The 70,787-nt window shown below is 49.7% G+C and overlaps 2 protein-coding genes across 2 annotated transcripts; both read right to left on the reverse strand.

The window, feature by feature from the left end:
* Nucleotides 1-565: 565 nt before the first annotated feature.
* LOC135894254 (uncharacterized) lies at nucleotides 566-18,434 on the reverse strand. Its single transcript, XM_065422320.1, has 7 exons — nucleotides 18,371-18,434; nucleotides 17,748-17,843; nucleotides 13,076-13,206; nucleotides 10,179-10,446; nucleotides 3,853-4,034; nucleotides 2,852-2,910; nucleotides 566-719 (listed from the first exon to the last, which is right to left on the reverse strand). The coding sequence occupies exons 1-7, from the start codon at nucleotides 18,432-18,434 to the stop codon at nucleotides 566-568; spliced, it is 954 nt and encodes a 317-aa protein (XP_065278392.1).
* A 12,916-nt stretch (nucleotides 18,435-31,350) lies between these two features.
* Nucleotides 31,351-38,938, reverse strand: POLE4 (DNA polymerase epsilon 4, accessory subunit). The gene is made up of 4 exons (XM_065422222.1): nucleotides 38,747-38,938; nucleotides 32,415-32,499; nucleotides 32,208-32,249; nucleotides 31,351-31,821 (listed from the first exon to the last, which is right to left on the reverse strand). The coding sequence occupies exons 1-4, from the start codon at nucleotides 38,936-38,938 to the stop codon at nucleotides 31,808-31,810; spliced, it is 333 nt and encodes a 110-aa protein (XP_065278294.1). The 3' UTR covers nucleotides 31,351-31,807.
* Between the last annotated feature and the right edge of the window lie 31,849 nt (nucleotides 38,939-70,787).

A 70,787-nucleotide genomic window follows, 5' to 3' on the forward strand; every position in this document is an offset into this window, starting at 1 on the left:
GGCATTATCCATGTTGTCTCATTTCAAGTATATCTTGTATGTGAGTGTATATTTGTACAAACTAAAGGATGGCAAAGGTGCTGGATCCTAGTGGGGTCAGTCCTGGGAAGGCCCCCTAGCTGCACAGCTGAACTGTCTCTGGGCTGTAATGCACTTTGCCTGTTTTCACAGGACACGCAGACTAGGCATGCAGAACAGGCGAGAGAAGAACACTGAGGCACATCAAAGCCCATCTTTAGCCTTTTTAGGTTCTGGCTCTTACAAGGTCAATTTCTGGCTTTGAATACACATGGGCTCCCACTGGAGTCCTTAGGAGCCGCAAATGCTCCCCAGACACAGACTATGGCCCGCAGTGTTTATTAAACAGCTGCAAAACATTCTGGAGGTAGTTAATTTCCACACAACCACTGTTTAAAATACCTTTAATTTATAAAATAGCCTTCTCTCATTTACATATAGTACAGACAGTCTGGCAGAGGGTGGGCACAGCAGGACAAGGTGCTATTTGCATTCTCCCCTCCTTGTGCCCTCCCTGGAAGCTCCAATCCCTCCCCCCCCCAAGTCTCTAATAACTCCCACATTTACACTTCTGGATGGCGAAGACGGTGCGGATGTTGCCACTGCGGCTCTTGAATGTGTGTGTGTTGTACTGGTGAGGGACACAATGGCTGGAGGCACCTTCCGCCCAAACCAGGCATTTCTCTCCATTCTGCGAATCCCTGCAGTTAAAAAACAAAATCATTGACTGCCCAGATGCACAGAAGATGTAGCACTCTCAGTCTGCCCAGGGATCTGGGTTCATAGCTCACATCCTGTCACAAAGCTGGGCTCACAACTCATGTCTGGTCTCTGAAGCAAGTCTGGGTTCACAATTATTATTTGTATTGTGGTAGTACCTAATAATAATGCCCAGCTCTCATACAGAGCTTTTCATCAGTAGATCTCACAGCCAGTTACAAGGGAAGTATCATTTCCCCACATTTTACAGATGGGGAAACTGAGGCACAGAGAAGTGCATTGACTGGCTCAAGGTCACTCAGCAGACTAACAGCAGATTCAGGAATAGAACCAAGTCTTCTGAGTCCCAGTCTAGTGCTTTGCCCACTAGGCTACACTGTCTCTCTGCCTAGGAGCCCCCGTCATGGACCAGGACCCTATTGTGCTAGGTGCTGTACAAACACAGGGAAAAAAGGATGGTTCCTACCCCAAAGAGCTTATAGTCTTCAGCATGTAAAGAGACACTACAAGGAGGACAAAGCAATAGTAACAGTACCAAGAAACTATTTTTAAACACCCAGAGAAAGCATTAGCAAACTGCACAGAAGACTCTAGACAGTGGGGGTGGAGAGTGGTTAGGCTGCTCTCAACCCAGAGGTGGAAAGATGGGCTTGGAGCATCTGCCAATTTAGATTCTGTTTGATGCTCTCTCACAGGGGCCTTGGTTGAGCCATTTCATCTTTCTGTGCTTCAGTTTCCCCATCTGTAAAATGGGGATCATTAATTTATTGTTGCTTATTTGTTTCCGTTTGTGCCTATCAGAACTCCCTAGGCATGGTGCAAAACTAAAACAAACTGTAACCAAATACATGTCAACAGGCAGGGAAAGACAGCTGTTCTCATCCTCAGACAAGTTCTGACCGCACCAAACCTCAAACCATGCAACACCACTGCCCATTTCCCAAACCTCACCCACCCACCCAGACAAAGCTAGAACAACAGGTGAGTTTGCAGCATGTCAAAAAGATGATCAAATCCAGGCTCTGGTACATCAAGGGAGAAAGTGAATTTGAAAACCAAAGACTGTCACCAAGAACACCCTGTTACCAGCCCCCTCTCATTTAAACCAGCTGTAGATTTGGGATGTCTGCAGAGGGACATCTAAGGAGAGCAGTGGAAGGGGGAAACATTCCACAGGGAGGGCATGTCACCATGCCGTGACTTCTATGAGCAGAGAAGGCAATTTCAGCCACAGATAGCAGGGCCATCTTTCCATCACTGCCATAGTGTCTGCAATAAGATCCTGGCTAGCTTTGGTGTCCAACAAGAAGGATGTTGATAAATTGGAGAGTATTCAGAGAAGAGTCACAAGAACAATTCAAGGATTAGAAAACCTGCCTTATAGTGTTAGTCTCAAGGAGAAAGGTATAACATGATCCAATGGCTGGAAATTGAAGCTAGGCAAATTCAGACTGAAAATAAGGTGTACATTTTTAATGGTGAGAATAATTAACCATTGGAACAATTTATCAAGGATCGTGGTGGATTCTCCATCACTGACAATTTTTCAATCAAGACTGGATGTTTTTCTAGATGATACGATCTAGGAATTATTTGGGGGAAGTTCTATGGCCTGTGCATTTGGCTGTCTGATAGAACAAGAAAGCTTGCATGTTCTTTGTCGAGGTTCTTATAGTGCACCCACTGCTGTAGAAACAGGGTCCAAGTTATAAAACGCACACTTGGATTGCCATCTTCAGAGTCAATGCTTGATTCCCTTTGCTCGAATCTCATGACATTACTAGAAATAACAATGTGGGATGTGAATTTACGAAAGACAAGTGAACTCAATGCAGAATATATTGGTGCAGTTCCCTACCAAACTCTGAGACAGTGGAGCCCAACAACAATGGTAATACAGTACTAGCTGGCGACCGAATGAAAATGACAGACACCTTGGAGGCAGCTTGGACGCTGACTTTACACTCGTTCAATTGCATTCAGGTCAATGGAGATACACGGATATAAGTTTGGGCAGAATTTGTCCTTCATTCTGTAGGGAATCTGCATTTTTAGAGGATTGTAGCTAACCCTACTGCAAGGGGAGGGGCTGTGTGTGACCAGCTGTGCTTACCTAAGCAGGCAGTGATTCCCTGAGGTGCAGCTCCCCAAGCACCGTCCCACATCAATTTCCTGAAAAGATTTGCAAAACAAAGACATGAAAATCACTTGCAAGGCCCTGCCGATAACCGCCCAAAGGGACACAGCATTCCAGCTACTTGGCAGTAAATCCTGCTTGTGGGGCAGTGCTGTGTCCTGATACTGGCTACATGTAAGGGGTTATTTTAACCCATCTTTAACTGACTAAAAGTATTAAGTCTGGTAAAGGATGCAGCTTTCATTGTGTCAGAGGTACTTTAAAGATAAAGTCACATTAAACATTTCACTGAATTTTTTTGCCCAAGAAAATAAAAGGTATTGTTTTATAACTTAGTTTGGGATAGTAGATTAAGCCATGGCAGTGAAATAAGACCTGGGCAATATGCAGATATCGGGGCACGTCTTCACTACCCGCCGGATCGGCGGGTAGCAATCGATCTATTGGGGATCGACTTATCACGTCTAGTGAAGACGCGATAAAATCGATCCCCGATGGCTCTGCCGTCGACTCTCCGCGGCAAGAGGCGGAAGTGGAGTTAACGGCGGCGCAGCAGCGGTCGACTCGCCGCCATCCTCACAGCCAGGTAAGTCGACCTAAAATACGCAACTTCAGCTACGCTATTCACGTAGCTGAAGTTGCGTATCTTAGGTCGACCCCCCCCTCCCCCCATAGTGTAGACCTAGCCTCGTACTGGTGTAACTATTTCAATTAGATGTGTGACTTTTTAATGAAGTAATTATACCAGTATAACCCATAGTGTGGGCCCACTTATGCTGGTATAAATTTGCTTATACCAATATAACTTATTGCCCTTAACTGTACAGGAATAGCCATGCTGGTATAGAGCACCCTTAAGCCAGTTTAACATGCATCCACACAAGAGTGGGAATTGTACGGCTTATAGTTAAAGCAGTACAACTTTTGTGTTTGGACAAACCCTAAGACCCTTTTAGAGCCGCATGCAATTGACTAACCTTCAGTCGCTCCTCTCTGTCCCCAGCAGAGTTGTGTATGATTTCATAATAATATTCCACATAGGAAACTCTATAGCAGGTTTCTTTCATTTCACAGTTTTCCATAGTTTGAACCACCTCAACACCATTTGGGCTTTTGATCAGAACACCATCAAACTTTGTAGGTGCACAGAAGAGTCCGTCTGAAAGAGATTAAGAGCTTAATTTAATGTAGGGCCCAGTCCTGAGGCCATTGCATGTGCAGCATTCCTGCTGAGTCTCTTCAACATGAGTTCTATGCACAGAGCAGCTGCAGGATCAGGCCTAAATCATGCAAAGTACAACATGGAAAGTGCTCACTTTCTAGGTTAGGAGCTGGTCTCTCAGTTAGCAAGCCCTGGGCACACTTCTTTTTGCCAACTCGAGCCACTGTTTTGATTTTTATGTTGCTCTCTTGGTGATTTAACTGCGTGTGGCCAGGGCCGGCTCCAGGGTTTTGGCCGCCCCAAGCAGCTAAAACAAAAAACAAAACAAAAAAGCCGCGATCGCGATCTGCGGCGGCAATTCGGCGGGAGGTGCTTCGCTCCCAGGTGGAGTGAGGGACCGTCCGCCGAATTGCCGCTGAATACCTGGACGTGCCGCCCCTCTCCGGAGCAGCCGCCCCAAGCACCTGCTTGACAAGCTGGTGCCTGGAGCCGGCCCTGCGTGTGGCAGTGATATTGTGCTAGATGCAGACATCGTGCACCCAACAGACAGGCCCTTCTCCAAGGGCCAAATCCCAAAGTCCAATCTTCAAAATCAGTTCGAGTTATGTCTGAGGAAGAGCTGCAAGACTTAGACCCAATGAATATTTCATAATTTTTTTAAAATAATATATTAATGGCTGAGCTACCAACAGGTCTAGGGAGGAAGAGAATTTGCTTTTACATCATACAGGAAGCCAAAGCCCTTTGCAAAGGAAAGTATTGTCCTCAGAGCTACTTTGAGGAGTTGGGTAGCATAGTAGCATATTGTGATGTTCAATTTTTCTGGATTGCCTTTTGGATTTGATTAGCTCGTCTCCTCATGACCCCCTGCCTGAGCTGGCAGACATCACTTTGATGTCACATCTGCTTCACACTTTCACTTTGGATCTTAGTGTTGAATACTTCCTGCCCTTCCATGAGTTTTCACTATTATTTTCACACAGGTCTGACAGACACTGGCTCATTGAGGTGATGAACGTTCTCTGATGTTCCTCCATTGCACAGCATTATGGTTTATGAGCTGTACATTTTCATGCTGTGTTTTTGATAACAGCCAAGGGTTGACATCTATTCCAGACAATTGATGAAGGGAGTCAATATATAAATGTCTGGAAACTGATAAAGGACATGTGTTATTGGCGTGATCATTACGGGGATTCAAGAGGGCTCAGTATTCAATGGGCTCCGTGCTGTGACCTACACTGTTGAACCCTTTCATCAGCACACTGGTTCAGTGGTTTTTAAAAGTTACTGTGGACTCACTTCTTACACTAAAGCTTCTCCCATGGGCTCTTAGCCATCCAGCCTCCCAATCCTGATCCCATCCCTACTTTGAGGCAAGTATAGGGCCAGACAATGGCTAGCCCCAGTAAACTGGGGAGGAGACGATTGCTCCTTGAGACAGACAACCCAAAGGGATGGGGTAAGGGTGGGACCATGGCCCACACCAGCCAGTAGAACTGATGCAGTTCTATGAATACTAAACCCTATTAAAGGGCATGACATCCCCCTCTCTGGTTTTCCAAGCATTGCAATCCTCGAGTCCATCCGCCAAACAAGATCTGTGGTTTCAAAGCCACAATGTAGCCTATAATGCTGGGCTGTGTGAAAAGACAATATATTAAGCCAGGAATCCAGTCTGGTCTATGTAACCACTCTAAGAAGCCAAGATGATACTGAACTTATTAATGGGGTCAGCCACTAGGCTACACCTCCCCTTTTGTCTTGGTGCCCTGGGTGTGGCACTTTATTCATATTGGTACTGACTCTCCCCTTGTTTCGCTAATCATTCTGTCCCTCTGCAGCTGGGTACTGCCTTCCTGCATGTCTCCTACTCATCCAGTTCTGGTGTCCAAAACACTGATCACAGCTGAATTTACCCCAAAGACAGACCCAGAGCTGCCACAGGGAAAGGGGGTGAAGAGGTAGTTGTTTCAGTTTAGTTCATTCAAAACCACAACATTAGCAATTCAAACCCTAGGTGAGTTCTGGAGTGGGCTAGAGCCAGCAGAAAGAATCATCACTCACAGAAGACCAACATATGCTTCATTATTAGAAGCAGCTTTGCAAACCACCTGGCAGTGCTCTGTGGAAAACAGCACAAGAACCACTGTCCTAGACGGAGGTGTAAATTCAACAATGGTCCAGTTTGCAGATGATGCCAGCACTGGATGGGGAGCAAACAACCAGGACAGAAATAAACTACAAAATGTCCCGAAGGGATTAGCACAGGAGAGTGAGACAACAAGGTGAGATTCAGCACTAATAGCAGGAAGCCCTATGTACAAGGAGTGGAAATACAATGGAGAGACTGAAAGCAGGACCTTGGCGTGCCGGGTCATTGGCTCACACACTGGTTTCCTCATCCTGAATGTGGCTACTGTGATATGAAATAACCTTCATCAGCAACAACATTCTTCAAGCAAACTACAATTTTTTAAAATAACAAAGTGACTGACTTGAAGGGTACAGACACAGTCTGTCCAATATGGCTCTTTGTTAATGCATTAGTTGAGCATAAGGATAGCTGTTCGTCTCTAACCTTCTCAGCGCCCTTTCTCCTGTGAGGTAGCTAAATAAGGATGAAGATCCCTGTTTTACAGGTGGAGGAGGGTGGCTAGGTGATACAGCAAATAAGAATCAGACCCAGGAGTCAAACCCTAGTTTTCTGGCTTGCAGGTTGAGCTCCCCCAGCCTTTAAGCAAGTCATTCAGCCTTTGTGACTGCTGTAAAGAGGGTGTGAGAATACTTTGTGCTTTTCCAGCTGTGCATCTCCAGGCACTTGACAACACAGGAAAGGTGTCATTGGCCTAAATGTTCGCAACTGACCAGTGATCAGGTGCCCAGGAGCAGATGCCTGGAAGGGGCCAGACTTCCAGAGGGTGGGTGCTCAGCACTGTCTGGAAACTGGGCTCCCTCAAGGTGTCTCAATTTGGGCATCCCAAATCACTGGTTATTTCTGAACATTGAGAACTATTGGTGGATTTTCAAATCTGCCTCCAGGATTCTGAGGCCAAATTCATCCAATTTGGATGTCCACATCCTTTGTGCAACTTTGAAAATCTCAGCCCAGCCATTATTGTCACTTTACAGAAGGGAGACAGAGAAAGGGAAGCGATTTGAGCTGACACAGGAAGTCAGAGGCCGAGCCAGGAACGGAACTAGATCCCCGGAGTCCCACCCCTGGGCTTTAACCACTAGATCCTTCCTCACATACCCCACTATGTCCTGTGTGGGAACAAAAGATATTTTAAGTAGAGACACTCTGCTACACCCCATTTCTCCAACCACACATGGAATATCCTGAGGGAAAGAAAAGCCTCCACTGAGCTTGGAGACAGAGGGCCTAATTCTTCTAGCCCCTACACCTGTGCAATTTGCATATACAATGCTTACACTCACTTTAGTTCTGCATTATTAGTTCTTGGTTGGCTGTGTCCTCCTACCAGATCACACACATGCTGTACTGCTGAAGGAGGCCAAACTCGCTACGCATGCCCTCTCTGTTCAAGGAGTCTGAACAGCACGCACATTTCACATCCAGAGGTCCCTGTGTTTCTTGTTATCATGCCATTGGCTTTGGACCAGATTTTTTAAGGCATTTAGGCATTGCTGAACTCAGCATTGCAGTGCCTAGCTGATTTAGGAGCCTAAGCAAGCCTATGTGATTTGGGCACATAATGAATTTAGCCTATGATATTTAGGCACTTAGGGTACATCTACACTACCCGCCGGATCGGTGGGTAGCAATTGATCTATCGGGGATCGATTTATCACGTGTAGTGTAGACGCGATAAATTGATCCCCGATCATTCTCCCGTCGACTGCTGAACTCGATCCCGCGCCGCGAGGACGCAAAGTAAGTTATTCTAAGTTGAGCTAAGATACGTCGACTTCAGCTATGCTATTCTTGTAGCTGAAGTTGCGTATCTTAGATCGATCCCCCCCCGCCAGTGTAGACCAGGCCGTAGGAATCTAAATCCCATTTGCAGTTAATAGGATTTAGGCCCCCTAAGTGCCTAAATCACTTTTCAAAATGAGATTTAGGCTCCTAAATTAGCTAGGCATTACAACGCTAAGCGCAGCAATGCCGATATACCTTTACAAATCTGGGCCTTTCTCTTCTAAGGGCCTGTCTACACTACGCAGCTTTTAGCGACAAGGCTGTGTCAACAAAGCCTTGTTGCTAAAAGTCAGTGTGTGTAAACGTTCTCTGTCGGTATTTTGTCAGCACTTTTGTCGACAAAATACTTCCAGCCCCGCGAGCAGAGTTAGCTTTGTCAGCAGGAGTGTCGCGTTCACACTGCCACTTGCGTCAGCAAAACTTTTGTCTTTCACGCGGGGGTGGGGGGAGGGGCTTTTTTAAGTACCCGTGAAAGAGAAAAGTTTTGTCAACAACGTCGCAGTGTAGACAAGCCCTAAGTCTCTCTGGACTTATTTCTGTGCTGCTGCTGTTTGCATATCCCATACTTGGAGAGTGAGTCTTTGTCCCTCTCTAGTGGCTGGTCCGCATAAGATATTTATTAGTAGAGCTAATCAAAAACCTTCTGAAGGAAGAGTTTTTCCTCAGAAAATACCGATTTGACAAAACTGAAAGGTTTCATGGAATCCTATCAATTTCAACAAAATTTTCAACAGGAAGTTATTGTAATAATTTGTTTAGATTTTATCATTTCAATTTATATGCTATATTAGGTGATAAGTTATGACAGAAAAGTCAAAATGATAAAGTTCAAATGAAACTTTTCAACCTCATTGAAATGAAATGTTTCAAGAAAATAGTTTTGATGTGTCTGAAACATTTTTTGCAATTTTTGTTTTATGGTAAATTTTGAAAATTCAACTTTTCATTCCAAGTGAGGATGAAAGGAAATTTTGAAATGTTAGAATTTCACGCACAATGGAAATTCTGTTTCCTGAACAGCTCTGCTCATGTGTCTGCTACGGCTCACAACTGCTGGACTGGATTGTTGAAGTCCAGCAGCAGAAACTCAGGTTTTTAACACTGAAGGTTACAAGTTCAAAGTTTGAGGTCACTCCAGGTAAAGTATCAGGCCCGCCGACAGGGGGGCAAAGGGGGCAATTGGCCAGGGGCCCGGGCAATTTAAAAGGGCCCAGGGCCCCTGGCTGCGGTTGCGGTGGCAGCTGGGAGCCCCGGGCCCTTTTAAATTTTAAACCAATTATTTGGTATTTGTCTCCAGTTAAATGCATTAGCCACCTACTGCCCACTCCTTTGCAAGCTGGGTGCACTGTTCATCACTGTTTGCTCAGCCTCCACTTTCAATATCATCTGCAAATTTAGGCTTTGTCTACACAAGCACTTTTGTTGGTAAAACTTTTGTCTGTCAGGAAAAAAACACACCCCGACCAACAGAGGTTTCACCAAAAAAAGTGCCAGTGTGGACAGCGCTGTGTCGGTGGGAGATGCTCTCCTGCCAAAAGAGTACTGCCGCTTGTAGGGGGTGGTTTAGTTATGCTGGCAGGAGAGCTCTCTCCTGTCGGCATCGAGTGACTACCTGGGAGACCTTACAGCGGTGCCGCTGTTCGGTCTGCACTCACTGTCTCATCTGGTGGGTGGCCCCTCGACCTGTTCAGGATCCCTTTAGCACGCTGGGCCTGCAGGCACTCCATGTAAATTATCTTCAGGTGAACGGCGCAGAGCGTTATCAGTCCTCACATCAACTCCCAGAGGCAGAAAATTATCCTCAAACCCATTTTACAGAAGAGGGCATTCAGGCACAAGGAGGTCAAGTGTTTGCACTACAGGTGGGACTAGAACCCAGGAGTCCTCAGCATCAAGCCCCAAACCTAATCCATACACCCTGCTGCCTCAGTGCAAGCTGCTTGCATTAAATTCCAGATCATATGAACTACCCTCCTGTCTAACCAAGAGTCAGACATGGCTTTAAGTAGGATAAGGGAGTTTTTTAGATTTCACCTGGCGTTCTCAGGTTGCAATATTAGCATCTGAGGTGCTGATCCCAGCCCTGAGATATGAAGAGAAGTAACCCCCCCTTCCCCGTGTTCACCTCCTCAGCTCATCTCCTCCTCTCGCCCACCCCATGAGATGAGGAGGGAAAAGTTCCTCCTCTTTTTCCATACCTCTTGCATGGCCTGGATTGGAGCATTTTCCAACATCCACCGTGAACTCCAACGGGGTGTCCGGAAAGAAGGTTTTCAGGGATGGCAGCCGGAGACACTCCTCTGGGCTTGCGTTACACTGGCAGGCCTCAATCACTTCCACTTCCTGAACCCCTTCAAACAGCAGCACCCGCTCCACGTGAACTCTAGTGGGTTCACAATGGGAATCCAAAGGGCAGGAACGTTCTGCTCCAGTCGACAGAGGCAGCTCCATCTGCCTATCCTGCAACTGCACAGAACAGTCACAAGGTAACAGGTATATTTAAAAAGAGGGGGGAGGGAACAAAGAGGACCCGGGTAATTATAGACCACTTAGCCTAACTTCAATACCTGGAAAGATACTGGAACAAATTATTAAACAATCAATTTGTAAGCACCTAGAGGATAATAGGGTTATAAGGCGTAGTCAGCATGGAGATGTCAAGAATGATTAAAGGTCTTGAGAACATGACCTATGAAGGAAGGCTGAAAGAATTGGGTTTGTTTAGTTTGGAAAAGAGAAGACTGAGAGGGGACATGATAGCAGTTTTCAGGTATCTAAAAGGGTGTCATAAGGAGGAGGGACAGGGAGAAAACTTGTTCACCTTAGCCTCTAAGGATAGAACAAGAAGCAATGGGCTTAAACTGCAGCAAGGGAGGTTTAGGTTGGACATTAGGAAAAAGTTCCTAACTGTCAGGGTGGTTAAACACTGGAATAAATTGCCTAGGGAGGTTGTGGAATCTCCATCTCTGGAGATATTTACGAGTAGGTTAGATAAATGTCTATCCGGGATGGTCTAGACAGTATTGGGTCCTGCCATGAGGGCAGGGGACTGGACTCGATGACCTCTCGAGGTCCCTTCCAGTCCTAGAATCTATGTCACAAACAGGTCATACCAAACCAACCTATTTTTCTTCTTTGTCAGGGTTACTGGTCTAGCAGATGGGGCGAAGTTGTAGACATGATTTGCCTTGACATTAGTAAGGCTTTTGACACATTCCCCCATGACATACTCATAAGCAAACTAGGGAAATGTGGGTCTAGATTAAATTACTGTAAAATGGATGCAAAACTGGTTGGAAAAACATACTCAAAGAGTAGTTATCAATGGTACACTGTCAAATTGGGGAAATGTATCTAGCGCTGTCCTGCAGGGCTGTGTTCTAGTTCAAGTACTATTCAATATTTTCATTAATGACTTGGAAAGTGGAGTGGAAAATATGCTTATGAATACTGCCCCTCCCTCTGTAGGAATAACTATCCTGGTACAGATCACATTTATACCAGGATAACTGTGTCCACTCTCAGGGCTTGTACTGTTTTATTTATACTGATATAGTTAAAATGCTGCAACTTTTGGGAGTAGACAAGTCCTTAACAGCACAGGCTCTTGCTAGTTTGTTAATTAGGGTTCTTTGTCTTGGCTGAAGTGTCCCAGGGTTATTTTACACACAGGGAGGGAAAGTATCCCCACTAAGGATCTGCTGTAAGAGCCCCGATGGCCAAGTAGAGAGAGGCTAACACCACAACAAATAATCTGATTCTGTGGCTGCCAATTTTACTCACTCAGACAGGAAAATGCATTTGGCCTCTTCCCACCTGTGCAAACTGACAAGCTCAGGAAAGAAGTTTTTAATTACTGGGACCTAGTGTAGAGCAGATGTGGCCTAAAGTACCAGCACCAGTGCTAGGCTGCAAGGGTGGGGGGGGGACGTTAAGTGATCCCAAAGCAGGGGCATAGCCACACCCGAATCCACAGGCTGAGACTCCTGACCCTGTCTCGGTGTCCGTCAGCCCGGCCGTGTCCCTCTCCTACCCTGCCCCAGTCTCCAGCCCCAGGGCTAGCCCCACGGTGGGGGGGGGGGTATGTGCCTCATGGGGGCGGGTCTAGTGCTGGGGCCAGAGACCAGGGCAGCAACGCGCAGCACCAGTAGGAGAGGGATGCGCCACGCGGCCGGGCTGATGGACACGGGGTTGGGGTCAGGAGGGGCGGGCAGAGCTCGAGCCCCAGCATGGCCTCCCCACCCCCACATGTCCCCCATCCCTGGGCACTGGATCCCTCCTGCACCCCCTCCCAGGGCCCCCCATCCCTCCTGCCCTTCTCACCCCCCGTCATTGCCCGCCCACCCAAAAGCCGGGGCCCACACAGTTTTCCTGTCCTAGCTATGCCACTGTCCCAAAGTCCATCAAACACCATCTAGTCAAGATATTATAACGTAGGAAACATTGCAGAATCATTGAAATATAGGACTGGAAGCAGTATTGCCAACCCCAAATGTTCAAAAATCATGAGTCAGGCTCACCAAAAATCACGAGATTGGCTTTACAATCATGAGATTATGTACAAATAATAGATTTGCTGCTCTTTTTATTTGCCTTCTGTTTTTTGAGCCTTTAGGCTGCACTGGGGTCACATTTTGAAGCTTCCTCCTCAGCCACGAGGGCTAGAAACTTAGTTTTTCTTTAGGAATGAAGGCTGAAATCATCACATACCACTTGACTCCTGGGACTGGGGCTTTAAGGAAAACAATAATTATCATGAGAGTTGGCAACGCTGTTTCTAGTCCAGTCCCCTGCACTGAGGCAGGACAAATCCCTGACAAGTGTTTGTCTAACCTGCATATCTCCATATACAACTGAGCTCTGGCTGTTTCTCCCACAGCAGATGTCTGACACCCAAGGAGAATTAGTTTCCTTTCCTGTAACTCAGTTACCTCACTTGTTTGTCGGCTGGCAGGACAGTATGTTAGATGAACAGTTTAGTATATTTCAGGAGATCTATTTAGGAGCATATAGAAAACCATAATGCATGACCTACTTCTGGATGTAACTGCTCCCATTGTGGGGATAGTAAAACACAGAGATGCACATTTCTCACCTTTTTAGTTCTAAGAAAGTCCAACATAGAGGAATGTTTGGGAAATCCAGACTGATGTGAGTTTATCCTTTGGGATGAACAGTGGGACCTGCACATCCCAACATCCAGACTTACAGGACTGCCAGAGATGTCTGTGAACAGAGGAAAGATGGAGTCAGAATCCCTACAGAATGCGGAAATTATTACTATTTATTAGTTGTATTGTGCTAGTGCCTAGGAACCCCAGCCATGGACCAGGCCCGGATTGTGCTAGGCGCTGTACAAACACAGAACAAAAAGATGATCCATGCCTCAAAGAACTGACAAACAGAAAGAAACTTCTGCTGCAGATGGTTGCCTAATTCTGCAAGGAACAAACACACCCAGATCCACAAATGTAAGGTGGTCATTTATTTTGACTGTGGTTCCTGATGATATACTTTGTAGTAGACTAGCAAATTCGCTCTAGCATATTTTATAAAAAGCAATAAGGTCTCAGTAATAGGAAATCACATGACAATGTCTCTGCCATCTAGTTTTTAAAGAAGGAGGAAGACCACCAGTGCTTTGGTGAGAATCACTAAGTCTGCATATTAGCAAAGGGAGAATGTGAGAAGTTCTATTGTGGTTGAATTATTTAACCAAGATAGTAGGAGTGTCTGGGTAAACTCTCTAATTCATGGGCAAATAGAGCATTCAAGCTGGTCCTCACACCACCTGAGGAAGTCTCACACACTCAAGTTGGGCATTTCATGTCTGTGAAACACAAGTGATTATCAGCTAATAATTGTTTCCCCTAGAAATACTTCAGAAAATTGGCTAGTTTTCTCCAGCAGCTTTGTCTATATTCAAAGTTGCTTCAGTTTCACTTTATATTGGTTTAAAAATCAATTTCAATTAAATCAGTGCATACCCCAGCGTGGACATTTTTACTTCAGTTTTGATTAAATCTGTTCCCAGCTGATTTAGGCTGAACCACAATGAGCCTGCTTTAAACCAAAATAAGTGTCCGCATAGAAGTTTACACCAGTTTAAAATCCACACAATTAGGCCATGACTACACTAGCATTTATGTCAGCAGAACTTTAGTCGCTCGGGGGTGTGAAAAAAACACTCCTCTGAGCGCCATAAGTTTTGCCGTCATAAGCACTCGTGTGCATAGCGCTATGTCGGCAGGAGAGCATCTCATTGAGCTGGTTTATTATATCGACGGGAGAGCTCTCTCCCATCAGCATAACGTGCTACACGAGCACTCTTGCAGCTGTGCATCAGTACCGGGCAGCTTGTAAGTGTTGACAGGGCCTTAGTTAAACCGCTGCAACTTTCTCTGTAGACAAGGTCTTGTGTGGACACTTAGGCTATGTCTACACTACAGACCTGAGCCCTCCTGCCAGCATAATAAAACCACCTCCAATGAACGGCAGGAGAGTGTCTCCCGCTGACCTAGTGCTGTCCACACCGGCACTTTTGTCAGTGAAACTTCTGTCAGTCAGGGATGTGTTTTTTCACACCCCTGACTGATAAAAGTTTTACCGACAAAGGTGCTAGCGTAGACACGTAGCCTTAGTTCAGTTTAAACCAGTTTATATCAATTCAGTTTAATTTGATAAGGAATCTACTTAAACTAAATAGATATACTCTAGGTTTAAATTGAATTAAGAGCATCCACACAGTATTTTTCATCACTTTAACTCAAATGGTTTAAAATCACACCTTTAGTTAAACTGGTGCAAGTTTGAATACAGACGAGGCCTCACTACAGAAAGCCTGGTGCTACCTCTAAATGAGTCACTAATATGAACATATTCTTCACAAGCACAACAGCATAATAAGACAATTAAAATGACACAGGTTTTCTGAGGTGTTTGGCACGTGTCTGTAATCATGAGGGCTATATAAAAGCCGCATGCTTAGCAGAGCAAAAGGGAGCAGGCAAGAACTATCTCCAGAGCTGTCCAGATAAGCTACAGAAGGACATACTCTGCTTGTTGCTCCTGGACTTCTCTGTGCTGTAAAAATGTAGCGGGGGTTTGGAAACTATCATCTCCCCTATTCCCTTTTGCCCCGTTCCTTGCCTGGCAATAATGCCATGAGAACTTCAGAAAGTGCCTGCCACAGCTCCCAACTCCAAGCCATAGCAGAAAGTTTGTCTCAACTTGGATGTGATAATACTATGCACTTTTTTCAGAGTAGCAGCCGTGTTAGTCTGTATCCGCAAAAAGAACAGGAGTACTTGTGGCACCTTAGAGACTAACACATTTATTTGAGCATAAGCTTTTGTGGGCTACAGCCCACTTCATCAGATGCATACTGATGATACAGTTGCATCTGATGAAGTGGGCTGTAGCCCACGAAAGCTTATGCTCAAATAAATTTGTTAGTCTCTAAGGTGCCACAAGTACTCCTGTTCTTTTTACTATGCACTTTGACAGCACTTTCACCTGAGGACCTCAGGCATTGAGAGGGATTAATTCTCACAGCCCTCCCTGTGGTAGAGATGATCGTTCTTGCTTTATGCCCCAGGAAACTGAGGCATGTGAGGAATAATTTACTTGCCTAATGTCACATTGAGCCGTTGCAAAGCTGGGAAAAGTACTCTGAAGGTTCTAGTCCCGTTCTTTAACCACTAAATGATCAAATTTACAGTCAAAATTGCATAGATGGTTTAGGAAGCCTCTACAGCTGTATTCCACTGGCTGCAAAAGGAACCAAGACTATATAGGGCCCTTCGTTTTCAGTTTTTATTTTATTTATTTTTCCGCTGGAATTTATCGGTGTTTATTACCCCAACAACTAAAACAGGTGACAATCGGTGGAAAAACTATTAATAATTTTACTGGGTAAATATCGGAGTTTATTTTGGTGGACGGACGGACAGGGCGAAAAAGTATTCAGTAGATTAATGCTTTGATTAATGGAATTCAGTGTGGTTTACTGCAGAACTAAGAGAGAACTCAAAACATGCCACCTCTGAGTTTAAGAAAACAATAGCTCTTTAATCCCCAAATAAACCTTTTCATTTGAATAAACAGTTTACTGTTGTAGACTTAGAACTATTAGCCTATAAATATTTACATTTAATAATTGGGCCACACCATGTGAAGCACTCAACTTCATCCTTTTCTCCTGTTTTGTTTTGTTTTTTAAACTTCTGAATACTTCCTAGTGTTCTGAAAGGTATTCTGATACAGATTTTTGTTTTCTTTCCATTTTAGTGTGTCAGCTCTTTAACTGTTATCTGCTAACTGCTTGAAATGTCTATGTGGTGGGCATGAGAGGCATCAGTACGTTCAGATGCAAACGTATAGATACACACTTACTTCAGTGCTTGTGTTCCTGTTTGTTTATTGTGTGTATCTTCTAGACCAGGGGTGGGCAAACTACGTCCTGGGGACTGCATCCGGCCCGCCAGATGTTTTAATCCGGCCCTTGAGCTCCTGCTGGGGAGCAGGGTCCGGGGTTTGCCCCGCTCCAGCACTCCAGCACTCCAGCCAGGAAGCGGGGTCAGGGGCTTGCCCCACTCCACGTGGCTCCCGGAAGCAGCAGCATGTCCCCCCACCAGCTCCTATGTGTAGGGGGGACATGCCGCTGCTTTTGGGAGCTGCTTGAGGTAAGTGCTGCCCACAGCCTGCACCCCTGAGCCCCCTCCCACGCCCCAACCCCCTACCCCAGCCTGGAGACCCCTGCCGCACCTTGAACTCCTCGTTTCTGTCCCCACCCCAGAGCCCGCACCCCAACTCCCACCATACAATTTCCATACCCGGATGTAGTCCTTGGGCCAAAAAGTTTGCCCACCCCTGTTCTAGACTAATACATAGCCTTACTTCAACAGGCAGCTTTGCATATACACACGCACTAATGTGTTATTTTTTGATTGTAATACATAGAGCTCATACAGTGTATTATATTTTCCTAATAAAACTAGTTATTTTTATATATTTGAATTATATTAAAATAGGGTGAAAATCAGAAAAAAATGAATAATTCTTTTTGTAAAACCCAGGATTTTTTTGTTAAAAATTGGTTTAAACTGAAAACAAAGGGGCTTACCTATATACAACTTTCAATAGTTACAGACCTTTTCCTAATGAATATAGTAGACTGACATATTTCCTAATTTGCACTCACTGTAAAAAACAAGTTGCACATTGGTCCAAAAAAAGATGTTACCTCCCCCAACTTGTTTCTCTAATAGCCTGGGACCAACACAGCTTCAACTACTCAGCACTCCCAAGATTACTCCCGAGAATCAAGTCGTTCTGGTACAATACACCTCTGAGCTAATGCAACTTTGAAGGATGCAAACATTTGTCTTGAGAGAAAGTTCAATACATTTGGTACAGAAAATAAAGCTTGTTTTGTTCAGGAGAATGTATTGACCAATTAACGAATCTGCCCACTAATTAATATTTTGTGAAATGTGCTTTTAGTATGTGGTTATGTAAGTGAACAGTAGCATTAGCCTTTTAAGGATCTTGTTAGGAGTGCAGCATCCCAGAGGTTGATTAGGCAGCATGCCTTGGGGTGTCACCATTACATTTACTTACTTCAGACCTTAGCTCTTTGGGAATAAAATGACAGTGAAGTCTTGTGAGCATCCATAGAATGGCCTGAGGGCTGTTGATGATGGAACATGCGTGGGAATGTTTAAAGGAATCAGGCTTCTCAGAGCCGAAAGGAGAAGTTCACTTACCGTGCCCAATATAGACGGAATGGCTCTGCCTCCTGCAGCAGCCCCTCTCTGCAAACAAGTTCCTTCCTTCACTCTTCCTGCTGATGGCTCCTGCACCTGCACTCACAAAACATAAAGCTCATCCGATCACCAGCTTACAGCTTGAGCTGCCTTCCTGCTTTAGCTGGAAGGGGACTTTGAGCTCCAAGCAGAAGGCACACAGACCTCATTTCTTTAACGTTATGATTTTGATTTAAGGAATAAGCAGGATCAAAGTAGTTAAAAATGGAAATGACCCATTAGATCTCCAAGACTACTCCACGGCAAGGATAGACTGTACACACTCCATCATTAATTACCATTCATTAAGTCCTTGATTCACCCATCCCCATTCTCACTTTACTCAGCGAGGCAGAATCATGCCCCAGCATATTGCTGATGTCTGACAATCACCTCAGCACTGTATAGAAGAGGGAGCAGACAAGTAGAGATGATCCAGTTCTCCAATAAAGGACGAACTGGATAGTAAAATAATTTTACACTTGACCTTAGCACTTCCCCTGTTCATTCACAAGTCCTTCACTCCTTAACATCAGCACACAGAGCAGTAAAAGCCATAGGAGGAAAAGAGAAATGAGACTTACTGACAAGGCTGGGAATACAGAAAAGGCCACTGAGAAGCACGGTCACCAGTGAAAGATCCCTCATAGCTGCACCCTTGAAGACACTGAATTGTCTCCAGTATTCCTAGCTCAGATATTTATAGCTAGAGCTCCCTTAGCAGGGGAGAAGGCGCTTGCAACAGAGACAAATGGGTCTGTATATTGCTGACATATGTTGCCAAGATTGTGATCTGAATAAACACCTAAGTGGCCTCAGCCGTAATGGAATCTCATCACCAACTTGTCTAGGGGAGGGGGTTGCAGCCACACTTCAAAGCCTTGCTTGGAAATGGCAGGTTTTCCACCCCAGGATGGGGGATTTCTCCCTCGGGGGCCTTTGTTCTCACCACCACTTTCAACCTAATTAAGCTCTCAGTAGCTTGGAGTCATTTTTAAGTTGTCTCATTTAAAAGAGACTCAAGTTCTTCAGCTTCATTCATTGCACTGAATGGCCTTTTCTCTGGAGATAACCGTCTTTTGTTTCTTTTCAACACCAGACTTTAGATTAACCCTAGCTCTTTGGTAAACAAATACACCATGCAAGGCTCAGCCAGATCTGCAGAGCATTCCCTCTGGAGAGCAGCCCAAGGCAGGTAACTGGGCCTCCCTTTCTGCCTTTCTTTCTTTATCAGAGGGGTAGCCCTGTTAGTCTGTATCCACAAAAAGAACGAGGAGTCCGGTGGCACCTTCAAGACGAGCAGATCTGTTAATCTTTAAGGTGCCACCGGACTCCTTGTTGTTTTTTCTTTCTTTAGCAAGGCTGAACCCTTCAGCTGGGAAGAAGTTTCTTTCTTTCATGCTCAGTAAAAACAAGCAGGAAAGTTCCTCCTTCCTGAGGAGCAGAAGCACCATGGACCCTTCCTGCGTGCAGCGAGGAATTCTCTCTAGAACGTGCATTGGTTTCTGGGACTGCAATATAACCCCCGAAAAGCTCTCACAGGCCTTGTCTAGACTAGGAAAACAGGTCCTTCTTTCAACTGAGGCAAAGCTAGTTCCACTGAGTTAACATGATTGAAAAAAGCACCTTTTTTCCTGGTCTAAAAGAGGCCACAAGCGTAGCTATCAGGGTCCCACTTTGTTATGTGGTTGAGCAAAGTCATGGCTACAAGAAACTGGGCTGGCTGTCAGGTTCTGTGTCTGTAAAAGATCACTCGTGTGAGAAACGGTGGCAGGCCCGCAAGCACTGCTGTGAGGGAGAGGTTGCAGAGCAGAGGGCACTGAGCAGAGTAGGTATTAGGCACAGAGGAGAAGAAAGAGGGTGCAGGGATGAAAGCTCATTGCATAGGGCATGGAGGACAGACCAGGGCGAAAGTGGCTCTGAGGTGGGGCACTAGGTGGGGAGGGAGGGTACAGAGTCTGGTGTGCACAATGACTCCGCTTGTTCTTTTTTTACCTTCTGGCTTCTATCAGGTTGGAAAATGAAATGACCGTCCCACACCATCCCTGCTGCATCTCTGTGCTCTGCCTCTGTGACTGAGGAGAAGAAATTGAATCCCACAATGGGTCAGAGGGTTTGCAAAGGCCTTACACCAGGGGGCTGGGATGGAGATAGACCGGAGACTCCCTTGTTAGCCAGGTGATTGATTAGATGGAACCCTGATGTCTGCTTCCCCTGGTCACAGTCACTTGCAACTGGGCTCCCGGAAATCTCCTCAGGGTGTATGTGTTGATTGTAGTCTCCTTATTCTGTACCCACAGGGGCAAGAATGATAGAAAAAGGTCATTATGAGTGAACTCCAACAGTCTCTCACAAACCCCAGTCCACAGGCACACAGCTGGGAGGTTGTGACCATTCCATTGATAAAGACACAGCCCCCTTGTGGAATGCAGTGCAGGGCACAAGTCCGAATTCAACCAGTGGTGCATTTTTTCTTTGGCCCATACGTCATCTTACCACCCTCGGTTACAGAGAGGAGCACCCCATGACACGCTCTGCTTACGGTTGCCTGAGCACCTCTGTCATTATAACCTGAGTTTTCCGTCACTCGGAACTTCCTGAAACGTTCACCTTTGAAACTGAAATTTTCCAGTCTTGGAAGGTTGAAAAGCCTGAAGGTGAATTTCATAGTCGGGCATCAGAGCAAAACCAATTCACCCGTTTCTGACAGGAAGCAGAGTGGAAATAATACCCCTTCCCCAAGATGTAAAAAGAATTGGAACAGCCCAATCGTGCAAAGGGCTGACTTTGGCAGAGAAGTAGCGCTCTCTGAGGAGCAGAGCCCTTCCTTTCTCTGAAAGAAACTGGCCTTGATTTGATAGTTAATTATTATTTGTATTGTCATAGTGCCTAGGCGCCCCATTCATGGACCAAGCCAATGTACTCTGGGAGGGACTGGGGGTTTTTTAGGTTGTTTTTTTGTTTTGTTGCCTTCCTCTGGAGCAGGGGTCGGCAACCTTTCAGAAGTGGTGTGCCGAGTCTTCATTTATTCACTCTGATTTAAGGTTTCACGTGCCAGTAATACATGTTAAGTAGGTCTCTTTCTATGGCCTGGTCTACACTAGGAGTTTATGTCGAATTTAGCAGCGTTACATCGAATTAACTCTGCACCCGTCCACACCATGAAGCTATTTAGTTCGACATAGAGGTCTCTTAAATTCGACTTCTGTACTCCTCCCCAACGAGGGGAGTAGCGCTAAATTCGACATGGCCATGTCGAATTAGGCTAGGTGTGGATGGAAATCGACGGTAATAGCTCCGGGAGCTATCCCACAGTGCACCACTCTGTTGACGCTCTGGACAGCAGTCCGAGCTCGGATGCTCTGACCAGCCACACAGGAAAAGCCCCGGGAAAATTTGAATTCCTTTTCCTGTCTGGGCAGTTTGAATCTCATTTCCTGTTTGGACATCGTGGCGAGCTCAGCAGCACTGGCAACGATGCAGCGCTCTCCAGCAGAGATGGCCATGCAATCTCAGAATAGAAAGAGGGCCCCAGCATGGACTGATCAGGAAGTCTTGGATCTGATCGCTGTGTGGGGCGATGAGTCCGTGCTTTCCGAGCTGCGATCGAAAAAACGGAATGCAAAGATCTACGAGAAGATCTCAAAAGCCATGGCAGAGAGAGGATACAGCCGGGATGCAACGCAGTGCCGTGTGAAAATCAAGGACCTGAGACAAGGCTACCAGAAGACCAAAGAGGCAAACGGACACTCCGGATCCCAGCCCCAGACATCCCGTTTCTACGAGGCACTGCATTCCATCCTAGGTGCGGCCGCCACCACTACCCCACCACTGACCGTGGACTCTGAGGATGGGATATTGTCGACGGCCGGTTCCTCGGACATGTTAGCGGATGGGGAAGATGAGGAAGGAGATGAGGAGGACGAGGCAGTCGACAGCGCTTACAACGCTGATTTCCCCGACAGCCAGGATCTCTTCATCACCCTTACAGAGATCCCCTACCAACCGTCCCCAGGCGTTAACCCGGACACAGAATCAGGGGAAGGATCAGTCGGTAAGTGTTTTAAACATGTAAACATTTATTTTTAACAGAACAGGAATATTAACAATATTAACAATGGGTTTTGCATGATTACTTTGCCCTAGGCGCTTAACGTTTCAGTCCTTGGCAGTGCAACTACTGAAAAAAAATCTAACAATGTCCGCTTTAGCATGATTGGTTTGCCCTAGGCGCTCTACTGTTTAGTCCCTGCCAGTGCAGCTACAGTAAAATCCGGTCTATATGTCCGGGGATAGAGCAGAAATCCTCTTGGGACATCTCCACGAAGCTCTCCTGGAGCTAATTGGAAAGCCTTTGCATCAGGTTCCTGGGGAGAGCGGCCTTATTGGGTCCTCTGTGGTAGGAAACGTTTCCGCGCCACGAGACAAGCAAGTACTCGGGGATCATTGCCTTGCAGAGCATGGCGGCATACGGCCCTGGTCTTTGCATGCTTTCCCGAAGCATCCTTTCTTTCTCCGTCTCTGAAATCCTCATCAGAGTGATGTCGCTCATGGTGACCTGCTTTGAATTAGGTAGGGGAATGTTAGTATTGGGACTGCTTGCCTGTTCCTTTACAGAACTGTAACCGGCGGTTTACAGCCACGCGGTGGAGGCGGGAGAGGGGCAGCATACAGGGATCTTTCCCTGGGACAGCCGCGAGGGGGTGGGACGGGGCAGAGTTCATGCTTGCCGGATTGCTGGCAGCAGGGACTGGCATTGCTTTGAACGTGAAAGGAGGCCAGTGCTATTATTAAAGTTTTAAGCAGCCACAAGTCTATGCCATAAAGGTCTCCCCCTTGCTCTCACAGAGATTGTGGAGCACACAGCAAGCTGCAATAACAATGGGGATATTGGTTTCGCTGAGATCAGAGCGAGTCAGTAAGCTTCTCCATCTCCCCTTGAGACGTCCAAAAGCACACTCCACCACCATTCTGCATTTGCTCAGCCGGTAGTTGAAGAGTTCTTTTTCACTGTCCAGGGCGCCTGTATAGGGCTTCATGAGCCAGGGCATTAGCGGGTAGGCTGGGTCCCCGAGGATCACTATAGGCATCTCCACATCCCCAACAGTTATTTTGTGGTCCGGGAAGTAAATACCTTCCTGCAGCCGTCTAAACAGACCAGAGTTCCTGAAAACACGAGCGTCATGAACCTTGCCCGGCCGTCCGACGTTGATGTTTGTAAAACGTCCCCTATGGTCCACCAGTGCTTGCAGCACCATTGAAAAGTAGCCCTTTCTGTTAATGTACTGGCTGGCCTGGTGGTCCGGTCCCAGGATAGGGATGTGAGTTCCATCTATAGCCCCACCGCAGTTTGGGAATCCCATCGCGGCGAAGCCATCTATGATGACCTCCACGTTTCCCAGGGTCACTACCTTTGAGAGCAGTAGCTCAACGATTGCGTTGGCTACTTGCATCACAACAACCCCCACGGTAGATTTGCCCACGCCAAAGTGGTTCGCGACTGACCGGTAGCTGTCTGGCGTTGCAAGCTTCCAGAGGGCTATGGCCACTCGCTTCTGGACAGTCAGGGCTGCTCGCATCCGGGTGTCCTTGCGCTTCAGGGCAGGGGACAGCAACTCACAAAGTTCCAGGAAAGTCCCCTTCCGCATGCGAAAGTTTCGCAGCCACTGTGATTCATCCCAGACCTGCAGCACTATGCGGTCCCACCAGTCCATGCTTGTTTCCTGGGCCCAGAATCGCCGTTCCACAACATCAACATGACCCATTGCCACCATGATGTCCTCGGCGCGGGGTCCCGTGCTTTGTGACAGGTCTGTGCCACTCTCAGACTTCAGGTCCTCACCGCGCTGCCGTAGCCTCCTCGCCCGATTTCTCAGCATCTGCCTCTGGGAAAGGTGGATGATAAGGTGCGAGGTGTTGACAACGGCCATAACTGCAGCGATGGTCGCAGCGGGCTCCATGCTCGCAGTGCTGTGGCGTCCACGCTGTCACTGACCAGAAAAGTGCGCGAACTGATTTCCCGCCGGCGCTTTCAGGGAGGGAGGGCGGGAGTGACGGTTGGATGACGACAGTTACCCAAAACCACCCTCGACACATTTTTTTCCCCAGAAGGCATTGGGGGCTCGACCCAGAATTCCAATGGGCAGCGGGGACTGCGGGAACTGTGGGATAGCTGCCCACAGTGCACCGCTTCCAATGTCGACGCTTGCCCCGTTAGTGTGGACTCACAAAGTCGAATTACTGTCCTTTGTGTGGATACACACGTTCGACTTTGTAATATCGATTCCACATATTCGATTTAAGTAAAATCGAACTACTCTCGTAGTGTAGACATACCCTATAAGTCTATAATATATAACTAAACTATTGTTGTATGTAAAGTAAATAAGGTGTTAAAAATGTTTAAGACGCTTCATTTAAAATTAAATTAAAATGCAGAGCCCCCTGAACCGGTGGTCAGGACTCGGGCAGTGTGAGTGCCACTGAAAATCAGCTTGCGTGCCGCCTTTGGCACGCGTGCCATAGGTTGCCTACCCCTGCTCTGGAGCATCAGGGATGGCCACAGCTGGAGATGGGACACTGGACAGAGGGACAGGGCTGTGATGTGGCATTGGGCATTCTCTCTCTCTCAGGTGCTTGGCTGATCCTAACTCAGGGATGGTCAATTATTTGTCAAGGTCCAAATTTCTTGGTCAAGGTATAGTTGAGGTCCAGACTCCAGAGGAAATAATAAAAAATATAACAATGATAAGTAAATAAAAAGATTTTGGCGTCCATTCCAAAGCGTCTGGCAGTCCGGATTTGGCCCATGCCTATTGACTACCCCGATCTAACTGATGGCCTTATGTGGGGTTGGGAAGGAATTTTCCCCCAAGTCAGATTGGCAGTGACCTTGTGGACTTTTCACCTTCCTAGGGCTATCTGGCTCTATATCATTTAATCATTTCCCTGCCATTGCAGGAGCCTCGGACCCCGATGCACCTCAGTCCCTCCTCTTCTCTGCCTGTGCCATATAACAGTCTAGTCTCCTGTGGGCTGTAACACCTTGGTCTCATTTTGGTTGTTGGGGTTAGTGTGTAGGTGCAGGGCAGGGTAGGTGGCCTATGATCTACAGGATGTCAGACTACATGATCTGGGGGGTCCCTTCTGGCCTTAATCTCTAGGATTCTAGGAGGCCCCCAAGGTGCCAGGCGCTGTACAAACACAGAACAAAAAGACACTCCCTGCCCCAAAGAGCTAGAGTTGTCCATATTTGAAAATTAGGTTCTAAACCTTTGCAGGAGCAGATTTTGTGAAGTTCGTAAGTGTGACTAAGCATAGGCGCCAACTCTGTGGGTGCTCCGGGGCTGGAGCACCCACAGGGAAAAATGGTGGGTGCTGAGCACCCACTGGCACCCCCCCTACTCCCCACCAGGCCCCACAGATCAGTGCCTCCCCCTCCCTCCCTGCACCTCCCACCCTCCCCGATCAGCTGTTTCACAGTGTGCAGGAGGCTTTGAGAGGGAAGGGAGAGAGTGCGGCACACTGGGGGAGGGAGAGGAACAGGGCGAGAAAAGGTGGGGCAGGGGCCTTGGAGAAAGGGGTGGAATGGGGGCAAGGCCTGGGGCAGAGCCAGGGGTCGAGCACCCCCCAGCACATTAGAAGGTCAGCACCTGTGTCACTAAGGACAATTGCATGGTGTATCTGTGCACAGCCAACTTAGCTTCACACTACAGCCTCCAGGGCTGGATTTCCAATTAGGCACAGTAAGCAAGTGCCTTGGGGTGCCAGCATTCTAGGGGCACCTTACCTCTCTAAAACTGTGTGCAACACGAAGGTCAACTGTAGGCAGGAGGGGCACTGAAGATGCTGTGCCTACGGTGTAAATACGGCCCTGAAAGCCTCCATTTGCAAAAGTGTCCACTCATTTTGGATGCCTCAATTTTTGGATAGCCACATAGGGCTCAATTTTGTCCTCAGTTACATTAGCAGACTCTCTAAAGACCTAATTTTAGACTAGGGCATCACATCCAAAGGTGCTGAGCATCTGCAGATTCCATGGAGTTGTAGAAAATATCAAACCCTTGGTGTCTGAAGTTGGATATCCAAAAATGGAGGCCCCAAAACTCATTTTTGAAAGTATAGGCCAACTGAATCCTCCTGTCCCATGAATTACTCCAAAATGTTTCTGGGAAACATAGGCTCTGTTAAAACAAGCCCTCGGACACATGCAGTCTACTGCTCTGCATTCCCACCAAAATGGCCTCTTTCCCTGTGGGAATGAGCACTGGGTTGGGAGCCAGGAGATCTTGAGTTACTTTGTCACCTCTTCCACTGAAAGGTCTCACTTCTCTTTGCATCACAATCCCCCCCCCCCTTTTTTTTTTGCAAAGCCCCATAGTCCTAGCCTAGGGAAGTAGGCAAATATCATTACTCCCACTATAGATTGTGAAGCTAAGGTTCTCACACTTCTTATCAAACTGTCTGTACTGAGCTATCTTGATTATCACTTCAAAAGTTTTTTTCTCTTACTTAATTGGCCTCCCAGAGTTGGTAAGACAATTCCCACCTGTTCATGCTCTCTGTATGTGTGTATATATATCTCCTCAATATATGTTCCACTCTATATGCATCCGAAGAAGTGGGCTGTAGCCCACGAAAGCTTATGCTCAAATAAATTTGTTAGTCTCTAAGGTGCCACAAGTACTCCTGTTCTTTTTAAGGTTAAGCAAGTCATGCAAGGGCACAGAAAGCTTGGGACAAAGCTGGGAACAGAACCAAGAGCTCTGAAATGAGACACTGGGCTTATTCACTACAATACCTCTTGGAGAAATTCAAATCTAAGTGCTTAGTCATACTGCCTGTACAATGGGGTTACCCCTGCTGAGCCACCTTTATGTGCTTTAAGATACAGAGGTAAAAAGTGCTATGTCCATGCAGGGTATTAAGCCCATTCTACATGGACAAAAATAGATATAAATGTTGCATGATTTGCAGTGGCTGCACATAGGATTCAGGACTGGGTATTCTGCAGCCAAAGACATTTTCAACAGGTGTTAACTCAGGGATATTTTGTTATTCTAAGGGATATAAAGACATGCATTCGTTAGGACGTCATTGTGAGGACATTGCTAGAATCCTTGGGCCAGGTTGGCCAAGTGAAAGTTGGAGTAAGTGTGTCTTGCCCCCATGGAGACAAACAGTGGGGTCAGTGCAGCAGGTATAGGGTAGTTTGCATGATTTAGCATTCAAGACAAATGTAAAAGAATGCAATTTATGTATCAAGGATTCAAGTCAGGCATCACTATCAGGTGCAGCAATCAGTGAAGTTGCACACCTTTAAATGGGAGAAGAATTCAACCCCAAAGGTTCACACCCATGTTCCTGAGGGCAGAATTGGGCCTCAACAGGACAGAGGTAAGGCCCTCAGGGGGAGATGTAGCAGGAAAAGTAACTGACCGGAAGATTTAAGATACATTTTAAAGCTGCATCCCCCCCCCTGACTTTCTCTTACACTTAGGGCAGGTTTTCACTACAGGGGGGGGTCGATTTAAGATACGCAAATTCAGCTACGCGAATAGCGTAGCTGAATTCGATGTATTGGAGCCGACTTACCCCGCTGTGAGGACGGCGGCAAAATCGACCTCCGCGGCTCCCAGTCGACGGCGCTTACTCCCACCTCCGCTGGTGGAGTAAGAGCGTCGATTCGGGGATCGATTGTCGCATCCCGACAAGACGCGATAATTCGATCCCCGAGAGATCGATTTCTACCCGCCGATTCAGGCGGGTAGTGTAGACCTAGCCTCAGACCATCCTCAACATTCCCACATGCACTTGATTATGATAGTCATGAACTGGTCCCCACACAATACCAAATACATGTAAGTTACACTTGTTTTGCACACCCCTGGCATGGCAAATCAGTGCAAGTTACACATCTCTGTGACTTTCATTTGCTTTATGGCCAGCTTGCAGCCCCTGCATAACTCTCACCATCTATTCAATGTGGACTTTGGCTCTAAGGAAACAGAAAGCTCTTCTTCACTTAATGAATTTCCTACTTCATAAAAATAAAATAGGAAATTCATTGAGAGGTTTTGGACACAAGAAGCTAAATTACTAGCTGTAGTTGCACTGAAGTGAAGGGAATTACTATAGTCATATGGTTATTGTATGGTTTTGCTGAGACATGTTAGAGTTTGTGGCCCCAGATTAGATTAAATTGATATTTAAACACAACAGTGGTGTGACTACAAAGCAGAGTTAAGGTTGTTTGAGTCCCTAACTCTGCATTTCTGTATCTTAAGGTTAAAGTTAAAACAAATCTCAATGTGTTAATCGCGAAATTCCTCAGTTTAGCATGCTCAGTTTGGGAATAATTATGACACCTAGTAACATATTTTACCCTAAGTTACTGATACCCTAAGACTATGATTCTGTCATGGAGGTCACGGATTCCATCCTTTTCCAGGACCTCTGGGACTTCATCTGGGCCAGGGCTGGAGCAGCTGTTAGCCCCAGGGCCACCAGAACAGCTGACCAGCGGCCAGTCCCAGGGCCATTGGGGCAGCAGTCCCGGCCAGAGCAGTGGCTGGGGCTGAGTGAGCCTCCTGGGTCTGGCACAGCGATGGGGCTGGAGCAGCTGCAAGCCCCAACAGCGCTCTGTCCCCGCACCTCTTCCGGGTGTTAAGTCAGGGACGGGTCATGAGCTTCCATGAATTTTTGTTTATTGCCTGCGACCTGTCCCTGACTGTGATCAGGAACAGTCAACATGGATTCACCAAGGGCCTGACCAACCTGATAGTCTTCTATGATGAGATAACTGGCTCTGTGGATACGGGGAAAGCCGTGGATGTGATATATCTTGACTTTAGCAAAGCTTTTGATACGGTCTCCCACAGTATTCTTGCCAGCAAGTTAAAGTAGTATGGATTGGATGAATGGACTATAAAGCTGGCTAGATTGTCAGGCTCAACGGGTAGTGATCAATGGCTCGATGTCTAGTTGGCAGTTGGTATCAAGCGGAGTGCCCCAGGGATCGGTCCTGGGGCCAGTTTTGTTCAACATCTTTATCAATTATCTGGATGATGGGATTAATCGCACCCTCAGCAAGTTTGCAGATGACACTAAGCTGGGGGGAGAAGTAGATACACTGGAGGGTAGGGACAGGGTCCAGAGTGACCTAGACAAATTGGAGGATTGGGCCAAAAGAAATCTGATGAGGTTCAACAAGGACAAGTGCAGAGTCCTGCACTTAGGAAGAATCCCATGCACTGCTACAGACTGGGGACCAACTGGCTAAGCAGCAGTTCTGCAGAAAAGGACCTGGGGATTATAGTGGATGAGAAGCTGGATATGAGTCAGCAGTGTGCCCTCGTTGCCAAGACGGTCAACGGCATATTGGGCTGTATAAGTAGGAGCATTGCCAGCAGATCAAGGGACGTGATTATTCCCCTCTATTTGGCACTGGTGAAGCCACACCTGGAGTACTGTGTCCAGTTTTGGTCCCCCCACTACCGAAGGGATGTGGACAAATTGGAGAAAGTCCAGCGGAGGGCAACGAAAACAATTAGGGGGCTGGGACTCATGACTTATGAGGAGAGACTGAGGGAACTGGGGTTATTTAGTCTGCAGAAGAGAAGAGTGAGGGGGGACTTGATAGCAGCCTTCAACTACCTGAAAGGGGGTTCCAAAATGGATCTCAGCTGTTCTCAGCAGTGGCAAATGATAGAACAAGGAGCAATGGTCTCAAGTTACAGTGGGGGAGGTCTAGGTTGGATATTAGGAAAAACTATTTCACTAGGAGGGTGGTGAAGCACTGGAATGGGTTACCTAGGGAGGTGGTGGAATCTCCATCCTTGGAGGTTTTTAAGGCCTGGCTTGACAAAGCCCTGGCTGGGATGATTTAGTTGGGGTTGGTCCTGCTTTGAGCAGGGGGTTGGACTAGATGACCTCCTGAGGTCTCTTCCAACCCTAATCTTCTATGATTCTATGATTTACTAAAAATATCCATGACCGAATCTTAACCGTACTGATATGTGCGCTCAGAGTTAACTCCATCTTAATGTAGTTTGTGCCAGGGAATTTCCTTTTAATTAAAAATGTCACACATGAATACTGAGCAATGATTTGGAGAGATGATGTATCAACCATTTTTTAAATTTCAACTTTTATGGCCCAATTCACCAGTATACTCTGACTGGTTTGCCCTCACCCTGGAGCAGCTCAAGGCTGCCAAAGCATACAGGCCAGCTAGCTGTTTTGCCAAAGCAGCCAGAGTATACATCCCACTTTCGCCCTCCTTCATCCTGAAAATTCCCCCTCCCTCATCTTCTCCCTGTTATGCAGATAGTACATGATCCTATCGGTAGCTTTTGGAATTAACTATTTAGGATTAATGGTGTTATTTTGCCATTATTTTTCATAACTGAAACTTTATCTGTCAGCTGAGGCTGGTACCTAAAATCTTCTCCTTAACGGTCACTCCCGAAGATTTAGCCTTTTTTCAGAATGGTTGTTGCCTCCCATTGTTCTCAGTGGGACTGAAGTCATGAGCTACCCTCAGTTAAGAGTCCTTTTCAAAATGGCCAGTGCTTCCCATTGTTCCCAGCAAGAGTGAAGCCAAGCTGCCTTCAGGGAAGATGTTGACCACTTATGCTGGCAGCAGGCTGAGGGAAAATCTCTGAGGAGCAGCTGAAGAGAGAGAGCAGTCAAGTTTGCTCAAGGGGTTCTTGTGGCCTTAATCCCCTGAGAACAAGAGGTGGCAGTAGGGTGACCAGATGAGAGGAAGAAAATATCGGGACACATGGGGGGGGGGGGGGGGAGAGGGGTCCGCCGGCGGAGCAAAAAAAAAAAAAAACAACCACCAAAAACCAGCAGTGCTGCCGACGGAGCGAAATATTGGGACAAATTGCGTCCCGACAAACACCTAATTATCGGGACGTCTGGTCACCCTAGGTGGCAGTCATTTTGAAAGTGCAGTTCTACTCTGAATTCTCTGTAGTAAAATATTCTTCAGCCTCAGCTGTAGAAGAAACTTTTGGTTTTGAGGAGTGACAGGGAAAAATGACTACTAATCCTAAATGAAAAATTCTTCATATGCCACCTACAGACAAGATTAGTGAGTTTTAACTATATGGGAAGTTTGAGACATCTGTTTCGTTCCTTAAGGCCATGGGAGGGGCAGGGAGGAAGGAGGTCTGACATACTCTAGATTTCTTGAAGACCCATTTTAAAATTAATTTTAATTGCTATACTAAGCAATGGATTTACTTGTAAATTCTCAGAAAATTCATTCTATGCTCAAAGAGTAAGAGCTGTAATTCTGGGAAGAATAATGCTCTATTTTCCATACATAACAAAGAGGCCGAAGCCCTCTTTTAAGTGCAAAATTCAACTCAAACTCAATGACGGATCTGCAACTGTTGCCTCCAGAACACTGCCTAGTTCAACTGAGATGCCAAGTTATATTATCCAACCCACTATGAGGCCGACATTTCCCATAATGTATGCATGAATGTGCACTGCGCACCCCACCCCAGTCCCTTCACACAGACACATTGAAGAGAAACTATTACACCCATTGGTCAAGAAACATTTAACTCTATTTGGCCAAGAGAGTAACATATACAAGAAATACATTTCCATAAAAAAAATAACTACCCTCGGACTACAGAGGCAGGATCACCCCAACCTCCATGCTTTTTATTACCACCGAGTTCTAGAGGAGATGCTAGGACAGCATGGCTATTCCGAGCTATTGCTGTGTTACACAGTGAAAGTCTGAGCCTGGTTCTAAAATGTGAGCTGGAGGTCATATTACATACAAAAATGTATGAAAAAATATGGATTTTAAATAAAGAACTATCACAATTAAGCTTTTTACAATACATTCTGGCTGAGATTTCCAAAGTAGTCTAGGAACAGAGACATCTTCCACGAAAATTTTGCCTAGATTAATTTGAAAATCTCATGCCATGTGTCTTCCAAGGGCCACCCCACTCCGCTGACTCTTTCTTCAGGTAACTCCTTTCCTGGTGAGATCAGTCCAAAGTACCTAGAAATTCAAAAGGAAATTCAAAAGGGGCACAGGCAGACAGCACAGGTAGACATTAACAAACAGTGGAACCTAGTTTGCAAGCAGCCAAGGGAAGATGATGTAATTTATCAAAGCTTAACCAGATTACAAAATTCTAAGAACAAATCTCCCTGAGAAGTATTTCATTGCTGATGTTCCTCTTTACTCCTCAAGTCAGTGTTTTGAATGCTGAATTTCAAATGTTACCAAGACAAGTGGCACATTTCTAGTTGGGCCATTAGCTGTTACTAAACTGAAGTCAAAACCGAAAAATCTGCAAATGATTGATTTGAATGCTCTCCCTGTCGATATGGAGACAATGTCTGCAAAAAATTAAAACAAAATTAAACCAACCAGAAACTCACCTTCCAGAAAAGCAAATTCATCAATAGCTTCAATGGCATTATCTGTAAAACAAAGTGAATTGAAAACAATTGGCATAGATAAATTCAAGTGCAGAGATATTTTAAACACATCAACATGATTTTAACAATGACTTTTTTTAAAATAGGTTTATAAATTTTGGAGACTACGAGGGGAACATTTTACAATGTAATATTTGGCCTTCTTACCCAAGTCTTTCCTTTGCAGAGTTTTCCTTTTTCCTTGCTGAGCATACACAAAAGCATCTTTAGCTATGGTTTCAACAAACAACTCCTGCAGGATGGAAGAGACAGATTGTTACAACAAGGGAAAGGTGTGACTGCAATCTGTTGTTACAAGTAGACGGGACAGTTGAGCTCTGAAGGATTAAAGGAAAAAATTACACCCTCTCCCCCTTTCAATGCTCCCTTTCCTCTGATCAGCTCTAAGAATGTTCAATGAAACCTTTAAACTAGACAATTACTGCATATCAGGGACAAGTGTTATTAGGGTGCCGGGGGGGCTTTAGAGGTCCTTGTGTATATCTGGAGGTGAGGGAAGGGAGTGTGAGTCCTGCTTTTCTCCTCTCTCAAAACATACACTTGAACATGCCACATACTTTTCTGATTCTGTGAACCAGTTATCCACTTTCACGGATTACTGAGGCCCATGGTTCATATTCTTACCCCAAGACCTGCAACGTGCAAAGAGATTTCTTTGGCAACCACGTCTTGGCTCCCAAGTATCAGCAATACTCTAGATCACAGCAAATTATGTCAAAACATGCCTTTGCCCTTAAGGAGACGACCAATTTTAGGAAAGGACAACTCCATTCAGGGCTAATTATGACACTCGATGATTTGAGCTTAGCAGGCTTTGCTATCCAAAGTAAGTATTTGTCAGGGATACCAGCTACCAACTGCCCATCACTGCACCTGCTGAGTGCCAATCACATCTGCACTACTTTCAATGGACAATGTAGAATAACCTACCTATAAGTACCTCCACCTACCACCAAATGAGCTTCTTAGTTGCAGCAAGTAAATACATCCTGTCCTGTGCCCTGAAGGACATGAAACTCAGGCTCTGACTGATCAGAAGAGGGAACAAATTCCACAGCTGGACACTCTCCACTGCCCAGACACCAGACCACAAGAGCACCACTGGAACGGAGAGCAAGAGTAGCTCAGCTGATCTCATCAGGACACAGAGAGACAGATGGTCTTTCTAGTAACTATGATACAGGCCATTTACAGCTTACCGATCAGGACACTTGGAACTGCAACCAGAAGCAAGCTGGAATCGAGTGGAGAGCAGAGGTGTAGAGTGCTCACATCAGTCTGATGTACTAAGAAAGTGGGTTGCCACATTCTGCACTAGCTAAAGCTCCGAAGTGCTCTTCCAGGATAGCTTTGAGAACGTTATAGCAATTCTGTGTCCAGGTGATAAAGGATTCCTGCAGCAAAGTCTGCAACCTCTTAGACAGCACTTATAGCCACCACTATTATCTCAATTACAAGAGCAAGAGGTTGTGGAATTCTTTGACAAAGGGCAGACATGCACCTTTAACAGAGGGAGTAAACAACCTCCTACCAACTCTCCAGATTCTTCTCTCTTCCAGCATCCTTACCATCTCTTCCAGCCTTACCCAACTCATGACCATCCAGGTCCCTATCTTGGCCAAAGAAGGCAATGCAGAGGTAGCAGAACCTGTTATAGGGAGATGACGGAGCACAGGACCTTCAGCAAACTGAGCTGCTGAAGCATTTTGGGCTTCTACAATTTCCCTTAGTGGTTTCACAAACACTAAACAGCAAGACTGTTGTGCTCTAAAAAGAGAAAGTTTGAGACAAGGTTGTAACTGACAAGGCAAATAATAGCGAGTGGCAATTTTCTGAGCAAGGTTATAAGCACTGCTTGTTAAGGAGAGCTTTATCTTGCTCTCTTAAAAGATGCACCCACTATCCCGTTCAATGTTAGATTGGCCAGCTCCCCGCTGGCTGGCAGGAGTCCATCTGACAGGTTGTCATACACTGTCCCCCAGCACACACACAGGTGACATTCAGCTTCAACACTGCAAGTGTGAAACCTAGCAAATCTGCCTCAGGTCTTCTGATCCAATCAGCAAATGGAAACTTCTCACAAAACAAGCCCTTAAATGATTGCACCTTTATGGGTACATGTAAAGAGATTTTTATTCTCTTCTGCCACTTTTTCCATGGCATAGGAATGCAGAATTTTTATATGCTAGTTAGATTCAGAGGAAGCTGATCACCAATGGCCTTCAAGTCAAATTATCTGCCCTAAACCATGGTAACCTGCAACGACAATCCAGGAAGTGAGAAAAGTACAGGCTACGCTGGGGGTGGGCAAACTATAGCCCGGGGGCTGCATCTGGTCCTCCAGACGTTTTAATCCGGCTCTTGTGCTCCCACCGGGGAGCGGGGTCCGGGGGCTTGCCCTGCTCCGCACAGCTCCCAGAAGCAGTGGCATGTCCCCCCTACGGCTCCTACACGTAGGGGCAGCCAAGGGGCTCTGCATGCTGCCCCTACAGTTCCCATTGGCTGGGAACCATGGCCAATGGGAGCTGCAGGGGCGGCGCCTGCGGACAGGGCAGTGCGCAGAGCCGCCTGGCTGCGCCTCCATGTAGGAGGCGGAGGGGGGGCATGCGGCTGCTTCTGGGAGCTGCTTGAGGTAAGCGCCGCCCGGAGCCTGCATTTCAACCCCCTGCCCCAGCCCTGATCTCCCTCCCGCTCTTAGTCCCAGCCCAAAGCACCCTCCTGCACCCTCAATCCCTCATCCTCAGCCCCACCCCAGCGCCCGCACTACCAGCCGGAGCCCTCACCCCCTCCTGCACCCCAACCCCCAATTTTGTGAGCATTCATGGCCCGCCATACAATTTCCATACCCAGATGTGGCCCTTGGGCCAAAAAGTTTGCCCACCCCAGGGCTATTCTGTCAGCTGGGAAGAATAAGTGACATTAACAAAATGAAGGAAGCTAATAGACAAGATGAGTTAAACAGGATAATTAGTGAGGTTAACTGTGAGAGAGCTGGAAGGGCCCTGGAAGAGACCATAATAAAGCCACACAAGTCTCAGCACCAATCTAAATGAAAAAGTCTCACAACCAAGATGGAAAATGGACTGACTACTGAATGAAAGCGGAAGCCAGATTATACAGTCAAAATCTCTGCAAAAGGGCTGTCGGAGATATTGCTCCCCAACGGGAGCTAGTGACTGAATGAAACATTCTAAGGGTCCTACAGGGCAATTCATTCACATGCTCATTTTAGAGGTGGCCTAGAGCCACCCCACCCAAGCAGAATTGCTCCTGGAATTCCCCAGGACAGAGGAGTGCACACTGCACCACTCCGTGGGATGCTTCCCCGCTCTGTGTCCACACAGCTCTGATGGCAGCTGCAGAAGAGGTACTGAGTCACGCCCTGCCTACTCCTCATCACCTTTGGGATAGTTTGCCTCTAGGGGATGCTAAGAAGGAAGTTATCTTAGCTCTTGCCTACATTAACAAACTGGTCTCTTACTGCTCTGCTCCCTAACAATTCCTAACCATGTCTCTGACAACTGCCTCCTGCCTTTAATGCTCCCCCTATGCGTGGAGTGACCTCCCTAGTCTGGTCTGTCAAGCTACCATTCTCTTGCCATTCAATCCATCATAATGGCTCACTTCTTCCACAATGCCCAAGAAGGAAGTTAACATTAACACTTTTTAAAAAAAATCCTAGTCATTCCCTCTTCTGTTGTTCTCAAAGCATCCTATCTTCTCTGTGTCTCTTGTTTAAACAGTAATCTCCCTGGAGTAGAGACTGTCTGAGCTCGGTGTTCCATAAAGTGCTGAGCACACAGGCAGCTGTTAAATAATAATAAATAAGCCATAGCCTACAGCCACAGGCTTCTTGTCAGATTAACGAACATCACAAGTCAGTATCTGGGGCATTGAAAGTCCCTTCCCCTGCTTCTTGTAGGATGACAGCCTCCTCACTGGATCATGCCCAGAGGTAACGTCAAACCTTAATCCTCCACTGCATCTATCATCTCAGAGTCATGTTCCTCTGAGACCCAATATTGCTGCTAGTAACAGGCAAACAGTGACAGGGGAAGCTGTATAACCTAAACAGGTTATTTTCAGTTTTGCTTTGCCATAAAATAAGAGGCATGGACAGAGCCCATGTTGTGGCACCATCCAAACTCTAGGAGGCTGTTGTGGGGTAGAGGCAGGAAGAGACGAAGGAGATTTTTTTAAGAGAGTCTCATTTTACATTGCAACCAGAGACGTTTACTTCAGTTTCAAATTATATATGAAAAGTTCTTCCAGGGGACAACGTTTCCCTGAAATGCAGCTGCGTGTTAGCAGGATCAGGCTCTGATCTTTGACTAAGCACCTCTTGAATACTCAAGGGTTTCAGAACAGTCTGGCATCTCTGATTTGGTCTTGTGTATGCTCAGACAGTGGAGAGAACTGTGCTAATTCATGCCAATAACTGGAAAGACTTGCTGCGAATAACTGATCACTGTCATCAATTTGCAAAATCAATCTCAATTGAAAAAGCAAAGATTCTGTACCTTAAAGCGTATTTCTCTCTACTTATTTTGAGAGGATGTTTACAATACTTGGGCATATGCTAGTAAGTGTTCTGTAAAAGTAAAAAAGTTTCAATAATCAGTGATCTCACTGCTGCCTATAGGTAAATCATACATGGAAGTGACCATTTTATGTGTGAATTATACAGTGCAGATCAATAACACCACCTAGCTTTTATCTAGCACTTTTTGTCAGTATGCCTCAAAGCACTTTACAAACGAGATCAGTGTCATTATCCCCATTTTACAGATGGAGAAACTGAGTCACAGAGAAGTGAAGTGATTTGCTCAAGATCATCCAGCAGGGCAGTGGCTGAGCTGGAGCCTAGTGGTCTGTCCACTGAGATTATGATGGGCTGGCTCTTTGTTGCTTGTGCATGAAAGTAAGCAATAATCTGAAATGGACAAGGATCTGGGGGTTACAGTGGGTCACAAATTGAATATGAGCCAATGTCATGATGCAGTTGTGAGAAAGGCTAATATCACTCTGGGGTATATTAACAGGAGTGTCGTATGTCAGACACAGGAGGTAACTGTCCCACTCTACTCGACACTGGTGAGGCCTCAGCCGGAGTACTGCGGCCAGTTTTGGGCACTACACGTTAGGAAAGACATGGACAAATTGGAGAGAGTCTAGAGGAGAGCTACAAAAATGATAAAAAGTTTAGCAAACTTGTCCTATGAGGAAAGATTAAAAAAACTGGGCATGTGGGAAAAGGCTGAGAGGGGACCTGACAAGAGTCTTCAAATAAAAGAACAGGAGTACTTGTGGCACCTTAGAGACTAACAAATTTATTTGAGCATAAGCTTTCGTGGGCTACAGCCCACTTCTTCGGATGCATATAGAATGGAACATATGCATGCATCCGAAGAAGTGGGCTGTAGCCCACGAAAGCTTATGCTCAAATAAATTTGTTAGTCTCTAAGGTGCCACAAGTACTCCTGTTCTTTTTGCCGATACAGACTAACACGGCTGCTACTCTGAAGCCTTCAAATAAAAGGGCTGTTATAAAGAAGACGGTGATCACTTGTTCTCCATGTACACTGAAGGTAGGACAAGAAGTAATGGGCTTAATCTGCAGCAAGGGAGATTTAGATAGATATTAGGAAAAACTTTCTAACTATAAGGATAGTTAAGAAGTGGAATAGGCTTACAGTCATTGGAGGTTTTTAAGAACAGGCTAGACAGACACCCATCAGAGATGGCCTAGGTTTACTCAATAGTGCCTCAGCGCAGGGGACTGAACGTGACCACCTACGTTTCTGTGATTCTAAATTCTTCAGTCTTTGAAGCACAGAGTACTTCAGCCACCAAAGAGCACGCCAGTCAGTTTCACATTGGGGCTGGAACAGGTGTTGCCTAAATGACAACAGGACCTATTGCAAGTAACTGACCTGATGCCAAATACAATATATCCAAGGGCGGCAGTGATCAGCATAGCTTCAGTGAAAAGAGCTAAAAGCTGCCTGGGGCAGGCAGTTCAGAAAGGGAGGGAGAGAGGGAGGAGAGGAAAGTCCCAAACAGAAGAAATGGGGGAAGAGAGAGTATAACACAGGAGGAAAAGCAAAGTTCAGAAATAGGATAGACCTTGAGCCCCTCATGGGCACCCCATCCCCACCTCTGGGTGCTCCCTCCCTAGGCACCCCACTTCCCCCAAGGGCACCCCACCCCCATATCTGGGTGTTTCCCCCACAGGCACCCACCCCCACCGCTGGGCACTCCCCCCACAAGCACCCCACTTTCCCCATTGGCACCCCACCTCTGGGTGCTCCCCCATAGGCACCCCGCTTCCCCCACAGGCACCCCGCTCCCCCATGGGTGCCCCACCTCTGGGCGCTCCCCCCACCTGTGAGCACCCCCGGGCTGCCAGGCAGACGGAGAAGGGGGCGGCGGATCTGCGCACCCCCAACGCCCGGGCAATCACCCCGGACGCCCCTCACCGTGGCCCGGGCTAGGACGAACACGGCCTCCTGGCTGGCCAGGCTCACGTCGGGGTCGGCTTTGACCAGCGCCTTCACCCGGGCCAGGGGCAGCCGCGCCAGGCGCAGCGGGGCCGCGCACAGCGACCCCGAGCCCGGCTCCTCCGCGGTGGGCGCGGCCCCGACTCCCGGCTCCGCTGCTGCCGCCGCCATCCCAGACACAGGCGCCCAGCGCGCCTGCGCACCAGCCGCCCGCGCGCCCCACCGACGAGACCGCGCGCGCAGCTCCCCCCCTCCCTCATGATCCCCGCCCCCTCGTGAGTCTATCTATGCCCCACGTGTGCTGTCGCCCCTCCCCCTCGCAACGTGGCGCGCAGCCCAGCCCGCTAGGCCCACGTGGCCCCTGTCGCGCCCAGAGCGCTGGGGGTCTCCGGGGGCGGGGTGGGGGCTGGCTGGGGCAGAGTGGGTCTCCGGGGCGGGGGGAGTCTTGCTGCTTATATGGCCTCCCCAGGGTACCTCAAAGCTGCCCCCCCCCCCGGCCAGAGGAAGGGGCCAGGTAGCCCAGCATCCTGCCTTCCCCCAGGGGCCAGCGCCGGGTGCTGGCGGGGGAGAGACCAGAACAGGGCGATTTATCGACTGAGCCATCCCCTGCTTCGGGCAGAGGGAGGTGTAGGGGCACCAGGAGCACGGGGTTCCTGCCTGACCCTTTTGGCTAATAGCCATTGACAGACCTGCCTCCAGGAGGTTCTCTCGGGCAGTGGGTGAAGCCCCACTTCGGGGAGGCTAGTCCAATGGCCCCGCCCCTTCCATACAAGGCCCTGCCCCTGAGCCCCCATCTCCTCCTGTGCTCCCTCCCCCCATGGCTGGAGGAGTCCCAGCCGGCTGGCCTGAGCACTGGCCCGAGCCGTGCCTGGCAGCGCTGGCCAAGCCCCAAGCTCCAGGGCAGGGCTGGGGAGCTGAGCCCCCACTTGCTTCAGAGGAGGGGGGGGCACAGCATGGGAGGGGCCACAGCCTGGGTTAGGTATCAGAGGGGTAGCCGTGTTAGTCTGGATCTGTAAAAAGCGACAAGGAGTCCTGTGTGGTGTTTCACCCAGGAAAGCTTATGCTCCAATACGTCTGTTAGTCTATAAGGTGCCACAGGACTCCTTGTTGCTTTTTAGCCTAGGTTAGGGGAGGCTTAGCCTTCCCTGGCCTATGGTACCCGGCGCCCCTGCCTTTAGCCTTCACAACATCCCCTGGCAACGGGCCACAGGATGACTGTGCATTGTGTGAAGTAGGTTTGTTTTAAACCTGCTGCCTATTCATTTCATTGGGTGGCCCCTAGTTCTTGTGTTATGTGAAGGGGTAAATAACACTTCTCTATTCACTTTCTCCACCCCAGTCATGATTTCATAGACCCCTTTCATAGCGCCCCTTCGTCATCTGTTTTCTAGGATGAAGAATCCCAGTCTTCTTAACCTCTCCTCATACGGAAGCTGCTCCATCCATCCAATCATTTTTGTTGCCCTTCTCTGTACGTTTTCTAATTCTATTTTTTTTCAGATGGGGCGACCAGAACTGCCTGCAGTGTTCAAAGTGTGGGCGTATCATGGATTTATGTAGTAGCATTATGAGAGTTTTTTCTGTCTTCTTATTTAGCCCTTTCCTCATGGGCAGCAGGTGGAGCCCACTTTGGGGAGGCTTGCCCCTGGCTCCGCCCCTTCCATCCACCCCCCTCTGTGGCCGGAGCCCCGAGGCCCCCTCCCTCCCTCCGCGGCCTGAGACTCCCCTGCCACGGCCCCGAGCCCTGAGATCTCCTCCCCCTGCAGCCCAAGCCCCCTTGCCCCCCCCCCCCGTGGCTAGAGCCCCGAGCCCCCGGATCCCCCTCCGTGGCCGGAGCCCTGAGACCCCCTGCTCCTCCACCACGGCCGGAGCCCTGAGACTCCCTGCCCCGCCCCCTGCAGCCCAAGCCCCGAGACCCCTCTGCCCCTTCCTCCATAGCCAGAGCCCAAGCCCCCCTGGCCCCCTCCACGTCCAGAGCCCTTAGACCCCCTGCCCCTCCCGGTCATCACAACCCAACTCTCTATACTTCTAATAACTGAATCCCCCATTACTGTCTCCTGTTTCTTCCTAACAACAGGGTGCCCTCCCCCAGAGGGGTGTCCTCAGTGCACAAGGATACCATGACAACATCAGGAAGAAGGATCCCAACTATGGGATCGTTTCCCTGTGTTCCAGCTTGATGTTCTCCTTCCCCGAGACTTTCATCCTCCCCAACAGCCCAGAGGCTGCCAGACTGGGGCTCGGCTGCTCTGCTGTGTCCCGGAAAGTCTGGTCTGTCTCCCTGAGCTCCTCCAGTTCAGCCACTCTGGTCTCCAGAGCCCATAGTCCGCCTCTGAGGGCCAGGAGCTGCATGCACCAAATGCACACATATACTACCTGCCCACAAGGCAGATAATCGTCTATGCTCCATTCAGTGCAATAAACGGAATCCCCCTCACCCTGCTGCTGCCATCTGCTTGCATTATTTTGACTCTTGCAGGGTTTTTGTTCGTTTGTTTGTTCTTTGTTTTTCAGGGGGTTATTGGCCTAAGTTTAGAATATGTTTGTTAGATGTGTCTGGCTCTCACGCTCCCTCTAAATTCCCTTGAAAAACTCCCATTTGCTGCTCCACTGATCACTTAGGAGCTGACTTTTTAAACCCCTCTTCTTCCTGAGTTAGCCCCACCCCTTATCAAGGGTTTGTAAAGGGAATAGGGATCAAAGGATGCCGGGCTAGGTAGGGTAGTATTGTCTGCATTTTACAGCTGGGGAAACTGAAGCACAGATGGATTAAGTGACTTGGCCAAGGTCACACAGGAAATCTGTGGTAGAGCAGGGAATTGTACCCTGAGCTCCCAAGTCCTAAAGTCTCTGGGTCTGTCTACACAGCAGTTTGGAGTGAGTGGGAGTGAGCCCACTAGCCAGGGTTTGACAGGCTCGTGCTGCTGACACACTTTTGAAGTTGTGGCTCGGGCTGGCGCTTGGGCTCTGACACTTAGGGAGCAGGGTGGGTTTCAGAGCCCGAGCTCCAGCCTGAGGTGCAACTTCAGCGCGCTGTCTGCACGGCTATTTCTAGAATGCTAGCATGAGCCCCATGAGCCCAGGTCTGTTGACCCAGACGGGGAGGCTTGTTTCTACTTGCCCCAAAGTGTAGACATACCCTTAACCCCAGCCCATCCTCTTCCTAAAGTTCACGGGGTGTTCTCTGCCTAGAGCTCAGAAAAGCAGACCAGGGCTTGCCTCCTGCCTTGGAAGCCCATTCATTCCCTACCCTCTTGCACCCTGCCTCTGAGACCCAGCAAAACTGGCCACCCCGCAACAAGAAGAATGGTCTTAGTGCTGACCATAGCTAATTATTACTAACATGTTTAGAGAGCCATTTCACACACAATTGGTGTATTTTGCTGTTATTTTATCATTTTTCTTAGCTTATCCTAACATGGCACCACCGTCCAGACTACAGGCCGGGGCGGGGCACCGTCGAGAGCTCTAATGTGCCCAAGTGAAAAAAAAGCTGGCACTTTAACCAGCAAGGTGGTACAGCCACCAGCCAGGTGGCAACTGCCCTGCTCCACAACTCTCCATAAGCCTTCCCAGTTCCCATCCTCCACTTTTGGCACCTTTCCAACCTCTCACTGTTACTAGAACCCCAATACAGTGCTAGGTTACCCACACAGCACATGTTATTTGTTTCCCAAATGTCAGTTAATGTGTCCGACCCCCCAGAGGCAGGGCAGTACTGTTACCCTCCTCCCCCTTTTGCACAGAGAACTGAGGCTCAGTGAGATTAAGATCAGAAACAGGTACCAGTTGCAGCTGATCTGTTTTAAATGTCTCAGCCAATAGGAAGTCTCTGGTAAGCCAGGGACAGAGCCCAGATTTCAAGAGGAGCAGGTGTATGAAGCTACTTCCTTGATCACAAGATCATTCCTTTCCTTCCTTTTCCTTGTTCATTGCACTGACATTATTCATAGGTAGCTATTTGCTATCAGCAGTGGGTCTCAGTGCTTCTGAGAAGTGGGTATGCAGCCGGATAGCTCTACTGTGCACCCAAGGGGGCCTGTGGGAAAGAGTTGTTTTGCTATGGGTGAGTCTTTGATTCTGCTCCAAGCTGTCAGGTACTTGACCTACCTGTTCGCAGAACAATCTGACTTTTTGGGTAGGTTTTAGAAGATGCAAATCTGCATTTGCAAATTTGCTTTTAAGCAGAACTGACAAATCTGCTTTAACTGAACTGACAAAAAAAAAACCCTCCTGATGTGGAACCATACTGTCCCTTCATGGATCAGCAGCAGGGTTTAAATACAGGCCCTCAGATTTACATCACAACCAGATACCCTTTCAGCTGGCGTACACTTTGCTTGTGAGTTACGCTCGACAGCAGTACAAAGCGGTTGGAATCAGGACTCCTGGGTTCTGTTCCTGGCTATGGGAGGGGAATGAGGTCTGGTGTTTAGAACAGTGGACGAAAACAAGGCCTAGCACATTCATTTCAAAAGGCAGGGTAGCTATGTGGAGGAGACTGGAGTCTGCCATATTTAAGACCTTCCAGGCTGGGACTCCGGATACCTGAGTTCTGTCCCTGGGTGGCTCTGGGAAGTCACGTTATGTTTCTCCATCTGTAACAGGGTACTGATACTGGCCTCCTTTGGAAAGTGCTTTGAGAGTGACTGTGTTACCATCCCACTCAGGAACAACTCCCCACCCTGGCAACACAGTTGCTGATCACAAATGCCTTGTGCTCTGCAAATCTCACAATGCTCTGAGGAGCAGGAGCAGTGCGGTCAGTTTGGCCATTGTAAAACTATACGACTAACTAACAAAACTTGCCCAGACAGTCACTCACAGGAGCACAACCATCTTACTGTAGTATAAAGAGAGAACCTGAGACGTGAGGCATGCTGTATGGGGCCTGGCATGAAGCCTAAGGCCTGAACTAAAGTCAGGCCCTGCTGATATAAAACAAAGTTAACAAGAGTCAGGCTATGAGCAAAAGTCGGGCCCTGTTATAAAACAGATGCCTGCTTGCAGGTGCACTGTCCGGCACAGGAACTTGGCAACAACATGGCTTGCGTTCCAAAAACACAAGCATTCTTAGGCACTAGATATTCACATAAACACATTCCAGAAGGGAGGTACCAGGATACCCCGATAGAAGGTTATGGTATAAACTAGGGCTATCATATGTCCGGATTTCCCCAGACATGTCCGGCTTTTCGGTCTATAAATAGCCGTCTGGGGGGGATTTTTAAAAATCTAAAAATGTCCGGGATTTCCCCCCGGTCGGCTATTTATAGACAGAAAAGCGGCGGCCAAGCGCCGCTGGGCACCCAAAGCCCCTTCCCGGCTTCCCCCATCCCCTGCAGCCTTACCACGCTGTCCGGCCCCGCAGCTGTCTTCCCCCTCCTCCACTCCCCTGAATGCTCCGCCCACCTGCTCCTCCCCCTCCCCTGCTTCCCGCGAATCAGATCTTCGCGGGAAGTCTGAAAAGAAGCAGGGGCAAGCGGGAGGCAGCAGCAGGTAAGCTGGGGCAGGGGGAGGGAGGAGAGCTCCGGGGAGGCGCGGCCCGGGCCGAGCGGCTCCCTCCAGCCCGGGCCGAGCGGCGCCCGGCGGCCCCAGCGGCTCCGGCCCAGCTCGGGCCCTAGCGGCTCCGGCCCCGGTTCCGGCCCCAGGGCGGCGACCCCGGTTCCGGCCGAGCACGCCCGGCCCTGGTTCGGGCCCCAGCAGCGCCGGCCCAGCCCCGGCCGAGCACCCCCGGCCCGGCCCGGCTCGGGCCCCAGCAGCGCCGGCTCCGGCGGCTCGGGCCCCAGCAGCGCCGGCCCCGGTTCCGGCTCAGCGCGCCGGCCCAGCCCCGGCCGAGCACCTCCGGCCCGGCCCCAAGCCCCGCAACCCCGGCCAGAGTGCAGCCCGATTCCTGGGCTCTTTAAAGCTGGCTCTGCTCAGGGGACAGGGGTTGGATGGGTCGGGAGTTTGGGGGGGGGGGGCGCTGTCAGGGGGGCAGGGGTGTGGAGAGGGGTTGGGACAGTCAGGGCCAGGGAGCGGGGGGGTTAGATGGGTCGGGGGTTCTGGGGGGGCTGTCGGGGGCAGGGGTGTGGAGAGGGGTTGGGACAGTCAGGGACAGGGAGCAGAGGGGGTTGGATGGGTCAGGAGTTCTGGGGGTCCTGTCAGGGGGCGGGGAGCAGTTGGATAGGGCATGGGAGTCCCCGGGGGTCTGTCTGGGGGTGGGGGTGTGAATATGGGGTGGGGGTGTGGATAAGGGTTGGGGCAGTCAGGGGACAGGTAGGGTCGGAGGGGGTTCTCAGGAGGGGGCAGTCAGGGGACAAGAAGCAGGGCGGCTTAGATAGGGGTTGGGGTCCTAGGGGGCAGTTAGTGGCAGGGGTCCCAGGAGGGGGCAGTCAGGGGACAAGGAGCGGGGGCGGGTTGGGGGTTCTGAGGGGGGCAGTCAGGGGGTGGGAAGTGGGAGGGAGTGGATGGGGGCGGGGCTCCTCCCCCCCCAGTGTCCTCTTTTTTGCTTGTGGAAATATGGTAACCCTATATAAACACACTCCCCAAAGATAATACAGGACACACAGACCCCTCCTAAAGAGACGGTAGGATGACAGGGTGATGGCTGGAGATGTTTTGATCGAGCCAACATGTACAAGGAAAAGGATGGGAACTAATCACATCAGAGGGGCAATATGTAACTTGGTTATATCAGCATAAAAAAGGGGCCACAGAGGGGGTGTCTTTGTCTGGCCTAGCAGGGAGTGGAAGGTCCTGTCCCTCGCTGAGCGGAGTCCATTGTCACAGGCATACATGTATTAGTGGTCCCGTAGGGGCCAGGGGCTAGTACTGTGCTTTGTCGCCAAGAAACCTGGCCGAGCGCCTTCGCTACTGAACCAAGTCTGTGGCCTTCTTGGGCAGTTCAATCGAGGTCTGCTGTACGGGCTGTCTGCACAGACAGGGCCGGCTCTAGCGTTTTTGCAGCCCCAAGCAGAAAAAAAAAAAAAAAAAAAGCCGCGCTCGCAAGCAGCGGCAGCTCTACCGCCGCTTCATTCTACAGCGGCAATTCGGCGGCAGGTCCTTCGCTCCGAGAGGGAGTGACGGCCCCGCCGCCGAACGGCCGGACGTGCCGCCCCCCTCTTCATTGGCCGCCCCAGGCACCTGCTTGCTAGGCTGGTGCCTGGAGCCGGCCCTGCACAGAGCTGGTGCAGCACGCAGAGAGAGCACACGCAGCCAACAACCGATAACACGGACTTCAACTTCAAATCAATATAGATACAGTTCTTACGTCCAAACGAGAGCTAAGGGAAGAGCTGGGGTTTGGGTTTGGTAGCTGAACCGAAAAATCCAGAAAAAATGACATAATTCAGGTCAAATGAAACACTGTGAATGTTGGCTTGAAAGAAATGCCAACATTTTCTACAGAAGTTTCAAAGTGGTTTGTTTTGAAAATGTCAACACGAAACATGCTGACATTTGCAATTTTGGGTTTTGGGGTTTTTTTCAGACAAACTATTTGCCAAAGTCGACCCAAATTTGCAAATAATTTTGGACCCTGAAAGATGCATTTTTTGGGTGAAATTTCTATTTGCCAGAAAAAAATTGTCCAGCTCTACTCCAACCAAGGCTGTGTAGCTACGCCCAGCTCAGTGTCAGCAGGACACGGTGCTACCACTCTGGCACCGACTGAAGCTAGGTCAGAAAGAGCTGCTCCTCCGCCCCTCGCTGCTTGTCATACAGACCACAACGACTTCCTGAAGTTAGACAGTCGCTTGCTACGCACCTGGCAAAAGCCTTTGGTTTCAGGATGCAGTAAAGGCAGAGGGTGATCACGCTACATACAAATGCTGGATCCCAACCTCCTACAGGCAATTCTGCGTGAGGACATTTGACTCTCCATGGAGAGAGGGGGAGAGAAGCAAGTGCCTGGTGACAGAAAATGGTGAGTAATTTACCGTGTCTCAGTTGTTCACACCTGGTCTGTGACGAACACAAGGGGAGGAGAACAGGGCACAGGTAGTGGGGCAGGATCCCTCCATAGCACTAGGAAAGATGGAGTGTCTTACTTATTGCCCTGTCGTTGCAAGCTGGTTACCAGCCAGACTCAGCAAGAGCGGCACAGGGTGGTGAACCTTGCTCTGGGACAGAGGAGCAGCAAAAAGCACTGTGCAGGACATCCCCATGGACAATAGGACTTTTGCACTTGTCCAAAGTGGTGCATAAAGAACCACCAAAGGATCTCAGATTGCTTTGCAATGTGAGATGTAAACCAAACGGGGATCACTTCACTCAGCACTGAAATGCAGCCACCTCAGGGTCAAACCCAGAAGCTGGATAGAGGCACACAGCAACACTAAACAAACTAGGTCAAGATGTGATGTCTTTTTCAAAGCTACCCTCTAGTTCAATCACAAGCTGTTGGGCTCGATGCAGGAATCACAGGGCAAAACTGGCTTGTGCAGGGGGGCAGACTAGAAGATTGTGGTCCCTTCTTGCTTTAAAATCTATGAAAGCAGAGAAGATTACTGTACGTGAGCGACACCAAAGAGGAGTTTAGGGAGGTAGAATACAACAACCTGAGTTGGAATTTGGTCGGGATATGGGGGTATCAGCAGCTTTAGTTCACAACTAGACTTTTTTTTCCCATCCTTTTTTTTTTTTTTTTTTTTTGAGTTCATGAAATGGCTGCAAAATGGACATTGGCGTGGTTCAAAAAGCAATTCTGGGTCAAATACTTGCACTTGTGAATCGTGAAAAAGCTGTTTTATACAGTTGCTGCTTCAGAAGCCACCTGGCCTTTTGGGTAGTCCAGGCTTGGAGGACAGATGCCACATTTTGTCTCCATCTGTGCTACTGCTGGCCGGTAACAATATTCATCTTGCAACTGCTGGGGATAGTGGCTACTTCCGTGCCTGCTCCCCTTGATGTCAAAGGAAGCTGGGGTGCTCCCGCCTTTGAAGATCAGGCTACTCATTTAGGTGCCTACATTTAAGCACCCAAGTTTTAAAATGTTGCCTTTAACTTCTTTGTGTCCAATCCCTCATCTGTAAAAGGAAATCACATACAAGTACAAAGTACAATTTAAGTCTGGGAGTAGCAGGGGGAAGAGACAAATCCAGTGACTTTGAGAGAGCAAATCCAAACATGCTGATTAGCTGTTTTGTAAAATCAGCATTGCATGATCTGGGAAATGGCTGGTGGACAGCTCACGAGATCACCCCTTTGTGGGGATGCGGTCCATGCTATACAAAATGTACAACTACAAGCTTTACAAAATTCCAACTACATTACACCCGCTGCTCTCCCGACATGCACTAGTTTGGCAGTGCTAGCCCAAAAGCAGTCAAGGCCCTTTTCTTTGCAGCCATTCCCCGGGGATTTCCAACACAGAGATTTCTAGGCCATTTGGGCAGCTCTGAAATGCTGGTGCATTTACCAGCCTGCCCCACTTCACAGTGTGTGCTCAGCACAATAGGAACCGCACAGGAAACTCACCGGGCACTACTCTGAAAAGCGTGGGGAGCTCCTCCCACACAAATACCGAACTCGCTCTCCCAGATGGCGGTGACAGCAACGGCAAGGTGACGAGCAGAGGCATGCAACTGGGCAGGGCCGGCTCCAGGCACCAGCTTGCCAAGCAGGTGCTTGGGGCGGCCACTCCGGAGAGGGGCGGCAGGTCCAACTATTCGGCAGCAATTTGGGGGACGGTCCCTCACTCCCGCTCGGAGCGAAGGACCTCCTGCCGAATTGCCGCCGCAGATCGTGATCGCGGCTTTTTTTTTTTTTTTTTTTTTGCGCCGCTTGGGGCGGCAAAAACCCTGGAGCCGGCCCTGCAACGGGGACTGCCTCTGCCTGCAGCTGCAGCGCTCACTAGTGGGGCCATGGTTCCCAAAGGGCAGCCTCAGTTGACACCCTTGAATCAGGCTATTGCACTCATAGCAACAGGTGCAAATGACATTTGGGTAGGGTTACCATACTCAAACATTTAAAAAAGAGGACACTCCACGGGGCCCCGGCCCTGCCCCAACTCCGCCCCTTCCCCTGCCCCAACTCCGCCCCCATTCCAACCCCTTCCCCAAAGTCCCTGCCCCAACTCTGAGCACCCCGCATTCCCCCTCCTCTCTCCCGCTCTGATCTTGGTTGGGGGTTGCTAAGTGCTTCCCTGCTCCCCACTCGCCCTGCAGCCCCTGCACCACCCCCGCCCCTGCAGCCTCTATGCCCCTGCCTGCCCTGCTCCTCCTCACCCTGCAGCCCCTGCACCCCCCGCCCCTGCAGCCTCTGTGCCCCCTGCTCCCCACTCGCCCTGCAGCCCCTGCACCCCCCCGCCCCTGCAGCCTCTGCGCCCCCACCTGCCCTGCCCCTGCAGCCTCTGCACCCCCCTGCCTGCCCAGCTCCCCCAGCAGAGGGAGAGCTGCGGGCTCCACGTGGACCCAAACACTGTGCCGCGCTGCTCTGCGGGGGAGGAGGGAGCGGGGGAGGGGGAGGGACTCTGGCTGCTAGAGGCCCCAGTGGCTGCGAGCGGCTTTCAATCAGGCCCAGCCGTCCAATCAGCCACGCCGCACTCTGCATGAGGGGAAGGGGGAAATCCCGGACATTTCTACTTTATTAGAAATTCCCCCCGATGGCCATTTAAAGCTGAAAAAGCCGGACATGTCCGGGGAAACCCGGACGGATGGTAACCCTAATTTGGGCCTGCCAGGCTTTGCAAAGAAAAGTGCAACTGGGGTACAAGTGAGCTGCCAAACTTCGTGCCTGCTAGAGCCATGGCCAGTCAGCTGCACCCAGGAGGGAATTTTTCAAAGGGGTGTGTGACCTAAAGGATGCACCTAAGAGCAAGCGGGTTTTAGGGCACAAATACTTTGCACCGGAAATTGCACTTGTAATAGTCAGGGTGCAGCCAACACCAGCAACTCTGCATTACCTGTCAAGAGAGGCCCAGCCACGCAGCAGCCAGCGTCCCCAGGCAGCAGCAGGCTCTCGGTTCACACAGCGGCCAGGCTGACAGGTTCCCTGGGAATCGCTTTGCAGCGAGATGGTCTCACTTCTCAGATCCTAGAGGGATGAGGAGCAGGATGGAGAGGGAATGCGGCTGTCTCCTGCCTCCCCTCATTTTGCTGTTGACTTTGATTGGGCTTGGGAGCATGACTAGGCCCTTTGCTCCCCTCCTAGCCCTGTGCAGTGTTTGGATACTAAATTCTACTTTTCACTATGTTGGTGCCAATATGAAGTAACCCCATGGGGCCAGAATGCCCCTCCCATTGGAACCCCTTGGGAGGGCACCGAGGGAGAAGGAACAGAGGAGAAAAACTCCCCAAGAGTGACCCATGGAGCTTCTCCAGGTTGTTCTGTTGGGGGCCGGGTGCTTATCTTTGCCTCCATCCCCAGAACAAGCAGCAGGTTCAACCCTGAGATCATTCAGCCAGTGCCATCAGCATCGGGGCCCCGGGGCTCCACAGCCGCTGCAGGGCCCCTTTGGCCTGTAGGCTCTTTCCCTCCGGTTATGTGCAGAATCTTTCATAATGGGACCGCTACCTGTTACTATAATACAAAGAATAAATTATCTCCTAGAACTGGAAGGGACCCCGAAAGGTCATCAAGTCCAGACCCCTGCCTTCACTAGCAGGACCAAGTACTGATTTTGCCCCAGATCCCTAAGTGGCCCCCTCAAGGATTGAATTCACAACCCTGGGTTTAGGAGGCTAATGCTCAAACCACTGAGCTATCCCATCCATCATTTGCCAGCTGGGATGTGAAATGTTTGTGGTTTTGATTAATTTTACTCCATGGACATTTTCAGGTTGATTGCCTAGAACTGTCCTGAATGATCCTCAGACACGTGAAAATTAACATTGTCTGCTCTGTCCTAGGAAGGAGAACGTGTTAAACGCCTACGGGCCAAGTTCCAAGGGAACAGGCAAAAATTCCCTGAAACGAGCAACAGGCCAGGGATTCAGCTTGCAGACTCACTTGCAAAGGAGGAGACACATGCACTTAAACCTGGATCTGAGAGGGACCAATCTACTAAATTACCCAAAGCCAAGAGGATGGGTTTGAAAAATGCTCCTTTCTCTCAGGATGACGTTCCAGGCTTGGGGCCCCTTTGTGAAGACCCCGCCTGGGTGGCTAACTCCAAGGATAGAAATGCTATGGAATCCAGCCTCCACCCAGCCGGTCTGCAAACAGGAATACAAGAGGCACCCCCTGAACAAACGGGCACAAGGAGGAATTCAAACCTTCCTCAGAGAAGCCAGACTCAGCAGACCTGGCCACTGATCAAGCATGCTAGGAATCAAGGAGTAAATGCTGGTGCCCCCCTGGTTCCTGCCAAAGGAACAGCCATCCCATCCCTACTGGACACTCCAAGAAGCGTATCAGAGAAATGGCAACCTAAGGTTCCTAAGAGAAAGCCGCTGCCACATGCAACCACACTGGGACTCAAGCCAATGAAACCCCAGCGCCCTCCTGAGGTGGATCTAGAGAGGTTCTGGAAGGCTGCTGCTATCAGAGCACATGCTTATCCCGCACCAGAGCCAGTGAGAGGCATGAGGCATGGTATGTCCAGGAGTACTTGTGTTACATGAGAATCCCCAGGCAGCTAGAGGAGAGCGGTCCCACAGGATGGGGAGTCAATAGTGCAGGAAGGAAAAGCTGCTGAATTAGGATCTGGAATTCTTGTGAGTGGAAGTGTTGAGACTTTAGGGAAAGACGAGGTTCTGGCAAAGAGGAGGAGGATTTTATAAACATAAGAGGATGGGAGAAGAACTAGAGAGGAAGTTGATCCATTAATAAATGAGGAGATGGAGGAAATTAATGAGGACTCAGAAATGACTGAGATGCTGAGCTTGTTTTTGTTTGTTTGTTTATTTTTTAAATCTGCCTGTAGTGAAAGAAAGACCAGAGTGGGGCCTAGTTAGGAAGTGATGGAGATCTCCTCCACTGCACTGGTTGGCTTAGGGAACTAATGAACTTCTCTGTAGCTGGCAGTAACTCAGCGGGAACAACCTCTCCCCCATGCAGCCCTGTATGCTCTCGATACTTTTGTGGAGTGGGTGGAATTGCGAAGGGTATTCGGAGCCAGCAGGGGCATCCAAGTGGGGCCCAGACAGTTGTCATGTACCTGCTTTTTGTGTCCAACCTGAATTGCCACAAGCCACCTTTGGTATTAATGACTGCAAAGACTTTTGTGTTGGCTTGATGTGGCAACACTCCTCCCCTGGTAGGCAGGGAATAGTGCTCTGCTGAGGTCCTCAGGATCTAAACAACTTGCATAAGATCACTGCCCTGCTGATCCCAGCTCTTTTCACAACGCCCTCGTTCCACAAGCTTGCTGGGGTCTTTGTTGTTCTTTGCGCTGCTCTGAAGGATGGACGTTGGGCCCTTCAGCCAGTTCGTGCTCCACTGTCTTAAACTTGAGGCAGGAGCACCAGAGCCTGTGTAGAAGTGGTGGTGCCACTGGTGCCAGAGCTGTGGCCTTGTCCCCTGCCCCCCACTTCCCCCAGGGCCCTGCCCCCTGGCCAGGCCGGAAGTCACAGCCTGGCCATGGCAAGAGCCACCCAGGGAGCCAGAGCTGCTGTGGGGAGCCCTGAATGCTCCACCTGCGCTGGGCAGGGGACTGGGGTGCCCGAGAGCAGACCCGGCCCATGTCTCCACCTCCCAAGGTGTGCCACCCAGCTTATCGGCTCTCCTGCCACCACTCCACGCCTGCCCAAGGCTGCTACACCCATGTTAAAAAGTGGACAGGCATGGCCCTCCCACTTTTAAAAGTGCATTAGCCATGGCCTCCAACCCCCCAATTCTGGCACCCCTGACTTGGGGCCCTCCTCCAAACAGCACTCTGCTGGTCTCAGGTACTTCCGGCCTCCATTGCTGTAACATCTGAGCACATCACAATCATTCGTATATTTATCCTCGCTACATCCCCTGGGGTAGGGCAGTGCTGTTATAGCCCTTGTACAGATGGGGAAGACAAACAAAGAGAGAGGGAGTGACTTATGCAAGATCACACAGACCCTATGTGGGGGAAGGAGGGAATCAAACCCTGTTCTTAGGAGTGGTAAGGGGGGGTGCCCTTAAACACTGAGCTATCCTGATCGTCAGGCAAGAGCCTCACTCCATACTATAATCCTGCTGTCAGCCACGCTCTTCTCCTGCATCAGTTGTAGTGCAGCCCTGGTGCATTTTCACTCTGAGATGTCTTGCAGACAGGTTCCCCATTCGCTGTAATTAGAAGCTTTTCCTTACAAGTTTCAGCTGAAACAAGTGGTTTCTGTCACCCTTTTACCACTTCAAAGTTAAGCCTGTAATTGTAATTCTTACATCTACAGCTCAGTGATAAGAATCATCACATAACCTTAGTTTGACTTCACACTGTTGCAAAGTTGTGTTTCCCTCTTGTCAGTAATTGGTGCAGCTATCAGGTCACAAGACAGTCCTTTTTGAGACAGAATTTCCATACCTGGCTGCTTGCCAGGACCCACGCGTAGCTGTTTTCCTGGTGTTCTATCTGCACCGATAATACTGACTATGCATACGTCAGGTGTGCTGGCCTCGTTTGCCTTCATCCAAATGGACCTTGTTCTGTTACCTGTGCAGTCAGTTGGACACATCTCTCTGCCCTCACACGCTGGCTATCGCACAACAATGATACACAGTAATCTCAATACACAATAGTTTCTGCATTGTCCTCTCTTCCTGCTGTTTGTTGTTTCTTTGCTGTACAGGTGTCCCCTTCCCCCCCATTACTGGTTTTGCCTCGGTTGGGCTGAATTCATTTTTCAGACACAAATCTATAACGTAGCGAATCTAGCTTGGCCTCTCCTCACATCCGAGCCCTGGCATCTGCATCTCTTGTGTCCAGTGCCATGTCGTCTTGTATCAGTTTACCATGCAATGGCCAGACATGCCTGTGAGCTGATCCCTGGGTTCGGAGTGTCCCTGGGTTAAGTGCATTCATACAGCACGTTCCTGGATGGCTGGAAGAGCTTCTCCTGTGCTTCCAGGGGCTCTGTAACCGCCTGCTGCTGTGTTCCAGACAGCATGAGATGCTGGTAAATATGGGAACAGTCTGTTCACAGCAATCCTTACCTAAGGAGCGCCCTTGTCCAGTTCACTTGCAACTTCACAGGCTTCCCATTGTGGCTGAAGAAATGCCTGGCTTGCCCTCTAAGGGAAGGGAACTGGATTTATTTCCGATCACTCAAGCTTCCTCACAGCAAGTCCAGCCCTCTCTGCCTTCATGGGGTCTTTGGGCTGGAAGCTGATTTGTTCTTTACTTGGGGGGTCTAAAAACACTTAAATTGTCCCAGCCTTTCTGACTCCACGTTTCAGCAAAGGCATTTCAAACAGCAGTGCTACTGTCCTCTGGACAGCCACTAGGGGGCGCCAGACCCTGGAATTCAATGCCCGGTCTGGGAGCTGGGAACCCAGGTGTGTGAGGGTCTGGCGGGGGGAGGGAGTCAGTCCAGGGGAGCGCTGGATATAGGAAGGGGGTCAGTCCAGGGCCGTTAGGGAGCCGGGCCTGGGGAGGATCCATTTCTGGACAATGGAAGGGAGAGAGCTGGAATGAAGCTATAATAGAATGAGATGGGCTGAGTGTGATGTGTGTTGTCATTGTAGCTCTCTCTGGGGTGGGGGGAGGCTGGGCCTTCCTGCAGCCATTGTCAATGCCAGTCAATACGATCCTGGATCCCGGTGTACGGCGACGTATGGCCTGCGGGGTGTGGCAGGGAAGTCGAGCCTCGTTCACGTTCTTCGGAGAACTATCAACTTAATCGCCACCAGTGATGCACTCCCAGGATTCTGGTTTAGTAGCGCATGGGAGCTGCGCACGGGGCAGAAACCCCCTATCACATAGAATTAAAAAATACTGACTGTGCTGCTTATCACTCTGTCCAATAGCTCTGCCTCTAGACCATTAACTCCATTGTTCTTTGGTCCATACAGAGAACTGGAGTTGTGTGGGGATAGCTACACTTTTGTGTAAGTGCTCCGAAACCATTGTGATGGTGTCCTAGTTTGGGCAACTGCACCCGTATGTTCTGCTCCGGGGTCCAGCCAGGGCACCCACTCTAGGCTCCCAGCCCCTCAGCCATCACCTCCCTTGGGTAGAGACCAAGGCTCTCGCCCTCCTGAGCAGGGTTGTTCCAGGCTGCACAGTTCCCTGCCTACACGGTGAGTTCCCCAGCAAGTCAGACGGCCTCAGCCAGCCTGCTTGGCCTTCCTTCCTCAGAGGCTATCAACTGTGTAATTGCATTATTAGAAGTCACCATACAGCCCTTTCTAAGGCAGTGTCCATACTACAGCTTATGTCGGCATAACTTGTGTAAATAAACCATCCCCCGAGTGACATAGGTTACACCCACAGACGCGCCGGTGCGGGCAGTGCTGTCGGTGGGAGAGTTTCTCCCGCCGCCCGCAGAAGTGGTTTTATTACACTGACAGGCAACACAGCACCCGACTCATTCATTGCAATGCAACGTACCATCTGTAAGTCCAGTGAACTCCCACAGTGCCTTTCTGCATTGACTTTGGCCAGGGCTATATTAGAGACTTTTGCCGGTACAGCAATGTCAGGTATGTGATTTTTTTGCTACATTTCTATGCCAGCAAAAGCCTTCGTGTAGACACAGTTATGCAGTTAGAGTGGCATAGAAGTGTTTTGGCAAAAATTGCAAATCCACTCTTTTACCAGTCTAAGCTGCAGCTCCACTTGCCGGCATAGCTATTCCAGCAAACCCCTTCTAGCATAGACAAGGGCTTTCTCAGCTGCCTTTTCTCTCCTTCTCCCAGGGCCAATGGAGAGGGACTATTAGGGGTCAGTTCTGCTCTGTTCCCATACGCCCTGGAGCCTGGCCTCTCCCTCCCCTCTTCCTAGGGCTGATGGAAGCCTGTGATGGATGGAGTGTGAAGAACTGGGGGAGGGGGCTGTGGTTACTGCACCTTGAAGGACTGGCACACAGTGTTGCGAACGGTCACAATTTTATCACACAAGTGGGGTGATATTTAGGGCACTTCGTAAAGCCCCAGCTCATGAGTCACGTGGTCAGCTTGCATTTAAAAAGAAAAGTAACTTTCTAGCCCCACTGGTTTTTGAGGAAAGCTTGAAAACACGGCCAGAGAGTGACTCAAAAGAGCAACAACCAGGAACAAAAAGAACCCCAGATTTATTAGTATTAAAAAACCCTCTCATGATTTTTAAGCCAATCTCGAGATTTTGGGGGGGCCTGATTCATGGTTTTTCATGGCTTGGGGCTGACGCTGCTGTATAAAGACATGTCATCGGGCAGCAGCTGCCGTTGCGATTACTTGGCTACTGAACCCAAGATGGAACAAGTGGACTGGGTGTAGCTGTTTACTTGGGAGCCCCTTGCTGTGCTGGGATTTGTGTGTATTGGTTCGAGCCAGTGAAAGTCCTTGTAGTTCATCCCAGGGGCGGACTTGTCTGAATGGAATTCCTGGGAGCAGTGATGGGGTGGGAGCATTTTAATGGGAGCCTTTTTGAAACAGCAAGGTGACCAGTGAGGCAGCATTATTAAGAGACCGGAGCACTGCCCTGGCCAGGGGACTATGGAGGAGTCCATGCCTGTGTGGTTGGGCACAGCCCTCTCCAGTGGGGAAGGCAGCATGCCCCTGCGTACAGAATGGTCAGGGGCAGAGCTGGAATCTAAACACGAGTTTCTTGGTGGGGTTGGAGGTTTGCATTGCTCTGTCAAACCCAGGAAACTGGCTTGAAGCCATCAGTGAACTGGCTTTCCCCTCTACCCCTCCCCGTCCCCACAACCTTTGCCATAGGTCACCTGAAGCCAAATTCTGCTGTGTCTTCCCCAGTCCGACTTTCATCTCAAGCTGCTCCGTCTCCTCGTGTCCCGAGTTCGGCGGGGGAAGTGCTGAGATGGTAATTCTTTCTTATTCTTGCTTTGCAGCCCCAGCTACAGGATGGGCTGCTGCCGACCAAGGGCCAGAGCTGGGGACACAGTCCAGCATTTTCAGAAGTGGCCCCAGTTTTTGGATGCTGCAGTTTCTGGGTGCCCGATGTGAGACCCCTTGGGCTGGACTCCCCGTTGGGCAGTGCTCAGTGCCGCCATTCTGCTCTGGGGGTGTTTGACTAGATGAAATGGTGCACAAGCTGCAGGGCAGAGGAGAATCAGACCTCCGGGGTGCTGAGCACCCTGATCTCCAAATGAAACCCATGGGAGCGCCTGGAGAGCAGCAGCAGCCCGAGGTGTCTCGTGTGGGAGACTTAGACACTGGGGCACCTCTGGTGCTGGGCTCCCTCTGCAGCTCAGGTACCAATTGCTGTCCAGCACACACCCTGCTGCGGTTCACTGCTATAAGGGAGGCGCAGCATTGCAGGCCCTTGCAGAGCACTCTGCAAAATGACGGCGCAGCCTGCAGCCCCAAAACCCACTCCTTTTGGTGCCTTACAGTGTTGCATGTCCCTATCCCTGCTGCAGCCCACGGCCAGCCCCAGGCACATTTTGGCCTCCTGCCCCTTGTCATCCACCCACTTGCAGTGCTGATGTTTGTGACAGTCTGTTCAACTCGGCTCTCGCGCGGCAATCACACCCGCCACCACTCAGCTCCCTAATCCCATTTTCTCTGCTGCCCCAGTGACCAAGAGCAGATCTATGATGATGTGGAAGCGGTTGGGCCAATTGGCAAAGGGAAAAGACGTCCGTTATCACCTGCTTCCCGGCTCCCAGCAAGTCCCCGCTCTGGAACAGGTACGTACCCCAGACTGGAGCAGGGGTTATGGAGTGTGTAGCCAGGTGGCCACTGCCCACTAGATAGCTATTCAGAGCCCAGCTCACGAGGAGCTCACCGTCCACTACGAGCGTAGTGTGCAGCTCCACTCTGAAAAGTGATGTGCAAACCTGACCCCCCCCCCGCTCCCTGTGTGCATCAAAGACATTTCTGGTCAGCCCAGACCCGGGGAGATGCCGCACACCTCTGGCGCTCAGACAGCTTGAATGTGGCCAAATACCAGCTCTGGGATGCCCCTGAGTGGGGGCCCAAATAGCACCCGGCCGAGCTTTTGAGAACTCAAGTCAGAGCGAATAGAAACTGCGTCTTGTGCTTCTGCAGCCTGCTAGCACGGCGTGGGGAAAAGGGGCTGTATTAGCACTGTCAGAGACTGGCACCAAGGTGCCCGCCCCCGTCCACTTCTCCTAGGAATTCAGGCACCAGAGAGGTCGTGGTACTGTCCCAGCAGCCACAGGTGCCCATGAGCAGGTGGCTGAAGGGGCTTGAGGCCTTGGGTTGGATGCGGAAGGCAATGACATCTAGGCCTTGGCTATGTGGCAAAGTTTTATCATACAGTGTAACCACCAAAGGGACCCTCTTATTCCAGTATAACAGTGGTGTTTTCTGTTTACCTTAATCCCATCCCAAGAGACATAAACTAACTGAAACAGGACTGCTTATACCAGAGTCAGAATGTCCACACGCAGGGATAAAGTGGTCTAAAGAGATACACACCTTGGGTTAGACCCAAAATCCTTTCCCTTGTACCCAAGGATAACAGCTGCACCTGGAAAGCACAGCGCCCTCTAGCAGTGAGGTTTGGAAACCTCAGGGGCCAGGGCCTAGCTGAGTCCCGAGTCAGCTTGGACACCCAGTGCTAAGAGCAGATTTTTAAAGCCAAAGCACCATCCACCTCTGCTTTGAAAATTCCCCTTCTTGGTTGAACACCCAAAATCCTCTGCAAAGCACCAAGGTGGCCTGTGAACCCCTGCAGTGAAGTCCTCGGTCTCCGTTTCCTGCGGGGCAGAGGCTAGGAGAGTGAGTGAATGCACAGTCAGCACGCGGATGACCGACAGTGCTGTCTAGCGGGGTTACAGTGTTATTATGGTGACGTGGTGGGATTCTGGGGAAGCGCTGGTTGGAGTGGGGAGGGTTAGAGCCAAAGTGAAGGGTCTGGAGAGACTGATTACTGACCCTTCTTAAAGACTGGTTAAGCAACAGCAAAGGTCTCCAGGTATTTGCAGAGAACAACATCATAGAAGGAAGAATAAAAAAAAAGTAATGGAGATATTCTATCTCCTAGAACTGAAAGGTCATCAAGTCCAGCCCCCTGCCTTCACTAGCAGGACCAAGTACTGATTTTGCCCCAGATCCCTAAGTGGCCCCCTCAAGGATTGAACTCATAACCCTGTGTTTAGCAGCCTAATGCTCAAACCACTGAGCTATCCCATAAGGACAAAAAAGAAATAGAATATTAGAGTTGGAAGGGACCTCTGGAAGTCCCCTAGTCCAACCCCCTGCTCAAAGCAGGACTGATCCCCAGACAGATTTTTACCCCGGTTCCCTAAATGGCCCCCTCAAGGATTGAACTCAATCCTGGGTTTAGCAGGCCAATGTTCAAACCACTGAGCTATCCCTCCCCCCCAGTGAACCTCCTAGGGCATTCAGTGCCCTCCTGCCAGTCCAGGATGCTCCCTGCAAGGGGGAGAGGGACAGGGTAAATGTAAGCTGCACATCAAGAAAGCCTTCCTGACAGCGAGATGGGTCTAGCTGTGGCGTCATCTCCACACAGGAAGCCCCATCGTTTGGCACAGAGAAGCCAGGGTAAAGCCCTGGGGGACAGGCTCAGAGGGCTGGATGGGACCCAGCCTCCACCTCCGATGCCGGCAAAGCATTCCCGCCAGCCACCCCTTTGAGCTCATCTCAGCACGCGGCTTTGCCACACCAGCCTCACTGACTTCTCCATGCCCCGTTTGTTTGTGCAGGTGCCAAGCTGACCCCTGACAGATTTCCCCCGCCGCCCGCTGAGCCCAGGTAATCAATGGATTTATTAATTCAATGCTACCCACGTGCCTAAACACTGGGAATCGCCTAGGGCATTTGCGGTGCTTCTGCAAGGGCCACTGTTTTAGCTGAGCCCCGGGGGACTGAGAGCTATAAGCCTGTGGCTATAGCATGAGCCACAGCTGCCTAGCGAGGGCTCCAACAGCGTCCTCTGCTCTGGGCACCGGCAGAGAGGCCCCGTAACAGCCTCAGGCAGCCAGCACGGTCAGGTCACATTTCCCAAGTTCTCTCTTTTTCAGGAGACCCAGCGTTTTCCACCCCCGCCCCCCACACCAGCGGAAGGGGTTTTCCTGTCAGGGCAGTTCACCCTCCTCTCCACGAAGCAGTAGTGGGGTTGACAGACACTTCTGTTGATCTAGCGGCGTCTCGAGCTGGGGCTAGGTTGATGCATCCATGTCTCACAGGGTTTGAAATTTTTCACAGCCCTGAGCGATGTCGCTAGGTGGGTCTCATTTTTGGGTGTCGACCAGGCCTAAACTGCACAGCTGTGGAACTGCAGAGTACACATGGCTCTGGGTAGAGATTTCCAGCTGGGCTAAAACAGGACAGAAAACTGAGCTCCCCACTCACGGGATCAACACAAACTTCTCTTACTGGGGCTCTGTGCTAAATGCCCTGTGTGTCCCTAGGGGCGCTGGGCTCAGTCCCTGTCCATATGCCTATGTGTGTGTTGGTGCCGTTCCCAGTCCTCTAGCCAATCTGGGCAGGTAGAAGGGAAGCACTGTTTGGTTGATAAAGGCAACTGCATAGAAGTAACAGGGATTTTTGCTCGGTAAACTCAGCCATGAATTTGGTAGGACCCTATGTATAACTGTGCATTTGGCTGTATTAAAATTCAACAAACCCAAATGTTTCGGCCCTACCTGAAATGAAATACTTTGTTTTACTTTTTCTGATGGAAAATTAAGAATTCAGCAAAATTGAGATTTTCCCACTGAAAATTTTGAATGACCAAAAAGCTGCATTTCCCACTATTTGGATGAAAAATTCCTGACCCGCTCTCCCCATAGAATCATAGAAGATTAGGGTTGGAAGAGACCTCAGGAGGTCATCTAGTCCAACCCCCTGCTCAAAGCCCATGGGGTTGCTGGCTCAGTCTGGGCCTCAGGGTTCTGGTGGGGCATTGGTTCTCTGAGTCCTCATTATCCAGATGGAAGTGAGAGCCTGGTAGCTCTAATATCAGAAAACAGTCTGTATCATAAAGAAGCCTGATGGTTATAACCCCACATTTGACTTTGCAGTTCAACTTTGAACAAGAGGCCCCCACCTGGGCGGAGTTAAAGACAGGAATTGAGCCTTCACCTTTGGAATTTCCAGTTGTAGTTTCTTTACCTTCACCCTGCATTAAAGCCAGGCCTTGCTGTGGTTCTTTGCATGGAATATATCTTAGTTTAGAACAGGGATGGGTGCGGAATGATTCTCCAGGCCATCTACGGGCTCGATTCACTATAGCCCTACCTCTTGCACAGTCATTTACACCAGAGCACGGGAGTGCAAAACAGGCCGGGGATGTTTCACTCTGGCTCTGTGCTGGAGTAAATACCTGAACACACGGCTAGGCCGACGAACTTCAACACAAAGGCACTGATTCTGTGCTCCATTGCACTAGCGTAAAGCTGACACAGAACCAAGTGGAGAATCCGGCCCAAACAGTTTAACTTCTCGGCTGGTTTGGAATGCAGCCCCAAAGCCCTGGCCGGATGGAGACCCTGGGCTGTAGTGGGGCATCCCCAGCAGTGGAAATGGGATGCGGTGTTATTGCCATGGATGACAAGGGAGGATTGGGGGGCGGGGCTGGAAAACGCTTGGTCTCCTGAACATTCCGGAAGATCATTGTGACTTTTCCTGGCTCTGCAGAAAATCCCAGATTTCAGAGCTAAGCGGGAAACGTGGGAAGAATCTCAAACAATGCAAGAAAGAAGAGCAGGCGGACAAGGAATTTCGGAAGAAATTCAAGGTGAGCAGCAATGGGCCAAATTTCATAGCAATCCCCCCATGAGGTGCAGTCAGTCATTCATTCCCCTCCTGCAGCCACAGTGAGGATGCTGCCCTCTGGGACAGGGATTTCATACAAAGCTAGAGAGAGCTCTCCTCTATAAAACAACGCTCAATAGAAACCCAGACCAAAATCTTTGTTAGCTTAGACTTAACGGTCTTAGGTCCCCCACTACAAGATCTGCCCTAGCTCAAGCAGAAGTGATGGGCTCAGGGAAGAAATAACAGGGTCAGGTTCCCAGTGGTGAAACCATCTGCCAGAACACCCCCACCAGCGTGACCTAACACCCCCCGTACTTGCGAGGTCGTGCTCTGCAGAGGACGCCCTTCTGACAACAAAACGGCTCCTCCATGCAGCCAAAGTGCTGGTCCGCCATTCCGGCGTGATCCGGCCCCACTACAGCACAGCCGGTCCCTGGCCAGTGCCAGGCAGGAGGTGAGGGCTGATCTTAGAGATCCGTCCTGGCCTTACAGTCTCTGATGCTATATGAGCACCTCCCAGTCTTTAACATGTGTATCCCCATAACCTCCCAGCCCGCGCAGTGCTGCTAGCCTCAGGTTGCCGATGGGGAGCTGAGCACAGAGACTTGCCCAAGGGCCCCTAGGACCTCTGTAGGCCAGCAGGAATTGCAGCAAGGCCTCCTGCCTCCCAAGCTAGTGCCCAAAGCACTGGGCCATCCTTTCCCTCTGTCAGAGCCATGGCTGATTTGGGTGCTTTTCCTCCACCACATCCCTTGCAGAGCTTCTTCATCCCCACAGGCGCTCTGTCCCCAGCCTCCTCCCATGCCACATTCTTCAACGTGCCCTCGCACCATGCGACGCTGCTTCCCTCCCACATCCACGGTCTGCTTCCTGAGACGTGGCGTACGGTCAACGTGCGAAAGTGGCCTGGGATAGTGGGCCGTGGCATGGGGGAGGAGTTGCTGGGGAATGAGGCTGTGTCAGGGTGCGAGGGGGAGCAGGGCTGTGTGCAGGGGTATGGGGCTGTGGAGAGAGCACAGTAATGGGGGGATATGGGGGAAATGGGCCACAATCTGGGAGGAGGCTGGAGGAAGGGAGATGAAGAGAGAGGGGGGCGAGAGGGAACATGGGAGGGGATGATGGGGGTGAGCGAGGACATGGGTGAGTGGGGACGTGGGAGGGGATGATGCGTCGAGCGGGGATGTGGGGAGGGGACGACGGGAGGGAGAGGGGACATGAGAGAGGACGACAGGGGGCGAGCGGGGACGTGGGAGGGGAAGACGGGGGTGAGCAGAGACGTGGGAGGGGATGACGAGGGCGTGCGGGATGTGGGGAGGAGACGACGGGGGTGAGCGGGGACGTGGGAGGGGATGACAGGGGCGAGCGGGTATGTGGGGAGGGACGACGGGGGTGAGCAGGGACGTGGAAGGGGATGAAGGGGGCGAGCGGGGATGTGGGAGGGGATGACGGGGGCTAGCGGGGATGTGGGGAGGGGACGACGGGGGTGAGCAGGGACGTGGAAGGGGACGACAGGGGGTGAGCAGGAACTTGGAAGGGGATGAAGGGGGCGAGCGGGGATGTGGGGAGGGGTTGATGGGGGTGAGCGGAGATGTGGGAGGGGATAATGGGGGCGGGTGGGATTGTGGGGAGGGGATGACGGGTTTGAGCGGGGACGTGGGGAGGGGGTGAAGGGGGCGAGCGGGGATGTGGGACGGGATGACAGGGGTGAGCGGGGACGTGGGAGGGGATGATGGGGGCAAGCGGGGTTGTGGGAGGGGATGACGGGGGTGAGCGGGGTTGTGGGGAGGGGATGACAGGGCGAGCTGGGACGTGGGAGGCGATGACAGGGGCGAGCGGGGTCGTGCGAGGGGATGACGGGGGCGAGCGGGGTTGTGGGGAGGGGATGACAGGGGCGAGCAGGGTTGTGGGGAGGGGATGATGGGATTGAGCAGGGATGTGGGGAGGGGGTGAGTGGGGCTGTGTGCCAACCCCTAATATGGATGCATGAGGTCAGCACAAAGACAGGTGTTAAGCAAGTTACCAAATTACACCCCACTTTGTGCCAGTGTAGGACGTCTATATTAGAGGTTTGGACCAGGGACTACATCGATGTAGTTGCAAAAGGGCAAATTCCCTTAACAGAGACCAGGCCTCGAGTTCAGGAATTTACCCGATGAGGTAGGGCAGTGTTATCCGTAGCGGGGTCAGAGCCCAGAATTCCCTGCCAGGGAAAATTCCAAAATTAAAAAAGGAATTGTTCCACATCAGAACAATGTCTCGAAATGTCAGTTTCCCACGGACTGAGATTTTCAACGCTGCTTAGAAAAAATCAAAACAAGGTTATGTTCCAACCTTTTCAAAATATTTCCCCGGCTCCCGGCTCCCATCCTAGAAGCCCCAAGAATCCCAGCTCAAGCAGAGGCTTCCAGGGTCCCAGCTCCACAGCTGCCCCCCAGTCAGGGGGCTGGGAAGACGAGAGAGCTGACAGGAAACCAGGCCGGCTTCCCTCAGAAACCTGCCTCCATTCCCACTGAAATTTCATCAACATCGCCACATTCCTGTGAAACGTTTAGATTTCGATGAATCCAAAGGAAAAGCATTCTGAGCAGCTCTAGGGCCATTGCCCCATGGGGAACAAGGCACAGAATGTAACAAGCCCGGTAGAGCGAGGATTAGAGCCCAGGTCTCCTGATGCTTAGTCCAGCACTTTTAGCGCCAACCCATTCTCCAGGAGGAAGGGACTTTCCCCACTGCTCCCCAGTAGCTCTCGAGCACCAGTTACCGCAGGGCCCAGCCTCTCCGTGGATTCCCTCCCATTCTCAGATGAGGTGATGACTGATGCGAAGTCTGCTGGTCCATTCTGGTTCTCTGACCATGCGAGCTGGACTTGTGCGGGACTCAAATCCCAACCACAGTCCCTGTTCAGTGCCGCTCTTGGCCTGCCGCAGTCACAATGTCCATGAGTGTCGTCCCTGATTGCTCCCTGCGGCTGTCGGCAGCTCCTGCAGCGCGTACGGAGAGTGACATGCTAGTGATGGGCGCGCTGCTGTCAGGGGTGACGGTTAGCGCCAGTTGTGAGAAACAAGGGCCTGTAAAACGGAGCCTGGCCTAAGCATGGAGGCACCTTCAGGGCCGCTGTGCCCCCAACTCCATCCACCTACCGGGAAAGTGATTATATGTTAAACTAGGTCACCACGGCTGGGGAAACAGTTCCTAGACCACCCGGCCTCCTGGGAGTGACCCCTGCCCGAGGAATGACACTGCCATGACAGAGCTGTCTGGCCTGCACTCCCCTCGGACAGGCACCTCGAGCCATGGAGCCATTTCCAGCGTGTCTCCTTCCTGCTCACGTTACAGTTTGAAGGGGAAATCCGCGCTCTGACTCGAATGATGGTCGATCCCAACGTGGCTGAGAAGAAAGGGGGAGGGAAGAATCTGCCGCTTAAACGAGGAGAGATTCTGGACGTCATTCAGTTAACGAGTCCCGAGAGAATACTCTGCCGGAACAACCAGTGGAAGTGTAAGTCTGAGGCGCTCCGGTGACCGGTGTAATGCCATGCTTCTTGGGCGGGTCACTGGTACCGGGGATCGAACCCGGGATATAGGGCTCTAAAAAGCCTGCACTGCTAGCACCTGAACTAACACCCCCTGCTCTGTTAGCCATGGCTGTAGGAGGTGCATCAACCTCTCCCGGTGACTCAGCCACCACTAGAGGGAGACAGCACCACACTGAGCGGGGGTGGGTTATGTGGATGTGGTATACGTGCCAGCTAGGCAGATATAGAGATGAGCTATTAATGGCTCTTTCGGCAACTCCTGGCAGTAAAACACCTGGCTTCCTACCTGAATTTTGAACTGAAGGAAAATCTACGTCACGAGACTGTGAAATCTGCCACTGGGTGGAACAGACCCAAGTTTTATCCTAGATCTCAAACATTTCCAAGTTTAGGGGCCAAAAAGCTCAGCTCAGTGTCCTGTTTTTCCTTCCCCACAGCCCCAGCATTTGCTGAAAACCAGCTGGAGGCCTTGGCTGCAGACAGTCTGGCATCTCTCCTGGGCCAGCTGCAGCCTGCACACAGTAGGAGCTCCAGGGCTTCCTGGTGGGATGTGTGTTTGCCCGAGTGAGGGGGAGGGCATCTTTCACCTCATTCCCGGCACAGCCAAGAGCCGGAGCCCAACCGAGTGTGACGTCCGTGCTGTGCACAACGTGTCTTTAAGAGGGAGGCTGCTGATGGGCTGGAGATCTTGGGAATGGAGAGATGGAGCCTGGGGAAAGGAAAAGGGAAAGGGATGAGTGGGTTGGAGGAGGATGGGAAAGGGATGCTCAGGAGGGTTTGAATCCTGGGGGCGTCTCCGAAACTCCAGCCTATCGGAGTTCTCGTTGCCCCTGGCCACAAGACTCGCAATAGCCCTATTTCCACTCATGCACATTCTGATGAAATGGGCCTTGGAGCCACCCAGATGTCAGGACCCTGCCACACACTGGACCTTCTTCTTGGTCCCGTGGCTACCCCCAGCCGAGGCAGACTCTTCCCTGTCCTTCAGCGTGGGGTCGCGGGGTGTCCCTTCCTAGACTGTCAGACTTTGCTAGGGAGAGTCCAGCCAACAGGGCAGGCTGAGTGGGGCTTTCCTAGATCAAACATTTGTCTCTCACTTTGCTGCCCCCTTTGGCCACTGCCAGAGGCCACACTGGCTGCTCAACAGAGGATCCAGCTTAGCTTCTCCAGACCAGTCCTGGTTTTGGTGCAGGCTTGCAGGGCTGTTCCCCTCCTCCCTTGCACACCCAGATCTAGGGCCTGGCACTTACACCAGCCCCATACAGCCCACGTCTGTGCATCCATGTCCCGCACTGCTAGGCTGCCCACTCTGAGAGTGGACATTCTGCTGGGATTGTGGCCCTAGGGGTCTGCTTGCCTGATTCCTTCGCTGCCTGGGTGAGAATTTATATTTCCATTAAATGTGTCCCTTCTCCTGTCTGTTCCAGATGGCTATGTCCCCAGGGTAGCGCTGCTGCAGCTGTGAGTACAGATACCTTTCCCTCTTGTTTACTCTTAGTTAGAAATTTTTTTTCAAGCTCTAAAGATTAACCAGAATAGCTGACAATGGACAATAGTTAAATGGATGTTAAAAGGAACAGTCAGGAGAGTGAAATGCCGGGAAGCTGCATGAAATGTTTTAAAAACCCCATAATAGAAGCTCAAACTAAATGTATACCCCAAATAAAAAACAACAAAAAACCAGTAACAGGACCAAAAAATGCCACCATGGCTAAACGACAGAGTAAAACAGGCAGTTAGAGGCAAAAAGGCATCCTTTAAAAATTGGCAACACACAGAGAGTAGCCCACATCAGCCCATTCACTCAGCAACCTGGAAGGGACCCTCCCTGTCACGCAGCAGACTGGGGGGTTCTACAGTCCCTAGGGTTATATGGGCAGAGCCTGGAAGGCACCAAGGCCCAGATCTCAAAGGTATTTACGCACCTACCCCCTCACTGAAATTTTTGAGGATTTGTGCCCAATATCTTTAGCCTATCAGCTCCTCCTGTGACTTTTGTGAGCATGCTTAGCCCACCTGTCACTCTCCAGCCTGGAGGATTCCTTCTGTGAGTGAGAAAAATGGATAAAGGAGACTTTTAGATGATGTAATTTTGACGTAATTTATTTGGACATTCAAAAAGCCTCTGACAAAGTCTCACCAATGAGGCTACAAAAGAAGGAAAGGGAATGGAAGGGAAGGGAAAGGAAGTAGTTGTGGTCTGAGAGGTGATGTATTGTCATGGATCAGAAGCTGTCTGAGACAAAAACAAAGAGGAGGAATCAGTGGTCAGTTTTCAGCACAGGAAAGGTTCAACAGGGGGACATCCCAAATCCCTGTAATAGGACCAGTGGTATTTCATAGCCTTACTAGTGGTCTTGAAAAGAGGGTGAACGCCCTTTATAGATGACACAACATGACGTAGGTTACTCAAGACTAGAGAAGAATGTGAGGAGCTTTAGAGGGAGCTAACAAAGGTAGGTGAATGGGTAGCACAATGGCAGATGGAATTCGCCATTGACAAAAGCACTGTAGTGGATATTGGAGGGGATGATTAAATGACTCATACACATTCATCGTCAATCACACGTAGTCCACCAAGGACCATCGCGCCAGCCAAAGTGACCCCAGATGGTGGCGTTGCTCTTGGCATCTTGTAGTGAAGTTCCCAGATGTGGTTCAATCCTGTGAATCCATGAATCTATGGGGTGGCCCGGCACCAGGTGGGGTCAGAGCGCGCACCCCTTCGCGTGTCAATGCAGAGTTTGAGAGTTCAGGGTGCACGGATATTTCTGTCCATCCTGGCCACACAGCTGAAGAACCTGCAACACCGCTGTTGAATATAATGAGCAGTTGAAGGAAGGCCAAGTCTTTGCGAGACTGTGACATTATGCACAGTCAAACCACTTGAGGCTCAGGATTTGGTACTGACAGTGCATATGGCCTGCCTCTAGCTGTTCCAAGTCTGCCTATAAGAGGGTCCAGGTCTCTGACCCATATAGCAATACAGGTGGTACACAGGTCTGCTAGATCCTACAGATTGCTAGGTTCTAACACAATATTAGCTTGCATAAGGAATGTGACTGAAGATAATACTGAAAATGCTATAATGCCAGTATATATAAAAAGGGGAAGGCTCTGAGTTACTACAGTGAATTCTTTCCATGTGTTTGGCTGCTAGGTCTTCCCGACATGCTGAGGATCTAACTGATCACCATATTTGGGGTCAGGAGGGAATTTCCCCCCCCAGTCAAATTGGCAGAGACCCTGTGGTTTTTTGCCTTCCTCTGCAGCATGGGGCACGGGCCACTTGCTGATTTAAACTAGTGTAAATGGTGGATTCTCTGTAACTTGAAGTCTTTAAATCATGATTTGAGGATGTCAGTAACTCAGCCAGAGGTTCTGGGCCCATTGCAGGAGAGGCTGGGTGAGGTTCCGTGGCTTGTGATGTGCAGGAGGTCAGACTAGATGATCACAATGGTACTTAGGGAGGTTCGGAGACAGGCCACAAAACTGATTTCGAGGCCTGGAAACCTCTCCTGTGAAACAAGATTGAAAATATAGTGACAGTTAAATCCAGACAGGGGACAAATCAGAAGGGACATGAGAGAGGAACAGAAAATAACAAATGGCTTAGAGAAAGTCAGACACCCATTCCTATTTGCCCTTTCTTATAATGCAAGACATTGGGAAATGATAAAAGGAAATACATGATACAAAATTAACCCATGGAACTAGCTGCCACTAGATATCACTGAGACCAAGAGCCCTGGAGGATTCACAAAAGGTCCGGACCTTTACTATGGATAATGAGAACACCCATTGTTACATTGGAAACGTATACCGCCCTGTGTCAGGGCATACACCAGCCTTGAATGGATGGAGCTTAGGAAGAAAATTCCACTATGGGATGATTATTTCATAATTGTCTACTGCGATGGCGTTTCCTCGCACCTTCTTCTGAAGCATTGGGTGCTGGCCACAGTGGTGCTGGAACAATTTTTATCGTGGGGGTGCTGAAGGCAGAAACCATGTATTTGGGTTGTTATTACTACTATGTGCCAGGGGGTGCAGCAGCACCCCCAGCACCCCTAGTTCCAGCACCTATGGCTGGCCACAGCCAGAGACAGGATACTGGGCTAGAAGGACCTTGGGTCTGATCTGGTCTTGCTATTCCCATGTTCCTATGCTCTGTATTTAAAGCTTTTTAAACTTGTGGACTATGCCCATGTGACTATGCCTCTGCCTATCCATGGCTTCCCAGAGACACATGAGCGAAGCAAAACAGCTGTTCAAAGGCTGTAAATCTCACAGTACCTTGTTCTTTTCTATCATAGGGACACTGACATTTACGATGACGTTGCCTTTTGTGGTAGGTATCCAAATTAACCCCGCTTCCCTTCCCCCACCCCAGATTCAGAGGTGACTATAGGGCTAAGCGCTTGTAATCTACAGTGAGACAAGTAGCCTAGCTCACTGGAGATATTTGAGTCTGGACATGACACCTCCTCCCCACCTCCCATCATGGCTAATGGCATTAATTTCACCCCTTGCGGTGCAGAGACTGCTCTGTGGAGGGTCCTGCCAGACCTGCCCATGCTGGGCCACCAAATATGCGTACTATTTGCTTATTCATAGTAGATAGGAATTTGAGTATATTAGATTGCCCAGTCTCCAGGAGCCAGACAGCAGGCTCACCCTTGCCCTCTCCAGGATCCCACTCCCCTTCTCCTTTCTTTGGGGTTTCCTTCTCCCCAGTCTCTCTTCCCCGAGAGACCCCATCTCTCTCTCTCCTCCCCAGAGGTTTCTGAGCTCCCAGAAGGTTTGACCTACTTTGTTTCCCTTCTCATCTAGCTTTCCCCCACTGTTTCTTCAGCTCACCCCCTCTGCTCACCTCCCTTGAATCCACGACGAACCACATGAGAGCGGATGTTACTGGTTGGGCTGGCTGAGGCATTTCGCCTTTTCCTGGCCAGTTGTTCAGTTGGTTCGCGAACTCTGACTGCTCCCCGGCAGACACGCAGAGAGGGAGCCAGGAAGAACGGCTCTGCGTACCTACACGGATGTACAGCAGATCTTTAGTTATTCGCTCTCTAATGAATACATATTTTCTCTGCTTATCTTCCTCAGATGAAATTAATTCTTCCACCAACGTCAGCATGTGATCTCACCAGCAGAGGGGGGGCTGTGAGGACAGAAACATGAAAAAACATTAAATGCAAGTTTTCTTCTTCAAATTGGGAGTTGCCTTCTCCACAGTTAGTGCTCCAAAGGCAACGTGTCCCTTGTAACATGGTAGGGTGGTTCATTTTAAGATGTTGGGCCTCTGGAAGGATTTTGCCCCGCATTCAGCAAAACGACTCAAAAGTAGGACAGGAACCACAATAGTGTTCAGAGAAACAGGTTCCAAGTGAGCTGCAAATAAACAATCTGCCGTGTTTCTTGGTTTTGTCTGTGTAAAGAATGGTGATGACCTGAGAGTTTGGGTTTTTTTTTTTAATTTTGCTGGTTGTTTAGCTTAGAAATCCAGGTCTCGTCTATCTTGTTTTTCCTGAGAAGATTCTGATATCTCTGCTTCCGAGTATGTGAAGCCTCAGCAACTGAGGAGGGACGGAGAGTTCAGTAACACTGAGTTACACAGGTGTAAATACAACACCACAGTTGGGAGGAAGGATATCTTTGTTAACGATGCAAAGCCCCACCCCTTGAACTGAGATCTGAGAAGGCTCCTGCTCCATTTCTGCCACCCGCTAAGGTGG

The sequence above is a fragment of the Emys orbicularis genome, chromosome 24 (assembly GCF_028017835.1).
Source record: "Emys orbicularis isolate rEmyOrb1 chromosome 24, rEmyOrb1.hap1, whole genome shotgun sequence".
Lineage (NCBI taxonomy): Eukaryota > Metazoa > Chordata > Testudines > Emydidae > Emys > Emys orbicularis.

What these genes read in the sequence shown, in the direction of transcription:
- POLE4 (XM_065422222.1), bottom strand. Translation starts at nt 38,938, where the DNA reads ATGGCGGCGGCAGCAGCGGAGCCGGGAGTCGGGGCCGCGCCCACCGCG. An exon ending in TCGTCCTAGCCCGGGCCACG is followed by an intron (nt 32,500 to 38,746) that starts GTGAGGGGCGTC and finishes TCCATCCTGCAG; the next exon opens with GAGTTGTTTGTTGAAACCAT. An exon ending in TCTGCAAAGGAAAGACTTGG is followed by an intron (nt 32,250 to 32,414) that starts GTAAGAAGGCCA and finishes TTTGTTTTACAG; the next exon opens with ATAATGCCATTGAAGCTATT.
- LOC135894254 (XM_065422320.1), bottom strand. Translation starts at nt 18,434, where the DNA reads ATGAGGGATCTTTCACTGGTGACCGTGCTTCTCAGTGGCCTTTTCTGT. An exon ending in TTCCGTCTATATTGGGCACG is followed by an intron (nt 13,207 to 17,747) that starts GTAAGTGAACTT and finishes CTCTGTTCACAG; the next exon opens with ACATCTCTGGCAGTCCTGTA. An exon ending in GGGAATCACTGCCTGCTTAG is followed by an intron (nt 720 to 2,851) that starts GTAAGCACAGCT and finishes TTTTAACTGCAG; the next exon opens with GGATTCGCAGAATGGAGAGA.